Raw genomic sequence first — 72,089 nt, 5'->3', positions numbered from 1 at the left:
ATATATGATTTTTTTGTTTTGTTTTGTTTTTTCTTTTTTTTTTTTGCGGTACGCGGGCCTCTCACTGTTGGGGCTTCTCCCGCTGCGGAGCACAGGCTCCGGACGCGCAGGCTCAACGGCCATGGCTCACAGCATGTGGGATCTTCCCGGACCGGGGCACGAACCCGTATCCCCTGCATCGGCAGGTGGACTCTCAACCACTGCGCCACAAGGGAAGCCCTATATGGTATTTTTTAAAAGGCTTTTGATAAGTATTTCAAAACTGCTTTCCAAAAAGTTTATATTAACTTACACTCCCCTCCCACTACTCTAAACCAATCCCTCTCATGCCACTGTATTTTAAGAGAGTAGCAAAGTTATGCTGGGTTCAAATCCCAGCTCTACTGTCTTCGGAAAGTTATTTAACCTCACTAAAGCTCAGTTTCCCTGTAAATCGGGGATAGTAACAGTATCTAGCTCGTAGGGTTGTTGTGAGGATTAAATTAAATAATATAAAATTGCTTAGTACGGTCCCTAGAACATATCATGTAGTCAGTGTTAGCAACTATTACCAGTAACCAGTAAAATCACCCTTCCCCTGATCATTCCAGAGTAATATTTGGGTACAAAATCCCCTAAACACAGTCAGAAAAAGTACCAAGCTTCCCTGTTTAACAAGACTGTTTAAGTAGCTGAAGTCACTCAATTATTGTATCCATACACAAAGCCTCAGCATTCTAAAAATACTAGCCTATTTGGTTTCCACCAGGAAGCAAAGACGGTCTTCTGAAAGGTGTTTTCTGCCCTTTATACATTATTTTAACAATGGTATGCTTTTCTTTATTATTTCAAGGGAAACATTTATTTAAGGGCCAATGGCTCAAATTTGGATTTTTTTTTTCCAGCAAGAGAAGGAATCAACATAAACAGCCTTGTAATTCATCATCATAAACAGATCTCATAAGCATCAATCTACTACATTTTGGCCAGAGCCTCTCAAAAGAGATCAACGTTTTTTTAAAAAAAGTCCCTGAGCAACTTCACAAAGAAAAAGTTATTCCAATTAATGTGAAAGGTCTGGTGGAATTTTGCTTAGAATTCAGGAGTTTTTTGTTTGCCTATTCCCAGAATTTTTGGTTGAGATGATCCCAAGATAAATAAAATCACTTGTAGAAAGTTGTTTATTAGATAGATGCCCTAAAATTGTTGCATGAAATTGGTTTAGCTCTGTTTAAATACAAAATAGATCAATTTCACGTGCTTTATGAGAATATATTTGCTTAACCTTTTTATAGAGTTAAATATTTACTGGGTGTGGGAACATTAGTTCTCAGCTTCTGGAGAAACCACTCAACACTGTTCTGTGTCCATTGTCTAAAAGGATATTACTACCAGCGGAATAAATACACAGAATGTGCTCTAAGGTCTCTGGAGTTCCTTGACATTGGGTAAACTTATGCCACTGGTTAGGAGAGAAACACTGGGGCATTTCATGCTGTGAAAACAACACAGGAAATGAAATTGTAGGATATCAGAAAAGGCCCTGGCTGCTACTTTCACTTGGAGTTTCTTCTCTGGAAATTTACTAAACAAAAACCTTTGGTCTGACACCAAAGATAGCATTTGAGAACAGAAAACTGATTCAACTCTTCCCTTTCTGAAGTACAAATATGCCCAATGCTTTCCTGTCCTATTTTCCTTCTCCCTACTCTGAGATCAGTGTTATCACACCCTGTAAATTTACCATGCAGTGGGTCCCAAATAAACAGAAGTATATGATAACAAACAGTTGGGTTTAGACATCTTCCTGTTCAACTGCTTTGGCCAGAAAAGATGGGTAATTCCTCCTGTGAGACAGATTAGAGAAAAATTCTAACTTAGAGTTGTCCAGAACCTGAATGAGAAAAAGGTACCCTTTCCTCCCTGCTGCAGTGGGTATCCCTTAGCTCGACAAGCAAAGCACAGGATAGATTTTGCCCTAAACTATCTCTTTGGGCTGCACAATCGTACTGTGTATCCCTAAATTTCATTTTCATAAATGCAATATGTTTTGCTGAATTCTTAACGGTAACACAAGAAAAGCAACAGGACAAATGATAAAATATAACTTCAGACCTCAGCTTTACACTGGAAATCAAAATGTTTTATTGTGATTCTGCATGTGCCCAGCTCTGTGAAAGGCCTGCAGGGGATACAAATGGAAAAGAAAAATCCAGTGAGTTCCTGAAGGATGCTATGGTATAAAGGTCTCTCTGTATATTTGTTATCGCTTCTTATAGATCTGGGGGAAGGGAGAGAGAAGAGTATCATACTACATTCTCAATAATAAGAACTTGTTTAATGTCCTATGCTTCTGTTAAGAGTGACCTCCAAAGTCAGACCACATGGATTCAAATCCCAGCCCTGCTACTTGCTAGCTATATGACTTTCAGTGACTGACTGAGATGCCCTGTTCCTCAGTTTTCTCATCTATAAAAATGGGGATGATAATAGTAATGACTTATGTTATAGGTCATTACTATTATTCTGTGTCCGTCACAGTTCTTCTAGTACCAAGGACAGTATATTATTTTTAAAAAGGAGAACACCGTCAGTTGTCATAATCACTCTGAATTTAAACGTCAACTTTGGAACTCTGAGCAGACCCTGTATTTAAAATGGTTATTTGGTTTCTATTTCTAGCCATGGCAGGCAGCTTGTAGAAAGAAAATCCCCCCATGCGAACACCTAGAAGAGTTAAATTTTTTAAAAATTGTAATGTCTGCAAACATTGAAGAGCCACCAAGGCAGCCCGGGCTTGAAGGGTCAAGATGCTTGAAAGAAGGCAAACTCACTGACATAAGCCTGACGTTCTACAATCCCCACTGAGTCATCTGCTGACTCACGTTTACAATGGATAGAGGGCAGAGAAGCTGAGCAGAAGCTTTGGCAGAGTCACTGGAGAGACAAATATGGGAGCTCAGGGCCACCAAAGGAACCAGGACTTGAGATGCCAAGATTTTGGAGGGAAAGAAAGTGCAGAGAACTGATTTAAATAGAATTATCTGCTTTGGGACTTCCCTGGTGGCACAGTGGTTAACAATCTGCCTGCCAATGCAGGGGACACAGGTTTGAGCCCTGGTCCGGGAAGATCCCACATGCTGTGGAGCAACTAAGCCTGTGTGTCACAACTACTGAGCCTGCGCTCTAGAGCCCACGAGCCACAACTACTGAGCCCACGTGCCTAGAGCCCATGCTCCACAACAAGAGAAGCCACCGCAATGAGAAGCCCGTGCACCGCAACGAAGAGTAGCCCCTGCTCGCCACAACTAGAGAAAGCCTGTGCACAGCAAAGAAGACCCAATGCAGCCAAAAATAAATTTTAAAAAAACATTAAAAAATAATAAGTAAATAGAATTATCTGTTTTTTGTCTCTACATATTTGCCAGTTAGTAAGCAGAACAGGCTAAGAGTTAGAGAGGCAGAACAAAAAGTGGCAGTTAAGAAACTGAGAAACTAAACAGAGCTAATGACAGTACCACAGTGCTGGATAAATAAACATTAGCATTCAGAGCCTACCAAAGCAGAGTGGCCATGGTAAACACCTTCTGCTTTCAGTTGGAACTGATGGGACTACATCCTAGAAATAAGGGTAAATAGATATAGACCAACCTTTGTAAAGGCTTAAAACCCAGCCTCAAGTAAGCTTATTTCCTGATTGGTTTAAGGTATTCTGCTTTTAATCTGTCTGCCAGAGTTAACATCATTGAGAGTCTTTACAGTTTTTCATATGCAATGTCTGGCATTCAATCAAAAATTACCAGGCATACAAAGAGACAGGGAAAAGAGAAAAAATACACAATAGAAGCAGACACAGAGATGATCCAGATATTGGAATTATCAGACACAGAATGTAAAATAACCGTGATTGACATGTTCAAGAAAATAGATGACAAGATGGAGAATTTCATCAGAGAACTGAAATCTATGTATTACAAAAAAGCCAAATATAAATTCTAAAACTGAAAAATTCAACAAATGAGTTCAAAAACAGTTTAGACAGATGAAGAATGCATTAGCAACCTGGAAGATTGGTTGGCAGAAAATATCCAGATGGAAGCATCCAAACCAAAAAAGAAGAAAAAAAGGTGGAAAATCGCAAAGAAAAGCATGTAAGACATTGTGAAAAGGTCGCACATATATGTAATTGGAGTTCCAGAGCGAAACTGAGTTGAGAGCAATAGGAGCAATACTTGAAAAGGTAATGACTAAGAATTGTTCAAAACTGATTTAAAGGGATCAAGGTATAGATTCAAGAAGTATTACAGGGCTTCCCTGGTGGCGCAGTGGTTGAGAGTCCGCCTGCCGATGCAGGGGACATGGGTTCATGCCCCGGTCCGGGAAGATCCCACATGCCACGGAGTGGCTGGGCCCGTGAGCCATGGCCACTGAGCCTGCGCGTCCGGAGCCTGTGCTCCGCAACGGGAGAGGCCACAACAGTGAGAGGCCCATGTACTGCAAAAAAAAAAAAAAAAAAAAGAAAAAGAAGTACTACAAACCTCAAGCAGGACAAATACAAACACACACACACACACACACACACACACAGACATCTAGGAATGTTCATAACCAAGTTTCTGGGAAAACGAAACAAAACAAAAAAGAAAATCCTAAAAGCAGCCAGACTATCTTCCCAAATTACCTTCAAAGAAGCAACAATTAAACAGCAACTTAGAAACAGAAACAGTGGCAGCCGGAAGACACTGCAATAACATCTTCAAAATGCTGAAAGAAAATAACTGCCAAACAACAATGTATTCCAAATATCGAGCCAAAATAAAGACATTTAAGACAAACGAAAGTTGAGAGAATTTGTTGCCAGCAGACCTGTGCTTTTTTAAAAAAAAGAAGTCTAAAAAGAGCTCTTCAGGCAGAAGGAACATTATCTCTGATAGAAGACCATACAAATGTGGAGGAATGAAAAATGCTAGAAACTAAACAGATAAATAATGACTAAATGAAACTATAAAAATGGCTGTTTGGGGACTGTAAAAAGCTAGTAGTAACCAGCCTACTTTTCAGGTCTTGTATGTTGAGAAAGGTTCATTGTTTTTTAAGAAGCGAAAAAGGATCATCTTAACTAGGAATATTCCATTTCCTTCCACATTAGGAGCCTTACAGCATCACATGCTAACCCCGACCCTTCTACTCACTGAAGAATAAGGCATGTGATGGGCCCTTGAGGGATTATTTAAAGCATTAGTCACTGTTTAGAAGCCAATGTCACAAACGGAAATAGCAACATGCTAAGGGCAATGCTGCTGTGTTACAGGGCTCCACCCATTGTCTCACTGTGTGTACATTATCCCAGTAAGTTGCCCCAACAACCCCACCAGGTAGGTGTTTTTCTCCCTATTGTATAGAAGTTCAGAAAAGTTCATGAAATTGCCCCAAATTGCACAGTTAGAAAGTGACGGGGGCTGGATTTTAACCCAGGACTGCAAACAAAGCCCATGGTCTTTCCACTCTACCAGGCCAGAGGCTAGAAAGGCTCCAGCCAGTAAACTAATGTGAGTGCACATAATAGTTAAAAGAGAAGATCTAAATGTGCGTAGCACACATGTAGAATATTCTTCAAAATAAGAGTGAGAAGATGGAAGGATGGATGGATGGATGGATGGATGCAGTCAGACACAAAAGCTCCTGCCTCAGCAGTAGATGGTTAATCCACTGACAGATTCAATGTTTATATTATAAATCAAGCAAAAATGCTGGAACTTAGAGGAAATTCTCTGTTCAAAAGCTGCAGCAACATGGATGGACCTAGGGATTATCATGCTAAGTGAAGTAAGTCAAACAGAGAAAGACAAATATCATTTGATATCACTGATATGTGGAATCTAAAAAAAAAATGAAACAAATGAACTTATGTACAAAACAGAAATCGACTCACTGACATAGAAAACAAACTTATGGTTACCAAGGGGGAAAGGGGAGCAGGAATCAATTAGGAGTTTGGGATTAAAATATACATACTACTATATATAAAATAGATAACCAGGGACTTCCCTGGTGGCGCAGTGGTTAAGAATCCTCCTGCCAATGCAGGGGACACGGGTTCGATCCCTGGTCCGGGAAGATCCCACATGCTGTGGAGCAGCTAAGCCTGTGCACCACAACTACTGAGCCTGTGCTCTATAGGCACTGAGCCACAACTACTGAGCCCGTGTGCCACAACTACTGAAGACCCCGCACTTAGAGCCCGTGCTCCGCAACAAGAGAAGCCACCGCAATGAGAAGCATGCACACCACAAAGAAGAGTAGCCCCCGCTTGCCGCAACTAGAGAAAGCCCGCGCACAGCAATGAAGACCCAACGCAGCCAAAAGTAAATAAATTAATTAATTTAAAAAAAATAGATAACCAACAGGACCTACTGTATAGCACAGGGAACTATACCCAGTATCTTATAATAACATATACTGGAAAAGAAACTAAAAAAGAAAAAAAAAAATATATATATATATATATGTCTCTGAATCACCTTGCTGTACACCTGAAACTAACACAACATTGTAAATCAACTATTTTTCAATAAAAATTAAAAAAAAAAAGCTGTCAGAATGTGCCCAGCAGCTCTCTTAGCAGTTCACTTCACCTGCCATTAGGTGATCTTTCAGAATACAAATAAAACAAAGCAAAAAATAAATAAATAAAGCTGCAATATATTTGCATGTTAAATAATTCAAACAGTACAGAGGATATTAAATAAAAAGCAGGTTTTCACACTACTTCAAAGATTCAATCTCCTTCTCCAGAGGAAATGGTCATTGATTTTCTATGCTCTTAGGAGTGTAGATCTATGTTGATACTGTACCTATATCTATGTGTATGTGTATATATATATATATATATATATATATATACTTTTTTCCTTGCACAAATGGAAGCATATTACACACTATTGTGAACCTTGATTTTTCACATGACTTTTCACTTAATGAAGATTGTTTCTAACACACGTATAAATCTAATTCAATCTTTTTAATAGCTACATTGAAAAATTCATTGAAAAGATGAATTAGGCTTTATTGAAACAATTCTCTATTAATGGACATTTAGAATGTTTTGAGTCTTTTGATATTAAAAATAATACTTTTAATGGAAATCAGTCTTTATGTATACATGCAAATAGTTTACAGGATAAATACTTGGAAGTGGAATTGCTGAGCAAAAGTATACATATATTTTTTATTTTAATAGCTATTGCCGACTAACCCTCCAAGTATATTGCACTGGATTATACTCCCTCCAACAGAATATTGAAACCTATTTCCACATACCCATAAGTCATCAAACTTTCTAGTTTTGCAAATTATAGGTTAAAAATCATATCTCGTAATTTTAATTTGCATTTCTTTAATTTTGAGTGCAGCCGAGTATTTGTCATATGTTTCTAAGTAATTTGTATTTTTCTTTCTTTAAACTGTCTATTCATAACCTTTGCCCATTTTTTATTGGATTGTTGGCTTTTTTTTTTTTTTTTTTTTTTTTTTGCGGTACGCGGGCCTCTCATTGTGTGGCCTCTCCCATTGCGGAGCACAGGCTCCAGACGCGCAGGCTCAGCGGCCATGGCTTACGGGCCCAGCTGCTCCACGGCACGTGGGATCCTCCCGGACCGGGGCACAAACCCGTGTCCCCTGCATTGGCAGGCGGACTCTCAACCACTGTGCCACCAGGGAAGTCCACTTTTTTCTTTTTAATATTCATATTCATATACTAAGGAGATCAGCCCTTGATCTGTCATACACCGTTGCAAATTTTATTTTTGAGGTTATCATTTGTCTTTAAATGTTATCTATGGTATCTTTTTCTCATAGAAATGTTTGTTCTTTATATAGTCAAATTCATCATTTCTTTTCTTTTTAATGTCTAAGCATCAGGTGATAGCATAATGCATGACGCTGCAATGCCCAGGAGCTGTATCAGTTTTGTTTGTTTAACTGTCTCAAGATGCAGAAAAGTTTGCAACAATATTCATAAAAATCTTTATTCTGGAGCATCAGTAAGCAATAACAACACCTTTCCTGGAATATTTTCTTGAAGACCACTGTTAATACTTTTGAGGTTCTTCAAGACAGCATGATAACATATGGATGTTGCCTGTAGAAACAGCGCTATGAATATTTAGGACTCTCCTTCCCCCCTCATTGGGAAGTTGCCACTTAACATTTAAAAGAGTGCAAAGAGTCAATTGTGGAAGAAACTGGTGAGTGTGTGCCTTAATCCAAAAATAATAACTGCACCTCTCCTTGTATAGTGATATCTCATAGCGATGACACTCTACCACTGTACAAAAGTCTTACCTGGTCATTATATAATCTGATTCATATGACAAGGCTAGACAATCAGGGATTACCATCTCCATTTTGCAGATATGAAAATTAGGAAAGGCAGTGGCTTGGCTAAGCTTACATGGTTACCAAGTTGCAGAAGGGGCCTAGAACCTAAGTCTTTTGATCATAGATGCAAAGTTACTTTAGACTCTAACGTAGCCTCTCTGGCTCAGCTCACTACTATTCTCCCTGCTGCTGAAACACCTCACCACCAAAGAAGAAACTGCTCCATGGAACCAGCCTCATCAGCATGTCATGTTTGAGGTTGGTATATGCAGCAAGGAACATAAGGCTCTGCCTCTTAGCCAACAGGTCACTTTTTTTTTTTTTTTTTGCGGTACGTGGGCCTCTCACTGTTGTGGCCTCTCCCGCTGGGGAGCACAGGCTCCGGACGCGCAGGCTCAGCGGCCATGGCTCACGGGCCCAGCCGCTCCGCGGCATGTGGGATCCTCCCGGACCGGGGCACGAACCCGTGTCCCCTGCATCGGCAGGCGGACTCTCAACCACTGCGCCACCGGGGAAGCCCAGGTCACCTTTTAAGAGCAGAGCTGTACTGGACTCCACACTGTCAGATGGCTTGCGAACACCAGCTGATTTATGCTCAAATTCAATAGCCGCTATAGAATAGAACTGCAGGAAATCTGACAGCAGAGTCCTTGCTATATTGTGAAGGACGCTAGTGTTTACAATACCTACCTACAGATTCACATTTACAGTTTCAACTGATCACAAGTCTCTTTGGAATCTCACTTCTTCCAAGAATGGGCTGCCACTCTATATTATGGCACCAGAGATACAGTCCCAAGTCTATTGTTCAGAGCCTATGACTACGAACATGTCTACTCATGGAAAAGAATAATGATGAAAGCAGGTAGCCTGAGCTACTACTGATATTTAGTACTATTGCAGGTATCCAGCACTACTGATAATTTGGATGGTATAACTTCTTTTAGTTTGGGGAAGCGAGGAGCCATCCTGTGTACTGTAGGATGTTTAGCAACATGTTGCATCCATTCTTTACCCACTAGATGCCAGTAACAACCCCCTTACCCCATTATGATAACCAAAAATTTCTCCAGACATTACCAAATGTCCCCTGGGGAACAAGATTGCCTCCAGTTGAGAAACTCTGATACAGAGCCTTAATACGTTCTGCCAAATTCCTGAAAAGATCTTTGATTCCCAGTGATGGATCTATTAGGTGAGATCTCAGGTTGGCCCACTGCTCAAACTGAAAGGGAAAGGAATGACGAATAGAAAAACTATCTGAATATACTAAACTACAATTAAAGTTTGCAAACAACTATCAAGTTATCTGCTTAGAAAGGGTGTCTTTACTTATCAACATTTTGGGCAGAATAAGGACTTCAGATGAAGAGGATTAAGTTGATCGTATTCTTCAATTCATGACATCACAGGTCCCTTCTTTTATATGTGTGTATACTTATATTTATATATTTTATTTATCTCCATTCCTTATTCTCATTCCCATCACTCCTCAATGGGATCTATCCTAATATGTTTAACACGTATCTTTTTGTTTGCAGGTGTCCTTGTGTAATGTGTACAATTTTGAATACATTCTTCTCATTAAAGTATATGGAAGTCCACAATCACTTACAATTCTGAAACCTCCCAGCTTTGGACACCAAAGGTTTATTTTTCTTAAGCTCACTTAGCAGCAAAATATGACTCATGGGATGTGAGGTTATTTGTAGCCTTCATCTACCTAATGTAACCATTCCTACATTTTGCTGCAGAAATATTGTGTTCAATCATGAGATGTTACCTTTTCACTTTCTAAAATCCAAATTTTTTTGTATTCCCAAACAAATCTGACTCCAAGAGGTTTAATTGTCTACCTCTAGTGTTATATACAGATCTTACCCTGTTTTTATCTTTATGTTTTTACCCAGTATTATGTTTTAAAGACCTACCCATATTGATGCATGTACATATAGTCCATTATTTCTAACTGCTGCAGAGTACTCCATGAAGTGGATCCCTCACATTTCACCTACTCATTTACCCACTGGTGGGCAACTAGATTGCCTTCAACTCCCACCACTACGAACAGTGACTTAAAGAACACCTTTATATACAGGCTTTATGGACCTGTATAAGAATCTCTTTGGGATGTACATGCCAAGATAGAATGCTGGGTCATCAGGTATGCATATACTTAATCTGACCAAAGCTAGGCGCCAGAATGCCCTCTAGTATAGCTGCCTCAGTCTACTTGCATTATAGAAAAGATCCTAGAATCCTACATTTCACCAACATTTGTCAATATCCAATGTACTCATTTTTGCCAGTCTAAAAAGTACAAAGTGATACCTTATTCTTATTTTCTTTGGCATTTTATACCTTATTCTTATTTTCTTTGACATATTTCAGATTATAATATATCTGAGCATCCCATGATGCTGGTTAGCCTTTGGGGTTTCCTCTTTGTATACTGCCTGTTCATAAGTTCTGCCCATTTTCATTGGGGTTTCTTTTTCTTGCTGACTTGTAGGAGTTCCTTGTATACTCTCCTATTGGTTTTAGACATTGCAAAATATCTTCTCCCAGTCTGTCAGCTATCTGTTAACTTTGTCGATGGTTAACAGGAAATTATACTACAGAAATTCTTAATTTTTATATAATCAAATTTACGAATATTTCACTTACGGCTTGGGGCTTTGATGTTTTTAAGAAGTCCTTCCCACTCTTGAGTGACAAAGATAGCCTCCTACATTTTCTTCTACTATTGTAATAACTTTACTTTTCACATTTAGTCTTTAACCTACTTCCAAGTGGCTTCACTTCTGTATGTTGTTTTAGGTTGGAGTCCAGTTTTATTTTTCACCTTACAGTGAGAATTTTCTAGTAAACAATCCATGCTTCCCTGATTGTCCTGGGTGCTATTGTATCTTTATACTAAATATGCATATATATGAATCTGTCTATAATTTTCTATTTTGTTTCAAAGGTCCATTTGGTGGTCCTTTTGCCAAACACCATTTTTATTATTATTGCTCTGAACTATGTCTTTATATCTGGTCGGGTTACTCCCCCATCTTTATTATTCCTTTGCAAGCTTAACTTAGATATTCATGGGCTTTTATTCTCATATATTTTAGAGTAGGCTTATTATTAAGTTCTTCAGAAAAGTTATTTGTAATTTGTATTGCAATTGCATTGAATATGTGAATTAACTAGAAGAGACTTGAGCTATTTACATCTCAAGATCTTCCACCCAAGGGTATGTGTTTCCCATTTAAATTAAATCACTCTATGTTCTCGATTAAATTTTCTCCAAAGACTATTTTACGTTTCTACTAACCCATGTAATAATCACAACAAACCTATGGTACTTTTATTATCATCATTTTCCAGACGAGGAAACTGAGCCCACAGAGATAAGTAACTTGCCCAAGAACACACAGCAAGTAACTAACAGAACCTGGATTCAAATAGTTTAGAGTCCATATTCTTAACCACTGTACTGCCTCTCCATCTACAGGCAGTTGCTTTATAGTTTGGCTGCTACTGAGAATGGTATTTTCTTTTTATTACTGTCTATTTATTATCTGGTATATTATTTTTTATTATATTTTCTAATTGGTTGTTGCAGATGTAGAGAAATTTGGTTGATTTTTGAAAGTAGGTATTTGTATCCAGTGAAGATGCTGAATTCTCTTATTAGTTCTAGTATTTGATCTGTTGTTTCTGTTGTTAATAGTGACACTTTTGTTTTTTATGTTCCAGTTTTTAAATCTCTCATTTCTTTTTCTTTCCTTATAGCATTGGCCAAGACTGCCAGTAAAATGCTAGATATCATGTAGTAGTAATCATGGGCAAAGAATGTCTCTTATAGAAAAGTAATGTTATCCCAGAAGAAGGCTGTTTTTCTATCTTGGCTAAAGGATGTGCAGCACATCAGAGAACTTTCACAAAAGTATAGGCAAAAACTGTGTCTGGTGGCCAAGAATCCACTCTGAGCAGAGACCCTATGCTCATTTATGCTGCAGAAATTACTTTTCCATAGGAGATGGCCCTTCCAAGGGAGAAATAGCTCAGTTGTGATAAACTTGACTTCATCTGACTTAAGTACATTTAACTCCATCCTAAACTCCTATGGCAACAACGCAGCTCAGCACCTGTCATTTGCTTCACACAATCTGCTAGATGCAATTGTTTCTGACAATGCATTGCTCTCTATTCCCAAGGGGTAATTCACAGACCGCAGCATTGGAAGGAGCTTTGGAGATCAACTATTGCTCCCATTTTACACAGATCTACAAGTCCCTATGGTGGGTACCTCATCACCCTTGAGCAGATGATCTGCTAGGGGGACTGATGCCGACAACAGAGAGAGTTTGAATCAGACAAGGGGTTAACACAGCTTTCTCCTTTCTCCTAGTTGGCTTCATCACTCCATCTTCAGTAAAGTTTGGCCCTGCCGAGTGTTCATGGTAACATCCCAAGGCTTACCTCATCCTTCCCGACTTCAACAGGGACCCAGAGGAAGCACCCTCTCTTCTCTCCTGTATTCCAAAAGGCTTATCCCTATCCAAGCTTAGTGCATCTGCACAAAGGTGGGCACTGGCAGCTCCATTGTGAAGTCCTGGGGCTTTAGTGCAGTCAAATCCATCAGAGATGCTGAGTGGGTGACCAAACACACCCCTCCCTTTCACACATACCCAGGGTGACTAATGCTCGTGGTACAAATGAGTGAACTGAAAAGTCCCACAGGAACCTCAAACCCAACACATCCAAAGTGGAACTTCTCAGTGTCTCCTCCAAACTCACTCCCCTCTCACAGTAACCCCTGTGCAGGAACTGGAACCACCTCCATTCAGCCATTCTCAGCACCTTCCTATCCCTCTCACCTGAGGAGTTACCAAGCCTTGGTCCCTCCCCACCCTAAGTATCCCTCTTGCCCACCCTCCATTCTGAATAGGGCCTTGGCCACGCCCTCCCACTCCTGACCCCTGGTATCCATCCTCCATACTACTGCTGAAAGATCTTCCCATCATGCAAATCCAACCATGTCTCCTGCCTAAAACCCTAGAAGGCTCCCCACCACCCTCACCAGAATGTACACTCCTTAGCACGGCATCTACTACCCTCACGGCACAGCCCCATCACCCTCACCAACCTCACACCCTGTATAGGACCGCTAGATCGCCACCTCCCTCTACCTTCCTTGACTGTACTTCTGATCCCTGTTCCCTCAACCTAGAACCTGCATCCCATCCCACTGGCAGCGGTCTAATGCCTACTCACCCTTCAACATTCGGGTCGCAGCCCCCTGCCTCTGGGAGCTTTTGCTGCCCCCTCACCCCCGTTGCTCCTGCTGACGTGCCCTCTCTCTGGCCTCTCCTGCCAAGACCCTGCACATCCATCCCACTAAATTGTAATGATTCTCTCCCGGACACTGTAAAAAAACTGGATTCTCTAGGAGAGTAGTTACTGCATAGCCAGTCTGATTTTCATCCCTTTCCGTGTTTAAGAGGGTACCCAGGAACAAAACACATTGAGTCAGATTTCGTGTGGGAGTGCCCCCAAAGTGACCTGTTCACTGCTGGGTGCCCCGCACCTGGCACACCGTGGACTATCTGAATAAAGGAATGATAAATGAATGATTTGCCCACCCCCCTCCAGAACCAGGCCAGGGGTCAGGGCTCATCCTGGATATAGATGGAGAGCGGGTGGCCCTACTCGGCGCTCCGTCGGGAGGCGGCGCTGCAGGGAGGCGGGGCCAGGGGTGGGTACCTGGGGGCGGGGGCCGTCCGAGGGTGGCGGGCCAGGGGTCGGGCTTGCCCGGGGACCCCGCGCCGCGACTCTGCGCGAATTTCTCTTTCGTTTTGGGCCAGGCCGGAGGCGGCGGGGCCGTCCCGGAACGACTGCGGCCGGTGCACTGGGAGTTAATCCGAAAGCGCCGCAAGCCCCGCGGGCCAGACTCCACGTGTCACCGAGAAGCTGATGTAGAGAGGAGACAGAGAGAGAAAGAAAGCAAGAGACCAGAGTCCCGGGAAAGTCCTGCCGCGCCTCGGGCAATTATAAAAATGTGACCCCCCGGGTCGGCCTTCCAGCCACCACCCTCACCTGCCGCGTGCACCCGTCTGCGTCCAGCTGCCCGCTCGGTTCGGTGCCCCCGCAGCGCCGCTCAGCATGTGCCCGCCTCGCAGTAAGTAACCAGCCCGAGACTAGCGCTCGGCGCTTGGGTGGGGAGGGGCGGCGGCCGGGAAGAGGAGGCAGAAACTTGGGACAGGCTCCGCGGAGCCTGGAAAGCAGTCAGCAATCTTCGGGCAGAGGAGAACGAAAGGAGGAAAGGCATCGCGGACTTACCCTGCGCTCGATAGGAATCGTCTCTTTTAACCTTGAAAGAGCCCTGTGAGCTAAGTATTATGCCCACTTCACAGATGAGAAACTGAGGCCCCACGGGATGGTTTCTTGCCCAGGGTCCTAGGCTACAGCTCTAAGAGGGCGGATCCCAGCCGGCTTCAAAGCGAGGCTTTGTCACCCCACTGCTTACAAAATACTGGGTCGCTTCACCACCTGGCCTCACTTTCCCTCCACCTGAAATGGAGACTTTCTCTGGGTGAACTCTGTCCACACCCCTATCTGAACTCACAAGGTGGCCGTGACAGCGAGTAGGCTTCTAACGCTAGCACAGAGCGCTGTCCTACAAGAACCCGATTCATCTCTCAGTTGTTGAAGGAAGACTGGAAACGGGTGGAGGGAGGCAGGTGCCCAGAAGAAGTGGATGGGTGGAGATGGCCAGAAGAGATGGAAGATGGAGGTAGGCCAGCTCATCCTGCCCCTCCGTTCCCTTTCAGGACTCCTCCTTGTGGCCACCCTGGTCCTCCTCCACCACCTGGACCACTTTAGTTTGGCCAGGAGTCTACCCGCCACCACAGCGGGCCCCGGAATGTTCCAGTGCCTCAACCACTCCCAAAACCTGCTGAGAGCCGTCAGCAACACCCTTGAGAAGGTGAGCTTTTCAATGTCCTGGTTCCCACTTAGCAGCCTCTGTAGTGAAGGGGCATCTCCGAACCCCTGGTCACCTGAAGGAACTGCAGGGAAATTGTGGAAGTTAATCAGGAGCTGTCAAGAGAAGAAGAGGGGCCTTCCCTGGTGGCTCAGTGGTTGAGAGTCCGCCTGCCGATGCAGGGGTCGCGGGTTCGTGCCCCGGTCCGGGAAGATCCCACATGCCGCGGAGCGGCTGGGCCCATGAGCCATGGCCGCTGAGCCTGTGCGTCCGGAGCCTGTGCTCCGCAACGGGAGAGGCCCCAACAGTGAGAGGCCGCGTACCGCAAAAAAAAAAAAAAAAAAAAAAAGAGAAGAAGAGGGAACTTTACACATGGCCCAACTATTAGCTAAAGAGTTGCAGTGAAACTGTGTCTCCAGAGAAAGCAGAAGGGGTAATAAATTATAATGGCATTCGTTTGGGCTGTGTCTACACAGAGGAAAGTGGATACTTACAGTGTTCCTTGTAGCCTGCCAACAGAGATGGAATTGTGTCAGGCCCACACTGTTCCTCTGACATACTTATCAATCCAGGAAACCGCTATTAGGGGCGGCCTGTGTGCTCCAGGGCTTGCGAAGATGAATTAGCCTTGTGTCTAATGCTCCTCTCCAGCTTCCAGTCTGGTGACTCGGCTTGTTGCTAGAGCATCACATTTCAGGGAGCTCGTGACAGTGCACATCCAGGCTTCATTTTCTGGGGAGAGAGTTATCTAATTTTATTTACAGCTTCAGTCATCTTTTTAGCTTTCATATTTTAATGTAAAAAAATTTATTTTTCTTCCTTTAAAAGCACTCCAACATCTTTTGCTTTTGCTGCAACGGCCTAAGACTGATGTTTTAAAAGATGTCCTTTCGCCTTCCTGCTCTCTAGTAAATCTTCCTTGAAGATTTCTAGCTTGTTGCTTTATGAATATCTTAAAGGAAGCTCAATGCCACGAGTCCTTCTTAAAGAACTCTTTTTTTCCCCTTCTAATCTTTCATAACTTGCTGCCAGTTTTTCCTTACAGTTCAATCCATCTTAATTAAAAAGGCAGCTCACCAAGTGAAAACTGCAGAGATAGGTGCTTTGATTCCTAAAGAAAGGTTCCATATGGGTAAAATTTAGGAGCTCCTATTTACATAGATGCTTTATGTGAAAAAGCTGACTCTTCTACTCCCAGATGCAGCACCAAAGGTGAAAGATTGCAGAATTCAATTTGATTTTTTAATATGATTCCTGCATCAGTTTTGCCAGAACAAATCAGCTGGCTACTTGCAGAGAAAATAGAGGTGGCAAATGCATGTGACTCACAGGCCATATCTAGTCCACAGATCTGTAGAGTTTAGCCATGTCTTTTTTATTTCATTCTGATTTTTGAGTTTCATGCCATTGAAAAAGTAGACCTCCCATATAAGGATCCAAATTTCCAGCTTCTCCTGAAAAGATCTGAAAAACTATAGCAGTGGGCCCACATTTTCAAGTCTAATTTTTTTTGGCTCTATGTATTCATTTTTTTTCATTCAACAAGTACTTATTGAGTGCCTACTGTATGCCAGGCACTATTTTATAGATTCTTGAAGGTCCTCTTTTTTAACCATGCAATAGTAATAGAGAGAGAGTCGCCGTTTTCATTTTGGAATAAAGGAAAGCAGTTATCACGGAAATAAAACTATTGTGTTATTTGGAGATTTTTTTTTCTTATTGAAGTATAATTGCAAATCTAACTTTCTAGAACCTGCTCGGGATAGCAGCTGCCTCGATCTGCTTGAACAGTGTATTCATTTTCTATTGCTGCTGTAACAGATTGCCACAAATTTAGTGGCTTTAAACAACACAAATTTATTATCTTACAGCCCTGGAGTTCAGAAATCCAAAATGGGTCTCACTGGAGTAAAATTAAGGTGTCAACAGAGCTGTATCCCTTTCTGGAGACTCTAGGGGAGAATCCAATTTTCTTGCCTTTTCCAGCTTCTAAAAGCAGCCCACATTCCTTGGTGGCCCCCTTCCATCCTCAAAGCCAACAGATGAGACTTAATCATGCTGCATCACTCTGAGCTTGACTCTCTTGCCTCTCTCTTCTGCTTATAAGGACCCAGTGATTACACTGGACCCACCCAGACACTCCAGGATAACCTCTCTATTTTAGAGTCAGCTGATTAGCACACTTAAATTCATCTGCGACCTTAATTCGCCTTTGCCACGTAACGTAACCTAGTCTGTGGTTCCAGGGATTGGGAGGTGGCTATCTTTGGCAGGGGCATTATTCTGCTTACCACAGACAGGAGTTTTACTGCTTGTACCCCAGCATGTTCTGTACTCTCAAGCTTTGATTCACGGCTCACGCTGTTCCCTCAGCCTGAAATTCCCCCTCCTCTGTAGATGCCCCATCTCTGGGGAAGACTTTGCTTCCTTTCCACCCCCTTCCCAGAGCCTTCTGACCCTTCTCAGCCCTTCTCACTTGCCAGCATGTCTCCTGGTCATTTGGGCACTTGCCTGACTCCACAGCTGAACTTGGAATTCTGGGGGACATAATATAGTCCCCTTCTTTGTCACCTTCCTCTGTACCTAGCACAGTGCCTGGCACACATCAGGCTTGTTAAATGGAACAATGATCTCGCTCTTCAATCAAAAAGTCATCGACTTCTCAATATCATAATTATAGTCAACATGCCTGTAAGATGACATGTGTGTGTGTGTGCGCGCACACGCGTGTGTGTACACCACATAGTAAATCTCCGCTTGTCTTTAAGGTTGCATGTTTGTTATGTTCATCATGTAGTGACCTAACAGTCCCCCTTTAGAAGCTGTTCTTGAAAAAGATATTCATAAAACACAGCCATGCTGACAAAAGGAAAACAACGTTTTCACCAGAAGCAAGTGTCACAGCGTGGTGTAGAGGCTGATTAGCACAGCCTGTTGAAATGATTTATAGTGTTTACGTAATGGAAAAACATATCATCCAGAGAAACATGTCCTAAGCAAAAGGGGAGGAGGGATGGAGAGAGAGTGTACATGATCGGTTTCCTTTTGTCTTATGAAGACCCTAAAATTCCTACAGATCAGAGGTGGAGGTCAAGGGCAGCCGGCTCTAGCTTTGGTGCCAGTGCCATGGGGAGCTGGGTGCCTTGTTAATCTTGTAGACTGGGTTTCTCTTTATGTTTTACAGGCCAGACAAACCCTAGAATTTTACTCCTGCACTTCTGAAGAGATTGATCATGAAGATATCACCAAAGATAGAACCAGCACAGTGGAGGCCTGCTTACCACTGGAATTAGCCACGGTATAGAGGGGTTTCCTCCCAAAGTTTGTAATACAGTTAAGAGCTGTGCATCAGACCTCGTCTTCTTCCAAAAATGTGCATGTTTCTGGGGTCCATCACCATGGGACTTTAACAGGTCCCATTGTAGAAGTTCAACTTGGAAAAAAAATTTATAAAAACGTGGTTTTTCACAACAGTGTGAGATATACTTAACAGTACTGAACTGTACACTTAAAAATAGTTAAAATGGTAAATTTTACATGTATTTTTTACCACAGTAAAATATATATATATATATATATATATATATATATGTTTGAGAAGAAAAGTCAGAAAAATTTACATTAAGAATTAGTAATTAATGTCTTTGATGTGTGGTTTTTTTTTTTTTTGGCTCTAGAATGAGAGTTGCCTGGCTTCCAGAGAGACCACTTTAATAACTGTAAGTCAGAAAATTGAAGGTTTTAGCTCATGTTATGAATTCATGTCATTGACATCTGATTATTTTTTCTTCTAGAATGGGAGTTGCCTGTCTTCCAGAAGGAGCTCTTTTATGACGGTAAGACACAAAATTCTTTCCTCAAATGCAATGGCAGGGGAAGGGGGGGTATGTTTTTAGCCCATCTCAGTAGTTCCTTCCCCTCTTTGTCGTATTATGCAGACCCTGTGCCTTAGCAGTATCTATGAGGACTTGAAGATGTACCACATGGAGTTCCAGGCCATGAACGCAAAGCTCCTGATGGATCCTAAGAGGCAGATCTTTGTGGATCAGGACATGCTGGCGGCTATTGCTGAGCTGATGCAGGTAAGGCCTTCTTCATGCTGAGACCGCCAGCCAGGGTCCCTGATGAAGGGGTATAGCATCAGCCCTTCCTGGGTTGGGGGAGGCCTGAAATGCCCCCTTCTGAAGCCAGCTACATATTGGGGGAGACAGCCTTGGGGGCACCCTCTAGAGAGAGGGCAACGTAAGCAGGTCACATTAAGGAAAGCAGCCTCCTGCTTGTGGACCATGCGGTACGCACCAGGCTCTGGGCAAAGGTGCATACATTTCCTTATGCTGTCCCCTTGGCAACCACTTGGGATCTGTGCAAATGAGGAGACCAATGCTTAGAGGGTTAGCCACTGGTCTGAGGTCACACAGCTTGGAAGCGGCAGAGGCAGGATTTAAACCCCCATCAAAGGCATTCCACTGCACTCATCTTCTCATGCATCTCTAAAGCCTCTGGGATGTACATGCAAGGGGCTGGCATGCATATCTGCAAATACTGCTAGAGAAGACAAGCGGGGCTGGTGCCTGGATATGATGCGTGCTGAACCAAAATGTGAATGAAAGAAAAGAATGACCTATCACCTGGGGACAGCCACAGTGTTACTCATAGACAAGAACGTGCTTTGTAACTTTCTGAATCACCATAGCACATGATGCTAACATAAAACACAGAATTTTTTGTAAACAGAATTATCCACTTAAGAAAGAGCAGGGTGAGTGCCATGTTGGCCAGGGCATGGGATAAAAATACGGCATCAGAAATGATTGTCTGAAAAGAAATTTATTTCATTCACCCTTTTTAAATTTTTTTTTTGGGGGGGGGTACCAGATTACTGGTTTGAAAGGCAGTGAACACCGTGCAAGTATCAAAGAATGTTACCATCTAGAGAGTTGTAGATGATATTTCATTTTCAGGACCAAGAGTCGAATCAGTTCTACCAGTAATCAGACAACTATGCCCAGACCTTTTGTCCCTCTGTGCCTCAGTTTCTTCCTCTGTAAAATGGGATGACTTTACCCACCCCACCTTTCTTTTAGGCTTTTTGTGAGGAAGTACAAGCAAAACTGCTGATCATTGTGCAAATATATGGTCTTGCATTGTGTTATCAAATTAAAGGGCTCAAACTGTCAGGTTTATTTATCTCACACGAATAAGTGTCTTTAGTCAACAGGTCTGATACTGACTGAGAGTTTCCAATCAATAGCAACCCATCACCTCCCCGTTCTGAAAAGGATGCCGCTTCTTAATGTAACATATAAAAATTAATTACATATCACAGCAGATGTCATCTTAACAGAATTGTTCCTTGCTAAAATACAACTCCCACTGATGATTTTCTAAATAGCTCTCAGGGTCTTTTCAGAGCTCCCTGAAGATCCGTGTGCCTGGATAATGAGCATTTCTTCTCTCAGGTTCTGCCTGCCCATCTGGCTGGGAGTAGATTTGCTTTGGTTTAGGAGATGCAGTGAGGGAGTGGGTTGCAGGCTCTGAGACGTGTATTGGCTTCACCCATCTTTACGGATGAACGTTTTAATTTTGGAATACTGTCTATGTCATGCTCAATATTTATTCTCCTAGGCCCTGAATTCCCACAGCAAGATTGTGTCACAGAAACCCTCCCTGGAAGAACTGGATTTTTATAAGACTAAAGTCAAGCTCTGCATACTTCTTCATGCCTTCAGAATTCGTGTGGTGACCATCGACAGAATGATGAGCTATCTGAGTTCTTCCTAAAAAGCCGAGGTCTCTCCTAAACTTAAAGTCATTTTTATAAATATTGGAACCAAAGAAATTGTAATAGGGCACGGGTTAAGAACTGGGGCGGGGGTGGCTTGACCTGTTCCTACTTAAGCTGGTACAGGAATTCTCATGCTTGTTTACATTAGTCATTACTCCAGATTTGCAGGATGTGACTGTTCTGTCCACATGATCCCTTTGATCAAGTCTATTTCATATTTACTATGGATAAGTTATTTTTAAGTTTTCATGAGCAAATTGATGAGGGGAAATGTCCTCCCAGAACGTGTTTTTCTTTTTTTCCCTTTAATAGAAGAGCAAGAATTTATAAGCTATTTCAGTACCAAAGAGTTTGTAGGAACAAACACTCAAGCATAATTTATTTTAAAATATTTATTTATATAATTTTGTGTTCATGAAAGCATGTGAACTTATATTTATTTATGTTATATTTATTAAGATATTTATTGTCAAGTGAATTTGAGATATACCTTATGTTGTTTTAAAATAAAATGACTGAATTAAAGTCATTCTCATATTTTTCTAATGTGATTGGAATATTTGAGTGTTAAAATACACATCATGGGAAAACTGAAAACTCTGATGAAATTTGAACAAAATCACCTTAGAAAGAATGCCATGATATTCTTACTCATTTCCTGGTTCCTTTAGTCTCACATTTTAAAGGGAGCCTCATAAGGCTAGATCTGACTTAATACTGAGGCCGTTGAGTGAGTTAGTTTTTGAGAATATACTTTATTACTTTTGTTCAACATCTGAATCTAAATATAAAATACATAAAAATGTTTTTCCCTATTAACCACAGCCCCATAACATACTGTGCATTAAACAAATACATAATAATATCCACTAACTGGGAAAAGCATCATTAAGAGGTCTTCTAGTCAAATTATTCTAATTTTTGTGACCCTTGGGCTCTCAGGGGGAAGTTGCTTCTAAATTACAACTAGAAAAACTCTCCCTTTGCTTTAAATTAGATAGAACTTCTGCCTGAACCACATGGATAACTGCCTTCCTCTGGCTTAAGAGATGTGCTTTTTAATTCTTTAAACCATGAGAATTTTAGAAGATTTACCTGATGGAATACCATGTAATTTTCAAACTCTGATAATCACATTCCTCCTTAATATGAAAAGGTCATAAGAAATGAACGATTCAGAGTCCGTCCTGTCCCCCCTACCTTTCCTCATGTGAATCCTCCCCTCCAGAGCTCAATTCTTATCCCTGTAAACAGGGAGGGGAATGTGTATGGCCACCCCAGGTCCTCACTTGTGGGGAAACTTACGCGTTTCTCAGAGTCTCACCCTACTTGATGTACAATGAGATAGAAATCATCAAGCTGGAGCCCATCACATACCTTCTTTTCTTGAGGAATTCCTCCCCAAGCCTGGATGATGGGCAGGTGATTCACAGGTAGGAGCTTCTTGCCTTTAAGTATCGGTTTTGGGGTCGGCAGCTTCGATTGCGGCGAGAACTCATGGCTTTGATGAAGCTGGCACTGTAGAGTTGCTGCCATCCCCGCCCCGACCCTGCTTTCCTCTCCTTCCTCCCCCCGCCCCCCCATTGAATGGCGACTTGTCTGTTGTCTGTGCCCAGAAACAAGGAGAGGAAAGCCTGTTGACTGTGCTACAGACTGGGTTTATGCAAAGGGACAAAGTGGCACACAAAGGGTCGCTTTCGTTCTGGAAATTGCCATGACGTATGCTTCAGAAACATGACTGGCCCAAGAAACAACTTCCAACTAATTCCATTCTTCACTACACGGTCAGTTTTCTGGTTTTTTTTGTTTTAAGCCTGGGTCTGCCGTTTATAACTTGTATGATGTGGCCATGTTGTTTTGCCCTCACCCTACCCGTTTCCTCTTCTAAGTGAAGATAGGGACTTCCCTGGCAGTCCAGTGGTTAGGACTCCGCGCTGCCACTGCAGGGGGCATGGGTTCGATCCCTGGTCAGGGAACTAAGATCCCACAAGCCACGCGGCCGGGCCAAAAACAACAAAAAAAGTGAAGATACTACTAGAACCTTGATCTGATTGATCAGGGGCTAAATGGAGCAACTCCTACAAAGCACTAGCGTTGCACCTGGCACATAATCTGTACACAATAAACGTGAGCCATCGTTGACAATGTTTATTAGCCTCTGGGTTTGGTGACCGGGCCAAATTGGTTAAAGCCTCTTTGCTACTACTTTCTTATCTGTGAAATTCAGAAAACTGTAGCCCCTATTTCACAGCGCTCTTGTGAGGACTGAATCACTCAGTACAGCGCTGGCATCTAGTTAGTGCCGAACACCAATTTTTTTAAATTGTTAGACTGTTTGCTTGAAGACCTCAGTGACGCCCTGTCCCTCCAGGGCACTCAGCTATCCGGGGCGTTCAGCAGAGGAGGCCATCTGGTGCAAGACACGAGAGCAAAAAAAGCAGGGTCCTGCCTTTCCAGAACAGAGGGTGGGAGCAAAGTAACTTGGTGAGACCGAGGTCCCCCCTAAAAACAGGCCCCAGACCTAGACTACTAGAGACATTTGATAACAAATTACTTTTTTAAAAAAAAATAAACAGTTTAAGTGTTTCTCACACGTAAAAATGACTGAATCAGAGAATTAACATAAAAAACAGCTGACAGGTGCCCTACTGAGAGCCAAGAGCTTTGGGGAAAGAGGTCAGTTCTGGAGCGTGGTCTGGCCAGACATCCAAAGGTGGGTTTGGGAAAACTCAAGAGATGCACAAGGGCCTTAGACACCTTAAGGAGGAAAGAAAACATGGGAGGGGAGAAAACCAGCTTTGTCTGAAGCCAGCACAGACAGAGACCGTGAGTCCCACTGGCCATGTCACCCTGGGCCATGCGGTTGTTGTCCTTGTTTAAGGACAAAACATTTGGTTTTAGCTAGCGTAACTGTGGCTTCCTAGTTTAAGGCAGAGTGCACCTACAATATCGCTGTGGACTGAACATTTGTGTTCCCTTAAAATTCATATGTTGAAGCCCTGATCCCCAGTGTGACGGTATTAGGAGACGGGGCCTTTAGGAGGTTAGGTCATAAGCATGGAGCCCTCATAGTGGGGTTAGTGCCCTTACAAGAGACTTGGAGAGATCTCCCCCCAACTTCCATGTGAGGACACAGTGATAGGTGGCCTGCTGCAAACCAGGGATAGCTCTCACCAGACACCAAATCCACCAGCACCCTCATCTTGGACCTCCCAACTTCAAGAACTGTGAGAAACACACGTCTGTTGTTTAAGCCGCCCAGTCTGCAGTTTTTTGTTGTAGTAGTCTGAGCTGAGAAAACTTTTAAGTAAGTCAGAAAGAGAAAAACAAATACCGTATGCTAACACATATATATGGAATCTAAGAAAAAAAAAAAAGGTCCTGAAGAACCTAGGGGCAAGATGGGAATAAAGACACAGACCTACTAGAGAATGGACTTGAGGATATGGGGAGGGGGAAGGGTAAGCTGTGACAAAGTGAGAGAGAGGCATGGACATATATACACTACCAAACGTAAAATAGCTAGCTAGTGGGAAGCAGCCGCATAGCACAGGGAGATCAGCTCGGTGCTTTGTGACCGCCTAGAGGGGTGGGATAGGAAGGGTGGGATGGGGGGAGACACAAGAGGTAGGAGATATGGGGATATATGTATACGTATAGCTGATTCACTTTGTTATAAAGCAGAAACTAACACACCATTGTAAAGCAATTTTACTCCAATAAAGATGTTAAAAAAAAAAAAAAGAAAAAACCCAATGACAATTTTCCAAAAACTGAATTGTATCAACTTTTCGGTTGAAATGTATTTGGTCAGAACAAGTCAAAAACTTTAGTTGCATGTACGTATCTTTGAGTATATTAAAATTATGAGTATAAATTATGACATCAATGTAACATCAGAGACAATACACTCACGTAACCTTTTTCAGAAGCAATAGGAACTAATGCTTACTCCGTGCTTACTAAGTGCCAGGCATGTTTCTACAAGTGTTTACCACAAATGCACAGAATCCTCCCAAAAACCCTAGGAGGAGGTGCTATTACCTTCCCCTTTTTATAGATGAGGAAACTAAACCAAGAGGCCATAGACACTTACAGGGTAAGTGGCAGATGCTGGGATCTGAACCCAGGTGGCCTGGCTCTGGCCTATGCACACAACCCCAGTATCCTTTGCTTCTCATATGAAGGTCACACAGTAACTCATCGTAACCATGCAAACAGCATCATAGTTACTTATGCTTCTCCTCTCTCCCTCACTACACTGTGAGAGCTTCAAGTACAGGAAATGTCATGTTATTCAAGTATTTGTGTACTTGGGCCCCAGCACTCAAAGATGGTAGAGAAAGGCAAATCTTCATGGGTTTCCACACTTTTCTCATTTCTTTTCCTAATCTAGGAATACATGAGAAAGTCTTTAGTCTTTAAAAATCAAATTATTCCCAATTACAAAAAAAAAGTTAAAAATTGTAAAATGCACGTGCTTGCTCGGCTCAAAACCATTATACGTGCTTAGAATGGGGGAAAACCCAACATTCATTAACAATTCATTCATCGTTTTTGGTTTTTTGGCCTCAAACAAAGGTTTATTTCTTGCTTGAGGTACATGCTCATTGCTTATCAGCTGGGGGCTCTGCTCTCACGGTTCTCTTCTGGAACACAGGCTGATGGAGCATCAGCTGTCATCTGCTGTCATCATTGCAGAGGGAAAGGAAGGCTGGAAGGTCTCCACAAGCCTGCTGACTTAAATAATTTACATGTCTATGGTTTGGCATTATGCGATCCCTTCAGGAGCAAGGTGCCGCCCAAACATCCGTCACTGGTGAACTGGAAAGGGGTTTACCTCCCATTGCAGACATCGTAGATACAAACTCCTGGACGACAGCTCCCAGAGACCCAAGCAGTCATCTTATCAGCTGGTTCCCACGCTGCCCCCGACACGAGTGGGTCAGGGGTCCAGCAGGGTGCCTCGATGACCCCTCATCAGCCCCCAGAAACCCCCCAGCAGAGCAGCTCCACTTCTGAACGCTTTACCAATGCAGGTTCCAGGTGAGATTTCCTTTCACAAAAGGCTCCTACAGCTAAAGAAAGAACAGAACTCAGCCAAGCCCCTCCCCGCAGTTAAGTTTTTATAAGTCCCAAAACCATCTTTTAGATTTCTCAACTTGCTTGAAAATAAAACACTGCTATAAATGCATAGATCAGACCCCCTTCTAAAAATGAAACTCGTGCCAAAGGGTACAAGCAGACAGCAAGAATGTACTTCTGCAGAATAAAGATAGCAGCCTAACTACAGGGTGTTTAACCGGAAATTTACATCACGATTGGAATAAATTGGATCTTAAATCCTCTGGAGGCTCAAGGCTGGAAGTCCCAGTTAAAGAAGCAGGAAGAACTTCAGAACTCTGCACTCAGAATTCAACCCCAGGGCCTCTGTTTTAGTACCAGCAGCCACAGAGCCATTAACAGAAATGCTCAAGCCCTGGAATGTGGGCTGGAAAAGATGCATTCCCAAGCAGTCTGGAATCCCCACCTTCAGCAAACAGTGTGCTGCTTCAACCCAAGAAGGACTTCCAGCAACCGCCACAGGCTGGGCCAACCGCTGAAAACCACTGTCCTCGTGAGAGCACTCTTAAATATCGGCAAATACACTGGCCTCTTCAGAAAATGGAGTGGAAACACACTTCCACATGATGAAGCAGGGAAGAAAGGTTGTCCCCTAAAGCAATCCAAAAAAATAACAATACGTGCCCCCAATATGCAGAAAAATCCTGTTAACAGAGATGCACAAGTAAGGAACTAATTATGAATCCGCCTGGTTTTACATAAAAACATACCTCCCCATCCATGGGGTGGCGGGGCGACACACTCTATCTAAATCATTCCTGGAGTGAGAAGGGTTAGGGGATGTGCAGGTTCTCCTGAATCTGTGCAAACTCCTGGGTTGGTTTATCCTGGCTTACACTCACTCGGCCTCAGTCCAAGAACTGGGGCTGGGAGCAAAACCAACTAACGCCCCAACAGCCAAGATAATAGTAACCAAGGAATATGATGCTTTAAAAAGTAATGTGTCGGGCTTCCCTGGTGGTGCAGTGGTTGAGAGTCTGCCTGCCGATGCAGGGGACACGGGTTCGTGCCCTGGTCTGGGAGGATTCCACATGCCACGGAGCGGTTGGCCCATGAGCCATGGCTGCTGGGCCTGCGCGTCCGGAGCCTGTGCTCCACAATGGGAGAGGCCACAACAGTGAGACGCCCGCGTACCGCCAAAAAAAAAAAAAAAAAAAAAGTAATGTGTCAGTAAATAATAATACAAAGAAGACATATTAGCACTGTACAAATGCAGATTTATTGTTCTTCCCTTTATCCACAGTAGGAAAAAGTTGGAAATTGTTAGGAAAGCAGCTTATATACAAAGCACTTCCGAAATTATGCTTTTCTTTGGAAAACAACTTATAAAAAATAATAAACGTTTAAAACATTCAAGTCCTTTAAGTATTTTACACTTCTGAAGGTTAAAACTCCATGTGTTTCCTATAATATATAGAACAATTTAAAAAAAAACTCATAAAGTGACATTGATTTGAATTCCACAGAATCCCTGACCATTAGAAATACGTTCTTTCCTATAAAGTCAATTTGTTCTTCACAGGCAAAGCTATAGTTAAAGTGTGTTTCTCTAATTCATTGAGATTGAATTTTACTCTCCAGCTAATGTCTTCAGGAGACTAATAGTAATTTATAGTTTCTTCAAATAAGTTAACATATCCAAAATGTTAATCACCACATGCATAATTCTGGGAGAGTGACAGTCTCTATACATACCAAAAAAAAAAAAAAAGATTTCACCCATTAACAAGAGCCAATATGGCCCATGATTCCCTGGGGCAAGTCCTCTTTGAGAAGAGATGACAGTTTTCCCTTGGTCCTGGCTAAGGCTATTTCTGAGTGGCATTCCTGTGCTCCCCACCCGCCAACCCTCCCCAAAGTAAATGACCCAGGGGCCAAAGTCAAGAAATGTAGTGTTTGGCCTGGTGATTTCTGAAGGTTGATGAACCTGCAGGGACTCTGAAGATGGACCCAGCTGAACTTGCCCAGTGAGATGAGGCAATCACCTCTGAGGGTTTGCACCAACACTGACGGGGAGAGGATTACATTCCTTTCTAATCACCCTAGGACCAGGTAACATGATTGGTTTAATGCTTTAACAGACCACTAGCCAGATTGGTTAGTAATGTGAGACGTGGAAATCACACCCCACATAAAAAGACATATTGTACCTGGAGGCACATAAGTGTCTGACTGCGTGGGAGCTAAAAGAACAGGAACCTCTCTTTATTATTAATGTCATTAGGAAAAAAGCTAAACGAAATTGTGCCATTTAAGTACTCCAACACTTAACTGCTAAAAATGTTTCAAACACTTGATATATATTTCATAGTTCACAGACTCCAAAAGGAAAACTATCGCACTTCTCACCTGACTGCGTTGCGTCATTTTAAGCACCCTTTGCAAGTGTATTTGTTTGGGTGGGGAAGCGGGTGGGAAGGTGTGAGTGGGAGGTACCAAAAAAAAAAAAAAAAAAAAAATCTTGATATTGCAGAGGTTTTTTTCTTCCTCAGGGTTTCCAAATCTTTCATTCCCTTTGCCCCTGAATAATGTGAGCTGTGGGCAGCCTGTGAAAGGAGCTGCTTCCACAGGCTGTGCAGCTCTAGATTCCGGAGTCCACACCCAATTACCACGGCGAGGGTCTTTGCAGGTAAAAGTTCCTGAAGCTTCCTTTTTCAGCTCATCTTCCAAACTTCACGTTTCCTGTAAGAAACCTAACAAAATAGAGAAATGAATTCAGAGATTCATTGTTGTGGGGGGGAAGGGGCACATGCTTTTAAAGAAAGTCACTTGTCCATTTCAAAAAAGAATTCCTGGGCGTGGCTGGGTTTCCCTGAGCTGAAGATAAACCAGTACAATTTTTTAAGGTTGTAGTTACAAGATACTAAAACGTCCCGATAAAAAAACAAAATTCAGCCAATGAGCCAGACATTTTGGCTACATGAGGGCATAAAACACTGGTAAATCTCTGGCTTTTTGTTTGTTTGTTTTTAACTCACAGAAGATTTTTCTCCTATTTAACGAGGGGAATGGACTAAGAAGCTTTTACGATCCCCTTCACTGCTAAAATATGTCACAAACCCTTGTCAGCAAGTCAAGCGTCTAGTGAGGTCAACAGCAGAGAAAAAGAAAACAAAAAATGACAACCCATTCTACAGGATTTGTGAGATAGTCAGAGTTCCAAGCCTTCCTTTGATGGAAGAGGCTGTGATTATTTCCTTATCACGGCACAGAGGCCAGACCGTCAAGAGGCAGAAGTGCCTAAATGCAAATAAGTAGATTTCCACATGTGGGCCTCAGTGACTTACATAATTTCAACATACCCAAGAAAAAGAATGAAAAATTTGATACTGAAAAACTGGCTCTTCTATCTGCTTGCAGCTTTTGCATCCAAACAATGGTGGGGGGGGGGGGGTTCAGAAAGCTTGCCCACCACACCTGACAGCATCCTGAGAGTTGGCCGCCCCAGACTTTGACTTTTCATATAAGCTTCTGGGGAGCTGACACACTTTTACATTCTTTAAGGAATAAAAAGTCCAAATGGAATTCCAAATAAAAACCTCTCTCTGATTTGCTGAGGCTTCTGAGAAGTAACACCACATTTGTTAATCATGGTAACAATATATAATAATCAAAGCTGTGAATTGGCTTGACCTTGATTCTAACAATGTGCTAATAAGTAAGTCAAGCCACAAAAAAAGAAGTGCTTAAAACAAAGAAAGGAACCCTGTGGTTTTCTGGATTGAGACCAGAAACAACTCCCTTTAGCTCTCTCTTGGGTTCTGCTCTTTCCCTTCCCTTCTTTGCTGCTGGAGGTTGACTAGTGCCACACAGTGGCCTCCTGGAGCACTGCTTCAGCACCACAGAAGGCCTAGAAGGATCAATGAATGCTACCAGTCAGGTCCCTGCCTGAGCCTCACTACCTGCCTGGAGCTTTACAAGCAGTACCTCTTTTCGTTATCACACCAGACCCAGGACACTGGGCTTTTGCATCCATTTGACAGATGGGAACATAGAGGTTTAAAGTCAGGTAAGGAATTTGCTTAGTCATGGATATATCATACAACACAGGGAATACAGCCAGTAGTTTATAACTACAAATGGAGTATAACCTGTAAAATCTGTGAATCACTATATTGCACACCTGTGACATATAATATTATATATCAACTATACGTCAATAAAAAAAAAATGTTTTCTGCCTAGTCACAAACCTAGCCAGCACTCGAGATGGGATTTGAACACTTCCTGTGACTGCATACACAAGCCACCTTTACTTAGATTATGGCAGCCCACATGCTGACTGCTACAGCATTTGCACAGTTCTCTAAACCCGACCTTATAAATACACAAGCAACACATTCTATAATAGAAAGTTGCTATTTGCAAAGACGCAGCTTGATTTCAAGTAAATGACTAAGATAACTTCCTGCTTACCTTTCAGCACATCTTGGACTTCAACTGAATTGATGTTTTTCAAGCAGTTCCATAAATTCTGAGCTGTGGCGTTGCTCTGCTCCTTTTCTTGCCACTTCTTCAGCATCCTAAACTTATTGATTGTGACATCTTCTTTCTTCTCCAGGATAGCATCAATGTCGCTGATCTTCAACTTCAGGTTGGCAATGGCAATCTTTACCCACTCCTTTCCCAACTTCTCAGCAAGGTTAATCAACTGAGTGTCTGTTAACAAGGTTTTAGTCTTCACGCCATCTAAAAGCACATGAAGAATTCAGTTGTTCCTCTAAACGCTTCATTTACAGCCATTTACAATGAAAACGTATTCTCTTTATATAGAAAAAGAAACCATGATTCGAAACTTTAATAACTGCTTTTAAAATATATTTAAGTGTCGGGCTTCCCTGGTGGTGCAGTGGTTGAGAGTCTGCCTGCCGATGCAGGGGACACGGGTTCGTGCCCCGGTCCAGGAAGATCCCACATGCCGCGGAGCGGCTGGGCCCGTGAGCCATGGCCGCTGAGCCTGCGCGTCCGGAGCCTGTGCTCCACAACGGGAGAGGCCACAACAGTGAGAGGCCCGTGTACCGAAAAAATATATAAATATATATATATATATATATATATTTATTTATTTATTTATTTATTTAAGTGTCAAAGAAAATCCCTGCTTTCCCAACTATTTTAAGGACCAAAGAAAACAATTTCATACAACATTAAACTGGGGTATAATGCTCACATGATAATTCAATAATTCAGGGAATGAAATTGTTTTATAAAGCAGCACAAATTAGGTTGGAGTAAAAAAAAAACAAATCAGGCACCAAAAATAATTTATGTGGCTCAAAAAGAAACATATACAGCTTTTGCCCTTGCCCAGCTCCGCAACTTCATCTAAGTGTTAACACCACATACAAAATGCTACCTTTAGTGGTCAATAAAGAGAACAGCAAGAGATATGAATTGCAGTCTCCATTCCACCATCTCCTGGCATTAGGGGAAAGAGCACATTCCACAGAAAAGCCAGGGGACGGAATCTGTAATATCTGTTGCTCACTAAGAAACAGTGTCATAATCTTGGAAGGGTATATGTTTGCCAATGGAAACCACTGGCCCCATAAAAAATATCAGCCCTAGCAGTAAGGTGGATTTTCTACATTCCCACTTTTCAGCTGGTTGAGCTACGGTGCAGCAAAGCGCATCGGGTACGGAGTCTCGGTTGAGGATCCTCAAGGCCTTACAAACACTGGAGGTGACATCAGAAAGGAATAAGAGGGAGGAAGAATCCTTCCTGCCCCTCCTCCAGGACCGTGACGCTTTCACTCATCTACAGCCAATCTGTTAAAGTGAACCTAACGTTTGTATTGGACCCTAACGCACTTCAGTTTCCTCTCTAACGTTCTAGACTGAAGAATGGGTTCTGAAGGATGGCCCCTGCCCCACAGTGGTCTCCTGATACATGGGATCTGTCAAAAAAGTAAGTTCTCAGGACCATCCCCAAAGCCCCCAAAATGTTATGTGGCAGCCTGAATGGGAGGGGAGTTTGGGGGAGAACGGATACATGTATATGTATGGCTGAGCCCCTCTGCTGTGCGCCTGAAACTATCACAACATTGTTCATTGGCTGTACTCCAATATAAAATAAAAAGTTTTTTTAAAAAAAATAAATCTTATTAATTTATTCGCTACTACACTGTCACCTCTAAAAAGGTTGGAAATCTTAATTTCTAGGTAGTATTTGATCATTTTAATTCTATTTCTAGTTACTTGCTGTTGGAGCTAATTTTAAATAGCCAAATAATTGCAAGAAAAAAACTTTCCCTATATTATCAATTTAATATAAAATTGTTTCCCATTCAGTTATAAATGAGTAAGTTCTGAGGATCTAATACACAGCATGGTGACTATAGTTAATTAATACTGTGCTGTACACTTGAAATTTGCTAAGAGAGTAGGTCTTATGCATTCTCACTACCACCAAAAAAAAAAAAAAAAGGCTATGTGAGATGATAGATGTGCTAATTAACTTCACTGGTAAATATTTCACAATATATGCATACATCAAAACATCCCATTGTGCACTTGAAGTATACACAATTTTGTCAATTATATCTCGATAAAACTGGAAAAATATTGTATCCCAATTTGGTTAGCTTTTAAAATAACTCCAGAGCCTCATTTTGATGTTCATTAAATAGAAACAATAAACTTTTCTCTAGTGACATACAGTAAAATCAGACATATGTCATCCTCACAACCTCCTGCTCTAGCATGTGAAGAATAGCTTATTTTAATCTATAGAGAGTTTATCTGCTTTTAGAGATTCGTACCTTCTTACAGTGGTAGAATAAAAGGTATTTTGATGAAAGGGTTAATCTGGGGAGTTACGTGAGGCCCCCAAAGCCTTGAGATCTTGTCTCATATAATTTGAGTCTGGGTATTTTCACTTAAATTTGTGAAATCTGGCTGGACTTGAATTTTGAGGTACATACTCCATCTTCTGGCTCCTTGGAGTATTGTTTTTAAATGTTTAAATCTCTACTGTATTTTCACAACTATCAAGCCTTGGTCTCTGCCATTTAATTGGAAGAAATTAAGTTGACCTTTGTCTCCAATAACTGAGCTGGCGGCTCCTTCCCCCAAAAGTAGCTAATAACTTTGAGGCCAGTGAGTGCACACATGGACATTCACTATTTACTCCTTCAATGAATATTCACTGTCTTCTACATAAAAGGCTGCAGGCTCAGTGTTATGGGAAAATGCACAGGCGGACAGGCCACGGCCCCTGTCCCTACGGGCTGCAGGAGCTTCCCCTGGCCCTCCATTCTACTTTCACCGAGGGAAGGGGAGGAGTGCGCAGTCAAGCTGGAAAAGTAAGCTGGGGCAGACCAAGAAGGACCCTTGTCCAGCCCTAAGGAGCTGGGACACAGGGGGAAAGCATCTGGGAGGGCACACACGCCTAGGAGGTGGCTCCAGGAGGACTGACCCAAAAAGCACATGTGTTGCATGGAAGTCAATGGGGGAGACGAGGGAAAACGACTCATAGCCACGGATGACGTTTTTACAAACCTGAAGTGCCAATCTGCTTCATCCTTTTATCATAGACCACCTCATCGGGTAAGCTGCTACTCATCTTTCGCCGCCTATTACCTTTAAAAAACAACAACAGCAAAACATTGGCTTTCCCTTAGGGTCCTTATTATCTACCCATCTTCAAACTAGAGTTCTTTTTAAAAAAATCATCATTGAGATAGAAACAAATTGAAAATGGATTCAAAGGTCGATCCGATGATTAAGAGTTATGGAACACTGAACAGATCCTTAACGTTACCGTATTTGCACAGCAGAATTAAAATTCTAGTGGATGGAAGGTATAGACGAGTTTAACGTCCAGTTACGAGCACTTACCACTTGTGCTGCTTTTCGAAATGTTCGGGTTCTGATCATGCTGAACCCAGTCACCTGTTAAATTACAATAAGCAGCAATTGGAAAAAATGGTTTTGAAACTGGAAGTAAAGCAATCGATTTATGAGAGCACCTGAAACCCCAGGGTCTCGGCAACCTCTCTCAAGTTCAAATATGAGTTTGGGGTTTTAACTTAGTATGTATGCAAATGCACTGGGCTTGAACTCTTGAGATAAATAACAAGTACTCCTTCCAACACGTCTTGCGGGACAAGTGTTTCCCAGACTTCAGTCATCCGCACATCACTGTCATGATATCTGCCATACCCATCTGCCAGGTGAAATGTCATTCGCTCCGTATTTCTTTAAATCTACAACTACCGTAAATAGAACAGTGGCTTCATGTGCCATATGGAGACGGAAGCCATAAAAATAAACATCGTTAAATTTTAAGTGTATTTGTATGTACTCCACGTAAAAGAATCTCATAGATGTATTATCATTCTGTACGTGAGGGGTTCTTTCTGGACACTTCACCTGTGATTCGACACCACCTGCCCCATGTGAAATTCAGCCCCTGCTCTAACCGATGCCTACGTGTCAGGCAGGCCTTCCGCAGCTTCCTTTAGTGAAGATGCCTAATAGTGATGGGCAATTTCAGTTCATTGTTAGCTTAGGCCGCCAAAATAATGGAGACCAGAACCATCTTACAATGCAGAATATTATTAAGTAAGTTTAAAAAAAGAAGTCTTAAAAAGTGGCCTTTAAAATTGCCAAGAGGCTTAGTCTAGAAGAACATCTGTCATTCAGGCTGCTACACGTTAAATACCTTTATTCCCATGGCATTGGCTGTGGTTAAAAAGTAACATCTTTCAGGTTCATTTATTTGAGCATATTAATGAATACCGAGCAAAAATACTACAATCCCCAATACACAGTCCCAACTAGGACTCTTCCCAGCTAAGTAACTGTAGTTTGGATAAAAGGGCCTGTTTCAAACTGGCTAACTTAAGGGTATAATATTGAGAACAGGAGTCACACCTATGGAAAAGCTTCCTGCTTAAACTAGCACAGAATTCCAAACTGATTAGACTGGGTTTCGTTTCTGGAGTATAAAGACATGAGAGCAAATATGGACTCTGTGCACCCACTGACTCTGGGGATTTGGACGCTGGGTGCCTGAGAAGGAGAGCCGGCACTTCTGCCCAGGAGCTGGGGCCTCTGTTTCTCTTAATCGAATGTTTTCATATTACAGTGATGGGACAGACAACTACTCTATTTGCTTTTCCACCCAGGCCACCCGCCCCGCCTCAACCCCCAAACAGAGTTTTCATTCAAGATACAAAACACTCACACTCTCTCAGTTTTGCTTTCCACACAATTTCCTCGGAATCCATTTCAACCAAAAGTAATTTAAACTCCACTGGTTGCTCCAAATACACTTCACTATAACTTTTCAATTTTAAAAGTGAACCATCCACAAATTCAATTTCCTTTAAAAAAAAAAACAAACGTGATTTTCTGAAATTTAAAAGTTGCGTTAGTTAACAACATAAGATGTCAGATAAGGAATAATGGCAATGAGAAGGGTTAGTGCTTGAATGCTCACTGAAATTTTGACCTTGGAAATCCCACTCCTTAATCGTACATCCTCCCACTCTCCTGCTTCTAATCCCTCCTTACTCTTACTCCAAAATGTTTTTCTACCTCATTGAAGCTTCTAGTCCCGTGGCCCTAGTTTTCTAAAGTGTAACTTTTCAGCCTTTCCTGATTTCAACGTTTCATCTTTCCCAAATGGCGCCTGTGCTCACCCCATCAGCCACCCTATCCTAGGTGCTTTTAAACTCCTCACCATCTTTTTCCTAGATCGTTCTCCAGTCTGCAGTTGATTCCGCGTTTATAGAACTACGTGCAGTGTTTTGTCCATGTGTCCTCATTGAACACCGCCGTCCCCCAACAAATCCTCGTATCGCTATTTTATGGATAAAGAATCCCAGAGAAGCGTATGAACTTGCCCAGGTCCACACCTAGGAAGTGGCGGAACTGGAATTTGAATCCACACCTCGTGACTCCAGAGTGTGAGCTCTTAACCACTACACAGACTGCCTCCTGCCTTCCACCTCCTCTGCTGCTCTCCAGGCTGGCTAGCAAGGCTGGCGGGAGAAATACATCTTTTAAAAACTATCAGTGACCTGCACTGGGCATCACCATCACAAACCAATGGTCTTAACCTGTCCCCCACCCTTTCCGTTCCAAGTCACTAGTATTATCTTCACAACCTTCTAAGGGTCAGTCACCAGGGCCTACAATGCTGAGACAGCGCCCTCTCCTGGCCCTACTCCTCCTAAATCCCTCCACGTTCAGCTTCTCCAGAACTATCCTGGGGCCTCCAGCCCAACTGCACATCCCCGCCCCCTCACTTAGACACCAGCAGCCCCTCTTCCGGGAGAGCTTCGGAAAGCTCATCTCTTCCGGGGAATCCCTCACCCTTCAAACCCAGAACAAACATCACCCATGTGAAAAGCATTCCTGGAGACCCACTGCACTTCGTACCCATCTCTATAGTAACACATTATGTTAAAATTATTTCTTTTCATGAATGGAGTATTTCTCTCACTTTGAGGGAGAAGACTGTGACTTATTTGTTTTTTAATTCTTAGCTCTTATCTCAAGCTGACTGGTAATAGGCACTTCTGATCTTAACTGTAATAGGCACTTAACTGATCAATGTCAGTTAAGCAAATCATTAACCGTCTAAAACTAATAAGAACACCTTACACAGTTTGATAACTTTCAGAGTGCTTCCAAACCATTACTTGGCATGATCCTTACAGCAATCCTGGGAGATTATCCCCATTTTATTGAACAGAAATGTGGTTAACAGAACGTAGACTATTTAAAGCCCTCCAGCTATCAACATCTTTTGTAAGAATGAACTCCTGGGACCCCCTCGGTGTCTTGCTGGGCACGTCCATCCATTCAACATGTATTATTCCCTCTCCTAGTGGTTCTTAAACGTGGCAGCACATTATAGTCACCTTGGGAGCTTTAATAAGCCCAATGCCCAGGCCATTCCCAGACCAATTAAGTCAGCATCTCTGGAGGTGGGACCCAGGCCACGGAATGTTTTTAAAGCTCCTCAGGGAATTTCACTATGCAGCAAAGGCCAAGAATCACTGCTCTAAGCACACCCTTCTAATTTAATTCCACTTCCCAGACAAGGTTGCCGTTTGCTTCTCGTGATTGTTTTGATGTACCATCTGCCAGGGCCTGATCAGCTTAGAAGGGCTGAGAATCAGCCTCTCAGATCCCAGTGTGGGGACAGTGGCTTGAGAGGCCAAGGGCAGTCGGGGCCCTGGGCGAGCCCTCCAACGCCCAGGTGTGTGCAGATCGCCCACCTGCTTTGCACATTAGTTTCCTCAGCCATGTTGTTGTAAGGCTCAAATGGTTCAAAGGGTGTGGAGAGACGCTTTGAAACTGGAAAGGAAGGAAGGTTATAGAAGACTGTCTGACCAACCCGACTGCTTCTACAGGGCACGAGGCCCCTAATAATATAATAAAACAGTACAACATGGACCACTGCCATTAGCTCTCTTGGCTCACATTTTAATTTAATGGAATCAAAACATGTTTTCAACTTTTCATAAACTGTAAAACAAACAAACAAACAAAAGGAGGTGTACAAAAGGAATTTCCATGCGGACATGCAGACTAGAGAAGCTGTGGCATATGCTCAGAGCACATAATGAAAATAAGTTTTAAAAATAAACTAAGTCATTTCCGAGAAACCAAGATCACTTACAAATGTCATTGTGTGTACAGTGAATAGTTCAAATCTAACAACAATTTGTCCTCATAACTATTTTTCAAATGCCTTCCAGTAAGAAAAGCCCAATATCCCTTGCTAACATTGTTTGAAGAACTTAATTTAAAATGCAAGAACATTTAAAACCTTTTTAAAGGGCAAGAGATTGGATAGTCTATTTTTCCAATGACTGCAGATAAATCCTGAAATTCAACTGCATTTTTGGAATAAACAACAAGTTTAGCAAAACAACTGCCTTCTTAGAAACTGGGAAATAAAAAAGGAAAACAAAATGCATTATTTTGAATATCTTCAAAACACCGTATCTAAGAAATATACATCCTTGCTACTACTCCAAGGTGGTTTTTAAAATACCTACCTCGGGGGTGATTTCAGCTTCTGGATCACTGATCAGCCTGTACTTCTTCCCATTCTGCAACAACTTCTGGCAAACGGGAGGCTTGTCGATTTTCATGAATTTCTTAGAGGAGTGCTTTACAGACTTGGAAATATCCTGAAGGAGGAAATAGGTTTTGGTTTCGAAATCCATCAGCAACAACTGTCAGAGACCTAAGAGCCAGGCTGTGCATGTGCCAGCTGCATTATCTTCACTTCCTCCTACAGAACGACAGCGGGAGAGTAGCTTTCACAGTGCTCACAAGGGAAAAAAGCCACAGAGGCTGAGTCGCCTGTGATCTGCACTTCCGGCACCCAGATCACCAAACATCTTCCTGCGAAAGCACTACAGCCAAAAGCAACACTTATACCCTGTGTGTCACCAAAAAATCTGCTTCTGAAGAATCTGAGAAAATTAAATTAGCACTAGCATTACACATTTGTATTACTAACTACATGCCCATCGTGTGAACAGAAAGCAACTCTTTTACTGTACATGGTTCCAGCCTACTCAGAGTTTGTTTCCATCCTTATTTTCACAACTATCCCTTTGACATGGCCCTAGAGGGGACACTGACTTTACATGTAATGTTCGAATGCCCCCAAGAGGTTAATGTAACCTTTGGCCCAAGCTCCCTTGGTAAAGCAGCTGTACAGCTGAACATGAAATTTAGGTTTCCTGAGGCAGAGTTCAAGGAAACCTTTTCCTACATAGGAAAAACATCAACCCAAGAAGAAAGGTGCAAAAATAAAACATCAGCCAGGAAGGACATCCTGCCTTATGTATGCCACACTCTCCATTGTTCTGGTGGCATCCTTCTCTACATTTGCTGATACAATCAGCTCCCTACCCCAGCTTCCCAGGAAGTGTGGAATAACGCTCTTTTAATTAATTGATTTTACTTTAAAAAAATATAAAGTTCATCAGATAATAGTACTTATTCCAAATCTAATGCTAATTATACATTTTTTTAACTTTTTATTTTATATTGGAGTATAGCCGATTAACAATGTTGTGAAAGTTTCAGGTGCACAGCAAAGCGACTCAGCCATACATATACATGTATCCATTCTCCCTCAGACTCCCTCCCGTCCAGGCTGCCACATAACACTGAGCAGAGTGCCCTGTGCTATACTAATTATACTTTAGATGTGATTATTTTTATACCATTTTAAAGACTATTTTCCCAACGGAAAGTATTATCTTTAAGGAGACTACAGGAAGCATATTCGACTTGCTTAGGAGGAAACTAAGAACCTATTACTTAATCAAGTTTTTATACTTTAATACATATTGCTAATTAAAATCAGTATAATATTTTAAAGCATGGAAATATTACAACCTAAAACCACTGGGAGTAGGTAGTTTGATATAAATTCTATAACTCAAATTATAACTCATAAATTAGTACACTTTATTATAGCTCTAATGCTTATTTTTTTCCAATTCTGTTAAACCCTAATTTTGAATCTGAAAGTATAATTTTGAGTCACTGCTTTATCTACTATATTTCAGTGCTCCATCCGCCTCTAAGTCATTATAACTGTATTGACAGTGAGTCAGCCTACAAAAGGAGATTCAATTCTCTGTTATAGCTACAGTGCAGAAAATAGGCTAAACATCATGGCCTTATTCTGTGTTCTGGAAAACCGGTTCCATTATGAATATCCACACCCGTCCCCTCAGGCCATGCTACGCAATACTTGATGTCAACTTTTCTGTTAACCTCAAATATCAGACCAGTCTCCAGTGCTTCATGAACATTGAACCCAGAATGTTGAACCCAAGGTCAATTTTTATCCAAAAAATTGCTCTGGAATGAGTTACCCTAAGAGATCCATCTTACTGACGGAGCTTTAGGCCAAGGAGAAACCTTCAGTCGCCCTACACTTGACCCAAAGACCTGAAACGGCTCCCCAGTGTGTCCAGAGCAGGTGCTTCTCCAACTCTAACGTCCCAATCACCTGGGAATGTGGACCAGTGCAGGCTCTGAGTCTGCAGGTCTGGGTGGGGTTGAGACTTTGCATTTTAACGAACTCCCTGCTAATGTCAGCCAGCCACTGCTGGTCTCCATGTCCCCTGGTCCCCTGGTCCCCAGACCACATGCTGAGCAGCAAGGAGTAGAGAACAGATGGCCTAGGCTGCCCACCAGGCAACCCTCTCCAAGGCCAGGCCTGCCTGTCTGTGCCATCCCCACCTCTGGAGCGCTATTTTCCTATCTCTTATCTTCACGACACTGTTTACATGTATAAACACCTGTACTCCATGGATCTGAGGACCTGGCACGCACCTAGGCACTGACCTGATGACCTCTGTGGGCGAGCACCAAATCAGACCCGCTGTGGGTGACGCTTAAGTCAACAGGGACGGGACCCACCCAGATGTCATGTAAAGTCTGAACACAAAGTATTCGACACTTAGTATTCCCTTTCATTGATTTACCTTGATGAAGGACTCATTATTGGTTGCTATGTACACTCGAAAAGACAAGGATGGGTTATGATCGATGGCTTTGTACAGGATCACAGCCCCGTGGTGGAATACTGTTTCTTCGCTTTGAATAACGGGTCCCACAGGAGAAAGAGAGCTCACGTGCCATTTGACATGGGTTGCAGAATGGTCCACAGTATATTCTAACGAGGCCCCAGTACTTTTAACATGTAAGACTTTGAACGTCATGTTGGCATCGCAGTCTGTTAACACATGAAGGTGAATCAGTACTCCAGGTATTGTATGGGTTGCACACATACTCTCACACATGTGCACACGCACACACCAACTAAACTTTTAGCAAACGAGTACTTACGACCCAAGCAGAGGGAATGTGGAAAATGAATGGAGGTAAGGCAGGTTGGGTCACATTTAACATCAAACAAGGGTCCACCGACAACCCAGGGCTTCACAACCAGGTCCGCGTATTTGCTCCAGGACAGGACGCAATACTTGATGTCAACTTTTCTGTTAACCTCAAATATCAGACCAGTCTCCATGCACTGGTAAGTTCCCTCTGTGTCCACCTTCAGTCTGCATTGGATAGATAAGAACACCTGTTTAGTCCTGATGTTTGGTTAGGAGAAGACCTCTGAAAATTATTTTTTTTCAATTCATTTTTTGTTTTTAATTTCACTCAAAAGCACTAAGGGAACGCTATAACATTTTGAAGCAGCACGATTATCAAAGAAAACAATCCAAGTAATTACATAAAATGTGTAAAGTTAGTTATGCTTTTTGTGTATCCCCTACTTGGGGTTATAATTATGTAGAAAGTTAAATTACTGAAGATATGTCTTCTGCATTCACAATTACTTACAAAAACTGTCCCCGGGAAAGGAGCCTGGGGGTCACTAGTTCATTGTGTTTCTGGAGGAAAAGCACATATATAACCTATAAGTAAATGCTGTTTTCTTAAATAAAGCAAATTAAAGAATCATCCCTTCATAATTAAAAGATACTTACATTTTCAGCATTACAGTGTTCACAGTGAGATTGGATTTCATTAAATTCTAAATGACAGAGAAAAAGTTTTGCTTATAGGAATGTGACCAGCATTTTCAGACAAAAATTGTTTTAATAAATATATAAGATATGACCAGATTACAAAATTCAAAGGTACAGGTCCCTCAGCAATAATGCGACTATTTTGGAAAACATCAGTTCACACCTGAATTAAAATGATCTGTGGGCAATTCTTTACCCTCCCATTCTTCAACTGTAAAAGATATGGTCACACATGTATTGGCGTAAGTCAGTCACAGCGTAAATCACTCAAACCCTCATCTCCAGCGTCACAACCAACAGGAGCTTTAAACATACATTCAACATCTCCGCGAGTGGATTCAGTGCCACATGATGCATCATGCCTGTGAGTCCCGCTGTAGGTCTAAAGGCATGAAAACGACCTTGAAAGCGACTCTTAAGTTTCCATGCACCCCGTTTTGGCACATTAAGTCTTTAGCTGATCTTCTGGCACAGAAGCAACAGCTCTCTCAGAATCCTCCTCTCACACCACAGGCACAGGGAGAACGGGATGAATTAGAGAAAACGAGAGGGCAAGGGCACTGCCTCGCTCTTACCCTGATTAGACGCTTCCTCGGTGGAAGATTCTCTTAGCTCCCCATCTGTGGAGACAAGAAGGGACCGAGGCACCGGTGGTCATGAACGAGCTCTTCACTAGTTACTCCTCACCTAGGCCAGCGTCTCAGCTGGACAGCCGCAGCCCCCAGTGAAGAGCCCTTCACGGTGGCCAGGAGTCGGGAACTAAGCTGGAGTCATTATCCCCAAGGTAGGGCTTGACTGGCATCAGCCCTTCAGGCTAGTACAGAGCTCGAGATAAGCTTGGAAGTAAGAGAGGAGTTGACGTCTGATTTTAGGCATACTTAAACTGGAACTGTCTTGTAAGCGTCTCCGATTTAGCATGTAGACTCCTTCCATTGGCTCCCCACTACTTTCAGCTTCTATCAGCCTCCCCACGCTTACTGCCCTCCAGTCACTCCGTGCCACTCTCCACACCAAAGCACGCTCCTGCCTCAGGGCCTTTGCACTTACTGTCTCCTAGAACAAATATTCACGCTGCTCACTCCATTACATCCTTGCAGTCTCTGTTCAAATGTCGCCTTATCAGAGAGGCTTTCTTGATGCCCCCACCCCGACCAAAGCAGGGCCTGCCTGACACCTCTCTTCCCCCTTCATTTTCTTCAGGGCACTGCCTGCCACCTTGCACACTATACAGTTCAGTGTTTCTGCTTCCTGTCTCTCTCCCCACTAGAATGTAAGCCTCATGAGGACTGTAACCCCAGGGCCTAGTAAGTGCTCACATTCTGATTGACTAGAATTCCAGAATACAAAAATGTATTATGAAAGGGAACAGTGGTGAATTTTCCTATTATCTACACCGGCCACTAGTTGCATGAGCTTAGGTACTCTAGTTATGCACTAAATCTCTCTGTCCATTACTTTCCTCATCTGTTAAATGAGGATTAACATAATACCACCCCCAGAAAGATAGAAAATAAAATTACAGGTAGGTATTGCACCTGGCACTCGGCAAGCACTCAGTGAGTGCTAGCTAACTGTTATTAACTATTATTTTGCTAGGGCAATGGGTGGAACTCATTAAAAAATTAAAGAATTCTAAAGTAGACAATAACTCTTCACTTGGGGTAAGACCTAATATGTTGAATGCTTGGTTTTATAGTTTAAAGATCTGAACAAGCTTTGGAAGGGTGAGCCCACGGGTAAGACAGGCATCTTCACCACATGTGGAAGGTCCTAGGCCACCACCAATGACCAGAAGGTGTGGACTCTCCCCAGGATGCTGCTCCAGCCCTGGCCACACAAGCTGCTTGCTATCAGGGCATTCATTATACAGGAACCAGGAGGTGCAAGACAGAACCAGCTTTAAGAAACAGCATTAAGATGAAATAGAAACTAGAGACTAAAAGTATTCAGAATTCTGGACTCAGAATACTATAGATCCAAAGGTTCTTAAATACTGACCTAAGTCCTGCACCACAAAATTCTTCAATCATATTTCCACAGCCACTATCCTAAAAAGCATCATAAAATTCTAAATTATTTAGCGGCTATCATCTATACCCAGGGTCCCCAACCCCTGGTTCCTGTTAGGAACCAGGCCTCACAGCAGGAGGTGAGTGGCGGGCGAGCGAGTGAAGCTTCCTCTGGGGCTCCCCATCACCGTCCCCATCACTTGCATTACCGCCTGAGCCATATCCACACCCCCCTGACCCGGGTCCACGGAAAAACCGTCTTCCATGAAACTGGTCCCTGGTGCCAAAAAGGTTGGGGACTGCTGATCTACACTGCCTTTCATCCACATCCCATGTTTTTGTTTCTACCTATCTGCCTTGGGAGCAGAGAAAAGAAAAGAGGTTAGAGAATCCTAACCACCCAGCAAACTAAGTCTTCCACCAGGTCCTCCCAGCCAAAGTAGAGAAATTGATGCAATTCTCTCCAACACATAAACCACAGCTTCTCTTTAATCCCCACGACACAGGTGACCTCAGAGCTCATGCCTGTGAGTGGAAGGCATATCCGATCATGAGGATGATGGGTGGGCCTGCATCACCAGCCAGCCCACAGAAAAGTAAGCCTCCCAGGGCAGCCTGCCCGGTCCTTCCACCTGACCTGAGAATGGAGGTGAATGGGGTTGGGGGGGGTCTCTTTGATTTCTCCCCCCAGGGTGGAGGATAAAAGGTCTTTTAACAAAGAGAATAAACTTGGGGGAGGGCAGGGTCCCGTGGATAGCCTCGGGGCTCCAGAGACAAGCATCTTCAGCCCACCCACTTTCAGTGCCAAAGACATCCAGGAGTCTAATTTGGCCAAGGGCCAGGTCCAGCAGCTCCCTGACCCACACATGCCCTGTCTGACCGCACTGACTGTACCCTCCCACCCAAACATCAGCCTATCTCGAGCCTCTCTGACTCAAATGTCTTCCACCTGGTTGCCACCCTGGTGAGAACCTGGTCCAGGCCTGGCTTCCAGGACCCTGAGGGCCCTGCCTCTGGACTCTGTGTCCCTGTGGCCATTTACTCAATTATTAACCAGGGACAACAAAGACCGGATCCCAATACACAGCTTTCTGACTTCACTTCTACCCTAATCCGATCTGCTGGAGGCTAGACTTCTGACTGCATTTTGCAGGATGAAATAGTCCTTACAATGTATAAAGGGGATTGGAAGTAGGAGGGCTGGTACACATTCTTTCCTTATGGGTATCAGAATGTGACATCCACTCCACGAGTGTGATACAGAAATAATTACAGGTTCTTATCAATACATAACGTGATTGCAAGGAGCTTACAATTACCTTCACGGGTTCTCCGCTGGGAAACCGCAGAGAGAATTAGATTAAAGACAGAAGGACTTCTGAGTGAAGAGACTTCATTAATTTAAAAATATTACAAAGGAGCCCTCTGACTGCCATGCTATAGTATTTGTGTTCATAAGCAGATTATATTCTAAGAACTGGGGGAAAAAAATCCTGCAGTAAAATAAAATCAGTTAGAATATAAGCTTAGTCATGCAACATTTTTTTCCTAAGTCTTTCACAAAACTTTAGATCAAAACCAAATTTTATATTTAGAATCTACGTCTTTACAGTGGTTTCATACCCAAGTTGTTCACAAACAGCCAGAAGAGCAAGCCAGAAACTTTAAACCACAAATGTACAACATTTTCAGCAGCAAACAGTTTACTCTGCGATAAACTGTGGGCGGCGACCACCTCGGAAGGAAGCCAAGGCCACTGCGGCGACAATGCAGATTTCAGCCAGTCCCTCAATCTCTTCTCCTTTGGGAACCGTGAGGGCAGAACCACACACGCAGAGTCTTGGCATCAGTGCAGACCAGGAACACATCCCTTGTATTCCAAGTCTACTGAGCTCAAATTTTCAAAATGCTTATTCGTTTCCCAACGTTGAACCCAATTTTACACAGGAAAAGATCACGAACAAGCAACTTGCAACTTAAAAATCTCAAAGCCTATCCGTCTTTCTTCCTTTCAACAACAAGAAAGAAAGTCAGAGGAAGGAAGGATATACTCACTTGTTTTTTCTGGTTTTGGCGTCTCATTATCTACCAAAAAAAAAAAAAGGTCTAAATCAGATTCATACAACAACTAAGAAAAAACACAGGCTAACGGGAGAATAGGTAAAATGTTTGCCTCTCACCAATAGCAACCATTTCCTGTCTTTCTTTTTCAGCTCATCCTGTTTTGCCACTTTGCTTGCCAACTAGCAATTATTTACCATGTGAGCACTTTTTCAGTACTTCACAAAAAAGACACTAGTAATTATTATGTCCTCAAGCAATGTAAGTGATCTGGGCATTACTTTAAAATAAAAATAAAGGTGTCTATGTTTAACTAGAATTCTGTAATTAAAGAAACACATACACAGATAACTCACCAGATTCACTTTCAGAACTGCTCTCAGAACTGCTGTCCTCACCTTAAAAAAAGCATATGCCAGGAGAAGCACACAATGAATAAAAGTAGGAACTATTTTTTTTTAATTATACATATAATAAAACAGATCCAAACTCAACTAATTTCTTCTTTTCATCCATTCTCACTAAGTCCCAAACTAGCGTGGTTTACAGAAAAGAAGGCTTATCTTTCTTTGGAGCTGGATAAAACATACTTTAATGGCTTAAATATGAGCTCAAATCACACTCTGGCTGCAATAATCACTTTATTTGGGTGTCACCCAAGTCCCACCCAGCCTGACCTGCTCTCGCTGCTCCTGTCTTGGACCCACACTCGTACGTCTAGAAGGCTCCATGCAAAAAGTTCAATGACACAACAGTGCAGAATACTGTAGTGTAAATGCCATTTCCCTGAAGCATAGGTCAAACAGTCTATAGTGTTCAACTACTTCTGGAAAGAGCGGTCCCCAAGAACGCTCCCTCCTCTTTCTCACGCCCAACTCAGCGCCTCCATCCACGGCAGTCAGGCTTCTGTTCCCACAACTAGTTTGGAATCCTTTCCCTGATGTCCCCAAAGGCCCACTAAGCCCCAGACCCATGACTGCCACGGGTAGACGAGACCCCTACCACCCCGTCCTGCCCGCACAGCCCTCCCGTCTGTCCTGGTTCTCCGCCTGCCTCTCCGTGTGTCCTCCATTTGCCTTCTGCTCCGCTCCACACTCCACCCACACTCCCCGCTTCCAGCCTTCTTTCCACCTCAAGAGCCCCAAGAGGGCTGGCCACCTACTCCCAAATCTGGATCTGACCTCCACCTCCAGGCGCGCCCTGGGCCTCCCCTGGCTGCCCAGATGAGCGCCCGGGCAGAATCTGCTCAGCCCAGTGCACCCCCTCCACTCCCTCCCCTCGACTGCCGTCCTGCTTCGCCCCCCACGCAGGCTCAGGATGCCCTGAGCAAATACACGGAAAGCTATTCATGTTATTCTCAAATCTTCCCTCCCTACACACAACTACTGACAACCAAAGCCAAGGACGGACAATAGTTCCATGGAGAAATGGAAAGATTTGAGAATAAAGATGAGGACGATAATACAGCAGCTAAGAGCAGCTTTCTGGAGTGTTCACTATGTGCCAGGCACTGTGCATATACCTACTCATTTATGTGTATTCACTCATTTACATGTATTTACTCACTTTGCATATGTATATATATTTACGTAAGAGCTTTACGTATATTTACACATTAACTCTCACTTCCAAATGAGGTAAGCTGAGGTCAGTTAACTGACTTATGCAACACCACGGAGCACCAGGGCATTACCCCTTATCCCCCGCCCAGGAAGCCTGGAGCTAAGATTTCAACTTGAGCAGTCTGGCCTGAACTTGCCCTCTTAACCGTGTTGTTACACTTGCAAACACGCTTCTTGTTACTTCAGCAGTTCAACACCCAGGAGCTGGAGACTGATTGGATGGGGCGGGGTGGGGGGAGTAGGAGGCAGACTCCTGCATGAGAGGATGCCTGAGGGGAGGGTGAGGTGTTGAAACAGGTGCTGGGAAATCAAAGTGATAGGACATGGCCTTGGTCTTCCAGGGCTGAAAGAACAGAGCAGTGGTTCTCAACCTTGGCTGCACGCTGATATCACCTAGGGAGCTTTCTAAACACACCCATGCCTGGGACTCTGGGATGGGGCTCGAACAGCAGTATTTTTTTTAAAGGTCCCCAGATAACTGCAGTGTGCAGCCAGGGTTGAGAACCACTGGCCTAGAATCAACCCATTTTAATCACTTCCTCGTTCCCCAAGCTGTACCCCAGGATGATTACCACTCCTTCCTCCAAGCCCTTACAGATGCCATCCCATTGCCTGGAAATCCCTTCCCCGGACCCCACTTCCAGAGCTCCTAGGTATCCACTAAGAGCCAGCGCAGTGTCACTTCTGCTGACAGTCTCCCTCTGCCCCACCAAGGTAGGTGAGCCCTGCCTCTTTCCTGATCCATCCTGTCACATTTACCCCATTGCCAAGCAGTGCCTGCTTGCTTAGCTGTTGGTCTGTGAGCCCTGGAGGACTGAGGCTGTGTCTCACCACCTTGATTCCCCAGCACGCATCCCTATACAGATACGCAATGAATGAATGAATGTGTGAATGAACGAATGCTTTGCCCAGCCTTAAAGAAGCAAGCAGCCCCCACCATGGCCCCTCTTTATTCTGTCGGTTCCCTCTGGCAGTCTGGGACCTCTGCAGGGCTGTAATTCTGCCTGGACCAGTCCCAGGTGAGGCCCACCTTCTGCCCCAGGTCCCTGGGAGAGGGAGTCTGGGGCCAGCCCTTCAGCTCACCTTCCCTCTGGTTCTGGACCAAGGACTCCTGATTCTATTTCTGCCTCCCTGCCCTGTGAGCCTGCCCAAGCCCCCAGGACCATTTTTCTGCCTCACGGCACAGATTTGAGAACTAAATAAGATGTCTGCGAAGAGGGACCAGCCCAGGGCCTCGCACACAGTAGGCACTTAATAAGTGTTACTAATAGGTCGCATTCACTCCTAAACTCCAGTGACAGGCCAGTCCAAGCCTGCTACTGCAAGCACTAAACCCTTCCCATATTTGTGCAGGTGAAAGCTCTGGCAGCAGGCTCCCTGTTCAGGGAAGCTGGTGCACAAACAACCCTCAGCTCTGAGCTTCTCTTCTCCCAGCTTCTCATTCTGATGGGTGCCACCTTCGCCACGCCCGGCTGCCCTTCAGAACGCCAGCCTAGATGCGGACAAAATCCATACTCCTTCCTTTGATCCACTGCATTCAACTAAAAAAACGCTAAGCTTTTAAAAATAAACTTTACTTTAAAAAATAATAAAAGGAGGGAAAGGTGAGAAAGGGAGCAGAGGGAATGTGACAGCAGGCAAACTGAAAGAGCAGGACCCATGCCTTATCTGGTCCAGAGGCCGGTGCATTTTCTCCCCTCTGAGGGTTGGACACTTCGGGGCAGACAGCAGGGGGATGCAGGCCACAGCCCCTTCCACATACTCTCAGCCTAGAGAGAAACAGCGGCTGCACAGCCCGCTTGCTCTCCACGCCCAAGGCCACGTCAGGGGTCACTCCCGTCTCCCCTCTGGGGCTCGTTGCCCTGCCCTGTACCCCGTACCAGCTTTGCTCTCAGTTTACAAAAATCACCCTCTGCTTCTTGACAAGGCCAGCCTCCCTTCATCCAGCTGAGAAGGCTCCAGGCCACTCTGGCCTGAGGTGTCTGTCCCTTCACTCACCTGACCATCTGTGTTACCCACTGGCTGGACTATACTCTGCGGGTACACACTTTCAACTCTCATCTTTTGATTCGGACACTATCACCAGCAGCGGACTTTCTCCTCCTTTCTCAGACAGCTGGGGGAGAGCTGTCCTTGCACAATCCCATTTTAATCTCCATTTTGGTTATATCTTACAAATCCATAGTTCTCCTCTTTTATTTAACATTAAAACCAAAGGGTACTTCACATAACTTTAGGTACTGTTCCCCTTTTGTCACTAGGAACATGGAAACCTCATAAAAATAGCCGATGTAATCATCAAACCCGTACAATGTTACCTTGAGGAAAAAGAGAAAATATACTTAATTTTCCAGATATAACAATAAAAACTCTACCATCTGGCAACAAGATTGCCAGTTGGCTCTGTTCTCAGAAATGACAAGGGTAAGGAAACAAATCAGAGGGACAACTTTTGCTACTTGTATGTCCTGAAGTATATTCTATTCCACATAAACCTAATCACAGGAATAAGCCGTGTGTGCAAAAACCACAGTCCCAGCAAACTGTTCGGGAAGCAGGACCCTGGGCACGGACGTGACTGAGCTTAAGTTTTTCAAGAAAACATGTGGATTTTTTCTGGACAACAAGCTTTGGATATTTTTCTTCTGATATAAGCTTTTTTTTTTTCTATAACGACCTTATTGAGATCGAATTTGCATACTATACAATTCACTCAAAATGTACAATTCAATGGCTTTTCGCATATTCACAGAGTTGTACATCTATCATGACAATCAATTTTACATTTTCATCACCCAAAAAAAACCCCTGTACCTTTTAACTATCCAACCTCCCCATTCCTCCCAGACCTAGACAACCAATACTCTATTTTCTGCCTGAATAGATTTGCCTCTTCTGGACATTTCATATAAATGGAATTACATAATACACAGGCTTTTGTACCTGGCTTTTCTCACTGAGCCCGTTTCCAAGGTCCAACCATGTTATAGTATGTATCAGCACTTTATTCTTTTTTATGGCTGAATAATATTCCATTATATGGTGTTGTGTATTGAATTGTGTTCCCCCCCACCCCAAGAGAAAATTCATGTTTGAAGTCCTTAGACTATGACCTTATTTGGAGATAGAGTCTTTATAGAGGTATTTACCTCAGGTAAAATGAGATCATTAGGGTAGGCCCTAATCCAGGATGACTGGTGTCCTTACAAAAAAGGGAAATTCAGACACAGAGACACATCATAGGAAGAACATCGTATGATCATGATGATGGCTATCTACAAACCAACAAGAGAGATCTGGAACAGATCTTCCCTCCAAGTCCTCAGAAGGAACCAATCCTGCCAACATCTTGATCTCAAGACTTCTAGGGCTTCCCTGGTGGCGCAGTGGTTGAGAGTCCACCTGCTGATGCAGGGGACACGGGTTCGTGCCCCGGTCTGGGAGGATCCCACATGCCGCGGAGCGGCTGGGCCCGTGAGCCATGGCCACTGAGCCTGCGCGTCCGGAGCCTGTGCTCCGCAGCGGGAGAGGCCACAACAGTGAGAGGGCCGCGTACCACAAAAAAAAAAAAAAGACTTCTAGCCCCCAGAACTGTGAGACAATACATTTCTGTTGGTTAAGCCCCCCAGTCTGTGGCATTTTGTTACAGCAGTCCTAACAAAGTAATACAGACGGGTATACCACATTTTGTTTATGCATTTAAAACCTGATGGACGTTTGGGTTGCTTCCAACTTTTGACTATCATGAATGATGCCGCTGTGAACATTCATGCACAAGTTTCTCTTGGGTATACACAGAGGAGAGAAATTGCTGGATCAAATGGTAATTTGTTTAGCTATTTGAGAATGACCTGTTTTCCCAGATGGCTGTGACAATTTACATTCCCATCAGCGGTATATGAGGGTTTTAATTTCTCCACATCCTTGACAACACTTGCTACTATCTTTTTCATTATAGCCATCCTTGTGGGTGTGAAGTGGTATCTTGCTGTGGTTTTGATTTGTATCTTCCTGAAATGATATTGAGCATCTTTTATGTCTTATTGGCCATTTGTACATCTTCTCCGGAGAACAGATTTTTTTAATCCAAAGGGCCTATGTAATCTAGCCCCCGCCTGCCTCTGCAGACACACTATGGCCCTGCCACCTTTCCCCTCTCTCTCTGATTCCAGTCATCTGACCTTCTTCAGCCTCTGCAAACAAGCACTGTGCACTTTCCCACATCAGGGCCTTTACACCTGCAAGTCTTTTGAACTAAGACAACTCTTTTCCCCACCTTTGCCCCGTTACCTCAATTCATCCTTCAGAGTTCAAGTCGACCATCACCTCCTCAGGGAAGCCTCCCAGGACTACCCTAGCCAAGTATCCACCACCTGGCTGGGCTCACAGAGGACCCTCTATTAGGTTAGTGGAGCCAATCTAGGAAATGGCCTGACTGCCCCATCAGATAAATTCTCAGTTTCACTAAGTACCTCTTTATCACCAAACTTTATAAAGTCACTGATTTCACTAGGCTAGGTAATCACGGAAGTTTAAAATTCATTCAACTCTTTCAAGTAGAAAGATGAAAGTCCCTACCTTTCATTCAGATTGTCTGAAGTAAAACAGAAAAATAAATGGTAATTTATCTTGCTATGAATTGGTTATTTTGTAAAAATTTCATTTGGGCATTTACCAATATTAATCACATCCCTTACCTGATTTAGAGTCCTTTGAAGTATCTAGGTTGGGACTGGGGCAATCTAAATTTTGAGAAAGAAACAAAGTTTAATAGTATAAATACAAGGATAAAATAGAAGATTACGTCCATTTTTATAAAAGCTGCTAAACCAAAAATAACAGAAGCACCCAATTCCGTAAACTGAATCACCTCTTTAGAGCCAAAGCAGCCTTGCCTGTCAAATGAATGCCCAGTTACCAATGGTAAACAATGCCATATTCTCAAAGGAAAAAAGATTTAGCTCAAGAAACCATAAGCCTTCTCCAATAGAGGGCAAACAGAAAGCCAACAAACTTTATCATTACATTTGGTTGGATCCCTGGCAATCTCTCAATTTCATGCCACAGGGCATTGTTTCTTTGTTTGATTAACTCAGCAGCTCCCTAAAAACATCCCTGGTGATTAAGTAACTTGACACCAGAAAGGAAAAAAAAGCACCTGGTTTTAGATTTTGTAACTGAAGGGCAGACAGTGGTGTTACTATACCAAAGAATCAGTGTCCTTCCCCAGTTAACAGTCAATTCAGGCAAACAACTGTCAACAATTTAGTAAAATGACACAAATAGGTTAGAGGTGAGGATGTAAAGTTGGCCAGATAAGTTGTGAGCAGACTAGGGAGGACCTGGAATGCAGTCAGGAAGAACTGGCCTTGCGGGATGGTTCTCCTACAGGGAATGACATGGAGACGCGGAATAACATGGAGACGCAGAATTACATGACAGCTTCAAGCTGGAATGGGCCATCGTGTTCCCCAAGATGTTGGTGGACACTGGGGGGTACTGACGCTCAGGATGCATTAGACTCCAGAGAGCCTGACACAGAGGCCACTGCAGAGATCCAGATATGAAGTGATGAGAGCCTAAGCCAGCGTGGATGCATGGGAATGGAGATAGTATAGTATAGGAGAAAAAGGGGTAACTGCTGCAGAAGTTACCAACAATGTTAAACAGAGCAAGAGCATTTCTGTGTAGGGAAGGATTGCCCCTTAGCTACCATGTCCCTAGTCTGTATTTACGCCATGCTCAATTAGCCTGCTCATGGAACAGACAACTCTTCCATTTCGTTTGTCTGGAACATTCACCCACGCCAGGCTGGTGAACAACAGGGGCTTAATTCCCAGTTGACTAATTCCCCTGGGTGTGGGCAGAGACTACTGTCCCTTCAATTTAATGAGCATTGATTTAGTGTCCACCGTGTGATGGGCACTCTGCAGCATTAGGAGAAAATCTATGTTCCAGCAAACAGCCTGTGCGAGGGCAAGCAGTAGCCACGCACAGACAAATGAAGAAATCAGGACAGTACAAAACGAAGGAAGGCCCGTATTCTGCTTGTCCAAGAGAGAAACTGAGACCGCTCACTGCAGGTGCGGAATTCAGCACAAGTCCTTGAACTTGGTAGCGCTGAAACAAGCCTGGAAGGTTAAGTGTGCAGGAAGGGAGAGGCATCTCAAGCAGACAGAAACAGGCAAAAGCAAAGAGAGGGACGGGTGAGGTTGAGGTCAGCACCAGGAAGCAGAAAAGCTGGCCAGATCCAACCCTACACTTGACAGATTCACGACAGCCCCATACACTACACATTGCAGCCAAATGTTGCAGAAACTGTTATTAGATTTTAATCAGAATACTTTTATCAGGCAGGTTATTATTCTGTACTGGAAAAATGAAACACAGGAGGGATATGGAACTTGCAAAAGTAAGACAGTGGCCCAGCGATGAGCTGAGGAGTTTCTAAGCCACTATGCAGGCAAGTGACACAGGTCAACAACTAAAGTGGCCTCGGAACCACCCTCCAGGACTCGGAGCCATGCAGCACACGATAAAGAGAAGGAGCCAAAGCAAGAAACACATCCCCACACACCGGTTACAGCCTTTCATAACAAGCAGCACAGGCCCAAGAGAGGACTTGACCCTCAGCAACCCCCAAACCTAGACCAAGACCTTCCTTTAATAAAGGAGTATTGGGCTTCCCTGGTGGCGCAGTGGTTAAGAATCCGCCTGCCAACGCACGGGACACGGGTTCGAGCCCTGATCCGGGAAGATCCCACATGCCACGGAGCAACTAAGCCCGTGCGCCACAACTACTGAGCCTGCGCTCTAGAGCCTGCGAGCCACAACTACTGAAGCGCACACGCCTAGAGCCTGAGCTCCGCAACAAGAGAAGCCACTGCAATGAGAAGCCTGTGCACCGCAACGAAGAGTAGCCCCCACTCGCGCAACTAGACAAAGCCGCACGCAGCATAAAAGACCCAACGCAGCCAAAAATAAATAATACATTTTTTAAATAAATAAATGTTTGTTTGACCCACTTTCAGGGATAGAATTGTGTGTTGTCATTTTTATTAAGTATCTAAAATTGACGACAACACTCAAGTATTAAAGAAAATATCTAGTCATTGTGTATGGAACATTTATAGAATTCAATTGACAATACTTCTCTAATCTTACTTTATTGAATTTAAAATAAGGTTAAAAAGAACATTAGAGCCAGAGTTTTAAAGGAGAGAGATGTAAGAGCACTTATTTTCTATTCTTAAGTTATAAAAACTACAAAGGCCCAAGTTCTTTACACTTCTTTTTTCTTTTGGAATATCTGTTGAAAAATAATCTTAAAGAAAATTCTGAAAAATTGTCACTATCGCATCATCCTAACCTGTTGATTATTTTAACACATTTCTATAAGTTGGTGAATGCATGAATGTAAACTGCAGCCAACAGATAAAATTAATAAAAAAATCATTTTCTAAAAACGCAAATTTCCACAGTATAGGTTAAGTTTTCGATAACTCAACATTGACATAAGAGTTCCATACCTTTTTCTTCTGAAGAGGCACTGTGATCATCACTAGAACAAGAAAAGAAAACCAGTTTTATAAACGGATACTAATTTTATACAAAATAATTATGAGTCTTCAAAATGATCATACTATGTTTCTGCAGAAATGTTGCAGATGAAAGAACTCTCTCCCTCCTCAAGGCTCTTCCGGCCCCTCTCACTCCCCACCTACCATTACGGCCTGACTCCAAACCACAGGATATAGACGGGGCTTATGGAGCATGCCCTTGAAGCCCAGCTTGTCCGCTCACACCCCGGCACCCCGGCACCCCGGCACCGGGTCCCTGCACGGCATCCCCGTGCCTGCCACGCCCCTTGCTCTGCCGCGTTTCCAGCGATCCATCCTCCTTGCCCCGCCCAGCCCGCGCTGGCCCCCAGCCCCTCCTTCTGGTTCCCAGAGCTGCTCCCTGAGTCGCCCTCCCTTGCCCAGGTCTTACCTGCTTCTCTGGCCTCCTCCCTCAGTCACAGCACGCCTGAGAATTAAGGGCTCGGACAGCTCCCATTCAATTAACCGGTCCATCCCCCGCCTGACCTGACGTTCCGTCCTCACCACCTCCTGGGCTCCCTCTGCCCTGCTAGTGCCGGTCTCACGCGAGAACTCACGGTCTCCGCTTCCCACTCCCCACCCTCTCCCGGAATCAAAGCCACCTGCCTTCTGGTCTCCCACGTTACCGAAACCACCCAAGCTACAGCCACCGAGGACTCCTGTCCGACAGACCCAGTGGGCCCTCTCCGTCCTTAGTGACTGCTCTCTCTTTAGATGAAGCACATGACAGGCTCCCCCCTCCCCCCTCCCGTGCCTCAGTGGCCTCTCCCGTCTCCATGTGCTCCATCTCCTGGCTCCAGGCCCCAGCCTCCTGGGGATTAGATCGCCGTGTCCCAGGATCACATCAGTGCACCCTCCTCACACTGCCTCCTGCTCGCCTTCACGCCAAGGTTTCAGATCCTAAATCTTTGCCCCCTTCCAGGCCCCTTCCCAGAGTCCCAGGTGCCTAGGGCCCAAGGGTCAATTCAGCACTTTCAATGGACTACAGTCAGCACTTAACTAATCTCTGTCTTCCCCTCTCCAGGAAAACCCGCTCCTCCTGACCTCACCAGGTCACCTAACTGGAACCTCCGGGTCATCACTAGCTCCTTTTTCTCAGCAAGCAGCACAATCCGTGTCCTCCTAACCTCCTCCGCCTCCTCCAACACATCTCTCAAATTTGTCCCCTCCTCAATGCAAACTGTTTCCGCCTCCATTCAAGCTCTCTCCCCACCCAGCTGGTTGATTATATTCTCTCACAATTACTGGCTCATTCTCTTGGTTCGTCCCTCGTGTGACCGTCAGCATGACCTAATCATGTCTTTGCCTAGACTCTTCTGTGGCTTCTCACCACTTCCTGGCCAAAGCCTGAGCTACTGGCATGGCACACAAGGACCCCCACCCTGCTGCCTCGTCTCCCACCCTGCGTGCTCCCTCAGAGGGAAAGCTCTTCAGTGTCCCAAGCATACCCTGCATAACACACACGCACATGCACACGCACGCACGCACACGCACACACACACACACACACACACACACGCACACCACTCTCTCTGCACCCTCCCCCCAAAAGGGTCACCGCCTGTGGCCTTGCAGGTCAGGTACCCCAACTATGTGTGCTCCATGGACATGTACTACAATGTTGGGGTATCCCCTCGGGTTGTGTGTGCATGTACGTGACAGCCCTGCCCTCCCCCTTGATGCCCAAACTGTTCCTCATCCCTTAAGGACAGCATTTCTCAAGGTGTAGACTGAGGACATTAGAACTCTAAAGGGTGCCTTCTAAAAACCATTTTTTCGGGGCCCACCGAATCAGAATCTTTGATGAATAAATGAAAAAGCAGGCAGAAAACAACAATGATGCTATTTGCACTTATGGGGATGTAAAATCTTTCTGCATTTTCTCACTGAATCATCCCAATAAGCCTATGAAGGCCATTTTACAAATGCAGGGACTGAGGCTCAGAGAGGTTCATTAACTTCCTAGAGGTCACACAGCTAACAAACAGAAAAGAAGCACTTGACCCTAGGTAGGCCATTATGACTTCAAAGCCCCATAGGTGCCTGGTACCATGTCTCCCTTCACTCCCCACCACTTTACCCCAAACCCCAATCCTGGCAGTGAAAGTAGACTGAGGAAGAAAACAGCAAAAGCAGCAGACCAACTGCTTGCCCTTTCCTTTCTCTTCTTCAGTCAAGTTAGTCAGGAGCCTCCAGATTTTGAAAACCTCCTTGAATCAAGATTTTTTCTGGTGAACATTCCCAAGTATTTGGTATTTTCTAGGAAAAACATGTATTTTCATTTTCAGACCTAAGTCCTCTTATTTTTTAATCCTAAACTCCAGCTCAAAAGGTCAGAGAGTGGTGGTAAACCTGAAATTAGGAAATGCTTCAAGACACTAAGAAAGGCTAAAATATGGTTCCCAATGAAATGCATAGAAGAAAAAGCTAACCACTGCATCTTTTTTCTCTAGACTCATACCTCTTATAATGCAGTCATTGTGCCTTTTAATTTAAAAATAATTATGAGAACTTGTATTGAATAAGAACTAGCCGTTCTTATTGTACAAAATGTCTGCTTAAAACCCACTCTGTGTCCCCAATGACAAATTGCGTTTTTCTCTTAATTGTCCCTTTCATATTCCCCTTTCTACAGCTGTTTATCTTTATTTCCAGATGTATGTACATGTGTCTAGATACCAGAACGTCTGCTAAAAACCAGAAAACCTTTATGGAAAACCTTTATTTTCTCCATGTAGTGAGGCTGCAGGGTAGAGGGCCAGCTCTCTGTACTAAAACACCCGACAGTTATGGGGGAGGAGACTTGGCCCCGAGGGGGAGGAGCCCGCCCACAGGGCAGCTCCAGGAGTCACAGCCGGGTGGAGGGAGCAACCCCAGGGGACCCACAGGGGCCCAGCCACTTTACAGAGCAGCGGAATTTGCTACCCTAAAATATGTCCCTTTGGTATATTAATTATTTTAAGTTGGTTATTCTCTAGGAAACAGCAGGCAAAGAGAAAAAACATTGAAAACCAAGCAGGAGTTACCCTCTGTAAGAAACATTTACATTTGTAAGGGAAATCGCTGTCTTCATGGGTGTCCAAATCTGCATCTTATCAGTGGAGAAGGCAGTGAGTTAAATGTGCATCACAAACCTTACCTGTGTTTACCGTGCTCTTCCTGGTGACCTCCCAGGACTCACTCTTCTCACCCTTAACATCCTCTTTCGTCTTTAGCTGAGGACGGTATTTAAGGTAAGGGCTTTGGCCTTTTTCAAGTTTTCCTCGGTATCTCCCGTGTGTCCCTGTTATTATATTTTTGTGTGACTTTCTCCTGTTAATATGTGTCATGTCACAGTTTAAATCCTTACACCAGAAGAACCCTTCTCCCTAACACACTACATGGATGCTAGCTAGTTCCCCACATCCTCTTCCTTTCTGCTTTTTCCATGTGGTTTTTTAAAAGGAAAACCACGGCAACCACGGAGAGAGAGCACCCATTCCAAATGTTCCCAGTATAATTTAGGGGCTGGAGATCAGCAGGGAAGGGACTTGGACATTTACTTAATATCACTTAAAATTCCTTACATTTTGATCGGGACTCCACCATGATGACTAGGTATAATTTCAATGCCGCCCCATGCCTATCAGCTCCCAGGCCCCGTCTCATACAGGCCCCTTTCCCTCAGCGGGAGGAGAAAAACCCTGCATCTCAGCATAGTAAAATCCAACCTGAGGGAGCCTTTCTCCCACCTCCACTCCCAGCCTGACAGGTGGATAGTAGATGCCAGAAGGATTTCACTCAAATCTGACTCGATAAGTAATAATTCTCCAGTTAAAGATCTTTAGCAATTCTTAGAGTGAAGATAAGAATGTAATCTAATACCGAATTATTTTCTTTCACTAATATTTAAAAAATATTTACTGTGTGCCTGAACCCAAGCCTAGGACCCCAAGCCCATCGATGGGCTCACTGCAACAACCTTTTTAGTGCTTGATACTGAACTAGTGTCATCTCCGTTTCACAGATGAGGAAATAAGGCTCAGAGACCTTAGTTAGTAGGTATAATTAAACCCATAATGAGCCCCAAATCCTCCTCTTAACTTTTCACCAGAATGAAACCCACTAGTGTTTTACTTCTTTTAGCCCCTATCAACCCTCTGGGAAAAAGGGCAGAAGAAGTTAAATGGGTTAAGGAAAGTGGAAAAGAGTTTATGTTAGTCACAAACTAGAGTTAATCTGCATAATCATGAAATAGCTATACTTTCCAGAGAATAATCTCAATGAAAGTAATATCCTCTACAATACAGATCTCTTTTCATCAACTGAAATTAACTCACAGGTGCTGTGCTAAGCGAAGGGGATATAAAAGTAACACGTGACACGTGAACCTTGTCCCCAAGGGGCACACTAATGGAAGAGAAGACAGATCAGGAAATAAATAAATGTATATGATGTGGGAAGAGCAAAATAAAAGCAAATATAAGCTATAGTCTTAGCCCAGAGCAGCTATGATGAACTGGGAAGGACAGAGCTCTTATGCTAAGAACACGGGCGTGTAACTAAGGCCACTTAAACCGGGATGTTAAGGCCAGCCTGCATTTTCAAAGAATGCTACGCCTCAGGTAGGATCTTCTCACTGTTAGACTCAGAAAAAAACTGAAGCGGAAAGGTGCCTACAAGATCTTCCAGCTTGATGCATTATTTTACAGAGGGGGAGGTAGACTCCAGGAGAGGTGAAGTTAATGAACACCCAAGATCACACAGCAAATTATAAGCAGAGACAATCTCACAACTTGTCTCATGCCTCTTGGTTTGCCCATCAATTCATCCATTTAACAAACATGGATGGATTATGTGCCAGGCATAACTGAACAAAGCAACTGGGTCTGTGCCTTCAAGAACACATCAGCCTGATGGGAAAGACTGTCTTCTTGTATCTGAGACAGGAAGTGCTTCGAGAGCGCTTGTCTAAGATTGAAAAACTGGAGAGGGCTTCCTGGGGAAGTGACATTTAAACAGCCACAAAGGACAAGCAAGAATGGACAAGAGAATGTTGCACAGCTTCTGTCTGAGCCAGGAAGGAATGAATCAAGGTCCGGGAACAGGAGGAAAGCAAGTGTGTTCAGGGGGAGAGAGGTAGGAGACGAGGAAAGACAGGGAGGTGGAGAAACTCTAACTGTAACCAAACTGATGGCAACCCCAGATGCTGAGTGGCGACCATTCAGTCCACTGAGCAGTCTTCGTATTTCCCCCTTGGGAAGATTTGAAGCTTGAGAGCAAAGGAGGAAGTCAACAGTGCAGGGTCCCAATGCGGGGTCTGCTGTCATCAGCATCTTTCATGGAGAATGTCTGATCCTGTGAGACCCCCTGACATTCTACAGGCTCAGACACTGCCTGTGTTGAGTCCAAAAGGCCCAAGCATTTCCCCAAAGAAAATCTCAGTCCCCCAGACCACAAAAGCCAGACCACCCTGAAAAGAAGTTGTAGTACCAGATGACAAAAACCCCTCAAGAGGCTAGGTAACTTTAAAACATACTCCAAGGAAACTGCCTTCACTCAGAATCAAGCTCTGGAAGCCAACTACACAGCCTCTTCCACACTGGCCAGGACAGAGGGGCTTCCTGAGTAGCAAGCCCTCTGGGACCAGGCCCTGGGGGAGGGTCAGGGTCGAGCCGCCAGCTGTCAGTGCCCCCAGGGGACACTTCCCAAGCCAGGCTGGTTTCCCATTATCACTCAATTTCTTTTATTCTAAGCATCCCAAAGACCACCAACTGCAATCAGCTCGCCCGACCATGATGGAAGCCATCCCATAGCTTTTTTCTTGTGTTCAGGGTCCTGAATGAGAGCACAGGCTTCAATGCTTCAGAAAACACTTAGTACCAGCAAAGATAAAAATTCCACAGGCCTGGCTCTCCAGGCTGGCTCCTTCATCTACCCTCTCCCTTCCTTTTTTCAGTCACACCAGTAGGCAAAAATAATAGTGAAATGGGTAGGTCTTTGGGCATCCAAGGGGTAAAGGACAAAACCTGGAAACTACCGCGTTCATCAAGAGGAGAATGGATGAATAAAATATGATATCATCATATAATGGAAAACTGTAAGCCATGAGAATGAAAAACTGCTTACACACACCCGAGAGAATTAATCTCACAAACATAATGTCGCAAAAGAAGCCAGACACAAAAGGGTATATACTGTATGATTCTATTTTTATAAGGTTTACGAACTAGCAAAACCAATCTCTGGTCCCTCTGGGGAGGAGGGACAGGAAAGTAAGAGGAAAACAAGGGGGGCTTTTAGGGTGTTATATTCTATTTCTTGACCTGGGTGGTGGTTACACAGATGTGTTCACTTTGTGGTAATTCATCAAGCTGTGCACTTAAGATGCTGTGTTTTCTGTGTGACTGTATACACATACGCACAAAGGAAGGGTTTTCAGCATCTTGGGAAAGGAAAAGTATTATATAGGACTTGAGCTTTACTGGCCACGTTCGTGAATGGAGAATGACCCTAGGTGGAAGGAAGAGGTGACCGCATTGGGAATATAGCTCAAACGGCTGCTGTGGGGTGGCAGGAATTAGGAGGAACAGTTTTGGGGTTTACTCCTTTCTTTCTCCTTGCAACTAACTGCCAATGAAATCTCTGCATAATGTACTCCAAAGGGAAGTGGGGCCAAGAGGGAAAAGGGCTGGAACTAAGCTGGCTTAAGGGAGACCGGAGGCAGCTGGAACACTTCAGGCAGTGAGGGGACAAGGAGGGATGGAGGAAGAGGAAGAAGAAGGAAGAGAAAGAAATCCTAAGTGCCCAGGGTGGGCAAGAAGGACAGCTCACCTGACTGGGGATGGATGGGGTGGGGTGACTCCCATGACTCAGCCCCGTAGAAGGGATCCCTTCTCTACTCCCCTCCCTGAGCCCAGGTCTGATGTACACCTAGATGAATGGTTTTATTGCACTGCTTTGCTGTGCTTTGTTTATAAGCCGTTTATAACCTCTGGGAACTGAAGGAACAAGGAGTGTGTATGAGTGTCTGTTTGTGCGTGGGCGTGTGCAGCCAAGGATTCCACATCCCCAGCATCTAACACACTGTTTGGCATATAGTTCGCACTATTAAAAAAAAAAAAAAATGTTCATTGGACAAATAAATGACAGAAAGAATGTGGTAATTAGATATAAAACAGAGACTTCCTTAATATTGAAAAATCAGTAATAACAGCTTAAATGGCCAAAAATGTGGGAATGGCTAAGTATCAGAGGGGCATACTGTGCAGCTACTACAAATTACAACTAACTGTAGCAAACATCTGTAGGGTGCTTTACAGTTTACTGAGAATTGCACCTCCCCCTTGTTTGACACACAATTATATGGACTTTGTTACCACACTGAAGTGTTTAAACGACACATTAGCAACAATCTCCCTGAAGAGGCCAGAAAGATCACAGGTGGTGGACTAACAAGTTTTCAGGGAAAGTGGTGGGGAGGGCCCACATTTCAGAGTAATACTAGGAAGGCTGGTAGAGGTTTCCTTAGCTCTGTGTAAGTAACTGTGCTAATTTCACACACTGTATTTCAATTCACTTCCTCTTTTTTTTTGAGGAACAAAACTTTACTTTTAGCCATCATTTGATTCAAAGTTCTCTTTAACAATCATTTACAAGTCTTGCTGTTAACTGACCACCTCTAAAGAAGTGTTTTTGATATTCCAAGCAGACACAGTTTATGTCCTAGTGTAGTTTTATTCATGCTAACTTCAAGAAATTCAACAGCAAAACCCATCCACAACAGACTTTTCTAAGACTGCCTTCCTGATTGCAACAATGTTTTAAAGAATAGATGAGGAAAACACACACACACACACAAAACAAAACCAAAAAATCCCTCCCTCCTTCCTGAGAGAAGCTGGGCCTAATGTTCCATGAATGATCCACGAAAAACTGAAGTCGTGAACACTTTAAACCTCCACATTCTCTTCTTCCTCTAGCTGATCCTGTAGAAACTCTTTTTGTGTCAGGGACTGTCCCATAAGTAAATTCTCTGCAGCGTCTCAATCTTTGCCGAGCGTTTCTGCACTGTTTTGGGTTGGACTTCCTGCAAGTATTTACTGCAATGAGAGGATTACCTAAAGGATATATTTCACAAACAAGCCATCACGTGTCTTCTGCTGAAACACTACATCCAAACACTACAACTAAAAGCCTGCTTTTGCAGATGACAGTGAGTCCTGGAGAACTCGACCACAACATCCCAAACCAGCTCTTAATAGACATTTCCACGTAAAAAGCGGCTGCTTTTAAAGGGCTGTGGGACGCTGATAACACACAGAGGCATTGGCTGCCTTTACAGGAATAGCAGAAATCCTTCAAGCAATGTTGATCTCGCGCCTACTGTGCTCAAGACATTGTTAGGGCCCCATGGGGGCGTTGAGGGGATGACGGGCACGGAGGTGTCCCACGTATGGGCAAAAAGGGATTAAGGAAATAATCCTGCTCTCAACTCAACTTGAAAGCCGGGTGGCCAAAACACCGATGGTGTTCAGTAAAACCTCCCCAGTCCTCCTCCAGGTGCAGAGGGCGCAGGAACTCCAGAGAGCTGAAGCTCAAGGGCTGAGGACACAGGAGGACAGCAGAACCGGGCCTCGGGGGCGGGGAGTCGCCACGGAGGCGGGAAGGGAGCCGGTCCACACACGCTGAGAGCAAAGGGGATGCCGCAGGGAGACTTGCCCTCCTCCTCACTCGCCCGCTGCCAGGTGTATGTGAACAAATCGGGCCCACCTGCCGCCGCCGCCGCCGCCGCCGCCGCCCCCGCCTGGGGACGGGTATCGGGCGTGGGGAAGCCGCGGCGACAGGGGGCAGCAGCGCTGCCCGTAGCCCCGCCTCCGGGCCGGGAGCCCTGGGCCTCCGAGCTGCGCGCCACCGCCTTCCGCGCGAGCACCTGCGCGCGACCCCGCCGCCGCCCGCCCGACCCAGGTGCGACCGCCCGGGCCCCCCGCCGGGGGTAGGGGGTCGGAATCCGGGAAGCACGGCGCGTCGCCTCCCCCATGCTCCGTGCCCGCGCGGGGCAGGCGCCGCCGCCGAAGCGCGCTTTGTTTGTGCGGCCCGAGCGGGGATGCCGGGGCGGGAGTGGAGCCCTCGCCCCACCCGGGAAAGGGCAAAAGCAGAGCCTGCGGTGAAGGGTGCTAAAGACCGCAAAGCCCCTTCTCCACGCGGCGATGTTGGGTCCAGCCGCACCCCACCCCCGCTCTCCCTTTCTCCTTCCGAACCCCCCCCCCCAGCCCCGCGGCTGCGCTCACCTGCTCTCCGCGACCCCCGCGCCTCGGCTCATCGTCGCTCGGCGACTGGGGGGCGGGGGGGACGACACGCGCGCCCGGGGCTCGACGCTCGAGTGACGCCGGGGCGCCTGCAGGAGGGGTTCGCGTGCCGACCGCTGCCCTGCGCACCCGGAGGCGGCCGACGCTGCCGGGGGAGTGAAGAGGGCGAGCGAGAGCCACAGGGGGAGGGGACTGGGCGGGAGGGGGCGCCGGGCGCGCTGCTGCAGCCGCAGCCGGAGGCCGCCCGGGCTCCCTAACGGAAACGCACGCTCGCCGGCGGCCCTGCGCGTGCACGCCGGCGTGCACACTCTGACACGTGTGCACACTCTCACACGTGCGCACACCGGCCGGTCGGTAGCTGCTTACCGCCATGCCCGAACTAGGTTTGGTGACACTAAGCCGAGGCTTCTGTGAAAGACAAGGGGCAGCGCCATTCTGGAGGGGACGGAGAGCTCATGTCATTCTGATTGGGATTGGATACTCCTGTGTCTGGGGGGTTTTCACGAGACAGCCCGCCCCTACAAGGAATTCCCAGATTCTCTTCTTAGGATCTGTAAGCCCCCTGAAATTCTCTTTCAGATTTTGTACCTAAATACAAGTGTCTGGGATGAGGGACCACAGCTTCCTAAGATAAAACAGCTGTGTGACCCCAACCCCACCCCAGACTGTAAGGATGGATGGACTAAACCAATGGCTCCCAAACTTTGCTGCACATTGAATCACCCAGGGAGTTTTTCAAATCGCGACGCTCTGAGTAGTATCCCAGATTACGTTAGTGCAGTGGGATCCGGTCATCCGTATTTTTCAAAGATCCAGGTGATTGCAATATTCAGGAAAGTGTGGGAACCACTGCTTAGACTGTCGGTGATCCTCGCTGTACACTGTTTTCTTTTACCCCGTTTTTCAGCGTGATTGTTTGCTTGTCTGTCTTTTCCATGAGGTGGTGGGTGTCACACAGCATCTAGCCCAGGTCTGACTCCCTGTAAGTGCTCAGAATGCCTTTACTGCAGGAAGGAAGCAAGGCAGAGTCAGGGATAGGCCCTCTACCTTGTAGACCCCTCTTTGCTCTTTCTGAAATTCTCCACAGGCTGACATACCCTTGACCTCATGGAAATGGCTTCATTGTAAGGCCTGAAGCTGGGGAAGAAAATGGGTCATTGCAGCTTGAAGGGATATCTGTCTTTTAGATTCTTCCAAATGTCTCCACCCCAGAACACCCCTTACCTGCCTCACTGTGACTCAAAGGTCCAGCGCTGGCAGTGTGGGTGTGTGCAATAAAGTCAACCCCGATGGATGGAACACCTGTGAGTCCAGCACTATGATAAGATATTTTATACTCTGGGAAAAAGCTGGCCTGGTGCTATCACTGGGCCTTGGTGTTCTTCTCTTAAACATAAACATGGACAATTTCTCAGAACATCAACCTGAGACAAGGCCCCTCTGTGACCACGACGGATGAAGACAAGAACAAGACTCCTTAATCATGTCTAAACACAGACAAAATATGAACATTGTCCAAGCCACAGTGGACACACAGCTATCCTGGCCAGTTAGAGTGACTGCTGCTTCTTTGCCAGTTAACAACCTTAGCCTCTCTCTGGTCTGCCCTTCTATGGATAAGATTTATAAGGATACACACTCACAGAATGACCCCTGCTTTCCTAAGCCCTCCCCCAATCAGCTAACCAAAACCCAAATCCTTTAATAATATTTCCTAATACCCTCTCACTGACACACCTCCAGGATGGTGTGCATTTCCCTCACTGCAATGAGTAATAAATTCAACTATGTAAACTATAGGTATATTCCTAGGGGTATTTGGCAAGGGAGCATTAAAAATAACTTAGTTGACACAATAGCAGCACAAGGTAAATATTACACCCTCTTCACGTATAAGCTAACCAGGATTTGTACAGATCCTATGACTCAAACTCACACAAGGCTGCCTGGCGGTCAATGGAGAGCCAGGGTTCATGTTCACCTGGGTTTGTAGGGAGCCAGGCTTGTGTGTTTCTTCCTCACAGGAACTGTGGCTTCCACATGAGCCTGAATTCCAGTCTTTTGCAGTTCAGTCTTTTTCTAGCTATGGGAACTTGAGGAAGTCATTTAACTTTCTTGACTTCAGCTTCCTTGCAAAAGAAAAAAAATAAATAAAAGTGGGTCTAGGAACTGGTATTTTTTTATCGAGATAGACAACATTTTATTAGTCACAGGTGAACAATATGATTCAATATGTGTATATATGTGAAATGATCACCATAATAAGTCTAGTTAACATCCATCACCACACATAATTATAAAAGTTTTTTTCTTTTTTTTTTTTCTTTTTTTAAGATACGTGGGCCTCTCGCTGTTGTGGCCTCTCGCGTTGCGGAGCACAGGCTCTGGACGCGCAGGCTCAGCGGCCATGGCTCACGGGCCCAGCCGCTCCGCGACATGTGGGATCTTCCTGGACCGGGGCACGAACCCGTGTCCCCTGCATCGGCAGGCGGACTCTCAACCACTGCGCCACCAGGGAAGCCCTAAAAGTGTTTTTTCTTGTGCCAAGAACTTTTAAGATATAATGTCTTAGCAACTTTCAAATATACAGTACAGTATTATTAACTCTAAGGATATATATACTATTGGTATATTTTTCGTAAGTTCCCCAGGTAGCCTGACACAGCACCTGTTGGCAGACCCTGGTTTGGGAAGTTACCTTGCAGCGGCCAGATCTGAGTTACCCTTTCCCAAATGCCATTGTCTCACTTGACTCTTGCCTCACTCTTCTCTCCTTCCAGAAATTCTCCTTTGGCTTCCAGGGGGCCCCTGTGATATGACAAGCAAATGAACTAAAGCCTGAAAAACCATGTGAGTGGACTTGGAATAGCATCCTGCAGCCTCACCTGAGTCCTGGGACGACTGCAGTCCTGGGACGACTGCAGGACAGCTTGCCTGCAATCTCATCACAGACCTTGAACCACAACCGCTCAGCTAAGCTACTTACATACCCCTGACCCACACAAACTATGAAATAATAAATTTTTGTTGTTTTAAGCTGTTATATTTGGGGGTAATTTGTTATGCAGCCAAATAATAACTCATACAAAAGGAAATAAGATCCTAGAGTTAGTGCGGTGGAATCACATCATTTGCACTTCTAGGTAAATTCAACCATACTCTGCAAAAGAGGGAGAGAGAACAAGTTACAGTGTTAACGATTCTGCCTGCTACTCCAGTGAAATAAGGGGGTGTGATGAAAGAGGTAGATCTGGTTTCATTAGTCAGTCTCTGACCCAGTCCTGGGCATCTCTCATGGAGAAGAAAGTCTTAATGCACATTTTTAAATATCCATGTTTTGTACAAAGTGGGAAGAATAAGTTAATTCACTGACTTGGGATCTATATATAACATAGTCAAAATGACCCTTGAAATCCCTTAACTCATCAGGACCCGAGCCCAGGACATCCCCAAACCAAGAATAGTACTAACTTTAGACCAGTGTAAGAGGGAGCCCAACCCTGGGACCCTGGCTTCAGAAGACCCTTCCATGGCCCTCCTCCAATCACACCTCCCACGGGCTAAGGAGTCCCCAAGGGATGTGCCCTTCCAGAGCCTGTGCTCTGCCTCCCACTTCTAGACCAATCTCAGGGGATGAGAGACCCCCACATCCCTGTCCAAATGGCCCCGAGCTCACTTCCAGGGCCAGCATAGGCCTTTCCCCAGGTCCAGCTTTCTAAGGGTGGGGCATAGCACTAAAGAGCCCATGCCAGGGCACAGGGAGACCAGGTGCAGCTGTTTAAAGGGATGTGGATAGATTGTGTGTGCAAGCCGAGTGGCCTACACACGTGCACAGAGCCCCTCACCACACAGACGGACCAGCAGCGGAAAACCAAGAGGGAAGCCCAAGGACCCCAAGCTGGCTCTCCAAATGCTGCCTCGTGCTGGTGTATGACTCTGAGAAGTCTCACTTGACCTGTCCTTCCTGTCAAATGAATCAAATGAATATTTGACGGGAATATTTGTCAAGGCAGGAAGACAAAATATATTTCATTAAACAGTGCATTCACTCGATTTATAACTTTTACATGTTTAGACATATTACATATGGATGTCCATATGGACAGGAGAGCAATGGGATAAGGTGATTATTTTTCCATCTCCTTCTCCTTTTATTTAAATATATTGGTGTATGATTTTGCCCAGCACATTTGGTTAAATGCACAAAGATGGTGTGTCTTCTTTCTCGGAGGCCCAAATGGGGCTTGTTCTTGGGGATCTCTCTAGGTAAGGTCAATGATAGATTTGTATGTGTGGTGGTTACTGCTTAATCCTTTGCTGGGATAATTACTCATCTCAGTTGGGAGTGTCTCTTCCAGACCATTTTCCCTGCATCTTCATATATGTTATAAAAAACATTGTGTGTGTATGTTTGCTTCAAAAATTGTATGATATATGCACTATTTTTCAATTTGTTTGTTCTTATGCTACAATATATCTCAAAGGTCTGTGCATCTTAGTAACAAATTTTGCTATTTATTTATTTATTTATTATTAACACTATTATTTATTTATTAGCACTATTCTGTTAAAATACTTTATCTGATTTTGATATTAAATGTACTATATGAAATTTGTATGTGTCATGCACATTTTTAGATTAAAAATGTAAGTTTATTTATTTTAATTTTTGGAGAAGGGGTGTTAGTGGAGAGAGATTTGAAGAGAGGATTTCCTGAAGACATCTAGGAGAATTCCTTAAATACTGCAATACCAGGGTGAGAATTGCTTATGTAAGCTGTGATTCAGAGAAGACCAGCCATTTTCTGACTTAATTATGGCAAAAAAACTACTCAGTTTTCTTTCCATGTCTGTTTTCTCTGTGTCCTAGACTCTTGTTTTCTGTTTCCGTCTTGGAAAGGCAGGTGCAGACAAGAAACCAACAGTAAGCTGTTCTTTGGGTGCTGACATTAGCCAGGGGAAATCTTTATTTATGTGTTCAAGCAACTCTTGGTATTCTTCCTAAAGGCCATTTGATATATTGAGTTCTGAGCTACCTTGGAGCTTGCATTGTTTGTTTTCTAGAACAAGGGCATCCAACTTTTTTGTTTAAGGTACTTTACATGGCATCCTAGGGCTTGCTATGCATCTGCTTCTCCAACTGACAAAACGTGCCATCCTCCAGGCTCCACAGGGAAAGAGGGTGTTGCCCACTGTTCTGCTGTCAGTCAGAGCTCACCACGGTGCACGTTCATTACAGCAAAAACACACCACCACTGAAAACAGGGAACTTTGCCCAGAACTGACAGACTCCCAGCACTGAAGCTAAATCATTTATCTAGAAGAATCTAGAAGAATCTTTTATCTAATTGTAATGGCCTGAATCTTCCCCCCTTCCCGGCCCCCAAATTTATATGTTGAAGCCCTAACCCCCCAATGTGATGGCATTAGGAAGTGAGGCCTTTAGGAGGTAATTAGGTTTAGACGAGGTCATGAAGGTGAGCCCTCCAAAATGAGATTCATATCCTTATAAGAAGAGAAAAAGACACCAGAGCTCTCTTTCTCCACCATGTGAGGAAATAGCAAGAAGGCAGCCTAGTTGTGAGCCAGGAGGCAGACCCTCACCAAAGACCAAATCTGCCAGCCTCCAGAACTGTGGGAAAGAAATGTCTGCTTAAGCCACCCAGGCTATGGTATTTTGTTATGGCAGCTCGAGATGACTTAGACACTAGTCTTTAGGCTTCTATGGCTGACACCTGTTACCATAATTTTAGGGAGGGCCACTCTGCTTCTGCCTTTATCTAGCTGAACTTTCTCTTTGTCTCAGTTACTTAAAGAGACAGGGAGTGTATGAGGAAGAGATTCCAAGAAAGTGAATTTAGTCAGGAAGTTGGCATTCCTGCCCTCCTACACCCATTATGCTCCCACTGTAATCGTGCCTCTGAAGACGTAACTACCTCAAAGAATCATTTCCACATCTAGTTTTACAGTACATCACTGTGTCTTCAATTAACTCTAGGGCTGTTACAGAACAATAAAATGTCACAACACAACTTTTTTTTTAACTTTTTGGGGTTTGTTTTTTTTTTGGCTGCATTGGGTCGTCGTTGCTGCCGGTGGGCTTTCTCTAGTTGCGGCGAGCAGGGTCTACTCTTCGTTGCGGTGAGCGGGGTCTACTCTTCACTGCAGTGCACGGGCATCTCCTTGTGGTGGCTTCTCTTGTTGCCGAGCACAAGCTCTAGGCGCAGAGGTTTCAGTAGTTGCAGCACGTGGGCTCAGTAGTTGTGGCGCACGGGCTTAATTGCTCCACAGCCTGTGGGATCTTCCCGGACCAGGGCTCGAACCCATGTCCCCTGCATTGGCAGGCGGATTCTTAACCACTGCGCCACCAGGGAAGTCCCTCAACACAATTTTGATTCACCTTAATTTTGAAAGTTAAACATCATCCAGGCTTTTTTCTAGAAGACAATAGAATAATTGTCATCCTAGAAAAATTGCATGTTTTCCTTTTCATGTGTTTCAGTACTGTTTTATGTATAAACCCTGTTCCCCCCATTTTTGATGACAGACTCTGTAATATTAGTCAGGGTATTAGTTAAACTGAGAACAAATTTAGAAAAGGCTTGCTGCACAAAGTGGGGTCCACAGACCAGCAGCGGGGGCATCACCTGGAAGCTTGTTAGAAACGCAGAATCTCAGGCCCACCCAGACCTGCTGAGTCCCACTCTACCTTTTAACACAATCTCCTGGTGATTTGTAGCCACTTTACAGTTTGGAGAGCACTGATTTTAAAGATACTGGGTAGTTCACAGACGCTTCTTCAGAAGGACCAGATTTGGGATGTTAACATCTGGAACAAAATCCAAGTCACTCCTCAGAGGAGCTCAGTGAGGACAGCAGCCTGGGGACCCAGGTCACAGCCCAACCCCCGGCTTAGGTGAGGCCAGGAAAAGGAACAGAAAGGAGGCATGTGCCTCTGAGGTGGAGGGATTCTTCAAAACAAAGGCAAGGGGGTTCAGCTGGTGGGTGGCCAAAAAGAATGACAGACCTCCTCTCCCTATGTATTTCTTTTTGGAGGAATGGTGGAGTCTAGTTCTGCCGTTACCTGCCCAGACAACTTTAGCAAGTGCAAGGACATTTCATAGCCTGATTTCTTCATCTCTAATATTACTTTAAAGTGATAGTTTCTATTGACACAGAACTTTACAGTTTGCAAAGCATTCCCATGCATATATTTTCATTTGAACCAACAGGACAACTCCGTATGACAGATAAAGTAGCGTTACCTCCATTTCACATATTGGAAAAGAGAGGCACAGAGCGACCTGAGAGTGCTAAGACCCCAGATCTTCAAGCCCTCGTACTGTGACCCTGGAACCACAGCCACATGAGTTCATGTGTGTGAAAGTAAATTGAAAACTGTAATGTGTTATTCCAATAAAAGGTGTTCCTTAGCACTCTAGTAACATTCCACAAATACACGTCTAACTGAATCGACTCATCCACCAAGATGCTGGTCCAGGATCAGCTTGTGTTGTGTTTCTCTCCTTGTGTTGTGGTAAAACTATTACCAGGAAAAGCTACTAATTGATATTAGTGATGATGTGCATATGAATGAGCAATAAAGGAAACCCTAGCAACCCAGATGGAGGGAAATGATCACACTAAAGTTGTTTCATTGTTTAGAGTCTTCTGCAGAAAGTAACTGAGAAAATCTTAAATGTTTCTTTTGAACTACTTTAAAGAACTAAAAT

At 44.1% G+C, this 72,089-nt stretch overlaps 2 protein-coding genes across 4 annotated transcripts; one reads left to right on the top strand and one right to left on the bottom strand.

Moving 5' to 3' along the window:
• Positions 1–14,499: 14,499 nt before the first annotated feature.
• On the top strand, positions 14,500–21,115 carry IL12A (interleukin 12A; the record flags this gene model as incomplete). Of its 3 annotated transcripts, XM_082839484.1 has the most annotated exons (7): positions 14,515–14,530; positions 15,183–15,337; positions 18,519–18,632; positions 19,012–19,053; positions 19,129–19,170; positions 19,273–19,416; positions 20,960–21,115. In XM_082839484.1, the coding sequence occupies 7 exons, from the start codon at positions 14,515–14,517 to the stop codon at positions 21,113–21,115; spliced, it is 669 nt and encodes a 222-aa protein (XP_082695610.1). The 3 variants fall into 3 exon arrangements, with proteins under 3 accessions (XP_082695611.1, XP_082695610.1, XP_082695609.1); XM_082839485.1 differs by lacking the exon at positions 19,012–19,053 and having other exon boundaries at positions 14,500–14,530; XM_082839483.1 differs by lacking the exon at positions 14,515–14,530 and having other exon boundaries at positions 15,110–15,337.
• Positions 21,116–27,217: 6,102 nt separating this feature from the next.
• LOC309961784 (uncharacterized protein) lies at positions 27,218–64,790 on the bottom strand (the record flags this gene model as incomplete). The annotated part of the gene is made up of 17 exons (XM_082839276.1): positions 27,218–28,936; positions 30,660–30,932; positions 33,744–33,824; positions 34,083–34,136; positions 35,434–35,572; positions 38,264–38,398; positions 40,724–40,974; positions 41,088–41,305; positions 41,592–41,641; positions 41,738–41,784; positions 42,355–42,399; positions 45,844–45,873; positions 46,206–46,247; positions 52,169–52,213; positions 55,001–55,032; positions 64,339–64,638; positions 64,723–64,790. The coding sequence occupies 17 exons, from the start codon at positions 64,788–64,790 to the stop codon at positions 28,917–28,919; spliced, it is 1,830 nt and encodes a 609-aa protein (XP_082695402.1). The 3' UTR covers positions 27,218–28,916.
• Between the last annotated feature and the right edge of the window lie 7,299 nt (positions 64,791–72,089).

This window comes from Leucopleurus acutus, assembly GCF_964270905.1.
Source record: "Leucopleurus acutus genome assembly, chromosome: 5".
Taxonomy (NCBI): Eukaryota; Metazoa; Chordata; class Mammalia; order Artiodactyla; family Delphinidae; genus Leucopleurus; species Leucopleurus acutus.
Note: the sequence above shows the minus strand (reverse complement) of the source record. Positions and strands in the feature narration are given on the sequence as shown.